Source organism: Molothrus aeneus, chromosome 9, assembly GCF_037042795.1.
Source record: "Molothrus aeneus isolate 106 chromosome 9, BPBGC_Maene_1.0, whole genome shotgun sequence".
NCBI classification, from domain to species: domain Eukaryota; kingdom Metazoa; phylum Chordata; class Aves; order Passeriformes; family Icteridae; genus Molothrus; species Molothrus aeneus.
This window is the reverse complement of record NC_089654.1, coordinates 17,589,036-17,661,124: the sequence shown is the minus strand read 5'-3', so window position 1 is coordinate 17,661,124 and position 72,089 is coordinate 17,589,036. Positions and strand designations below refer to the sequence as shown.

Genomic DNA, 72,089 nt, shown 5'->3' with positions numbered 1-72,089 from the left:
TGAACAAGAAAGGGAAGAATGAATGTGAGGAAAGCAAACAGTGTGAATAATCTCAGCCCTAGCGATTAATAATTGCTCCTTACCTGACATCCGAAGGCCCCCGAGAGCCCTGGGGACAGGGCTCTGCAGCTCTCTGCTGTGCAGAGGCTCGAGGGGTTCATGTTTAAACCCCAAGCATGGGGGCATCAGGCTCCTGCACGTGAGCTCTCTACACAATCTCTTCTACATCCTTGTAATCCACCGACACAGCGCTCTGAAGTCACCCAGGAGCCACTGCTCAGTACTGGGTGCCTGCTCAGGAGCTCAGGCCACTTCACCATCACACCCTGGACCAACATAGCTCACAATGACCTCTTCATGAGGACAAACCAAACCACTGCAAGCTATTTCTTCTCCTAATTCTGCCTTTTTTTTTTTTTTTTACAGGCAGAGCTGTGCAGGCACAGATCCATCCGTGGGTTAGGACAGCACCAGCAGCTCGTGTGCTGCCACTGAGCTGTGGGAACTGAGTGCAGGAACTGCCACACTCTACTGCTGGAAGGAAGATATGAAGCACATCTGCCTAAATCACAAACTCTAGCACAATGCATGACTCATTCTTGCACCTGGAAAGGAATTGCTTTTGCTCAGGTGGCACCAGCAGCTGAATTTTACATCCAGTTTTCCAGCTTTGCTTGCTTCCTCCCGTATGAAAAAGTGGGGCCCTGTATTTTTGAGACTATTCTTGGAAGTGGTCTATTTCACTGTGCCTGCATGGTACTAAAAACACACCCCATCACAGACTACCAATTTTTCAAAAATAAGTGGGCAGAATCCATCTCTATTAAAAAAAAAAAAATCACAAAAAAAATCTTAAAAAGGGGAAAAAAAAGGGAAATAAAAAAAGACCTTTAAGGGCCCCATCTGAAGTTACAAATATGTCCAGGATCATTCAAGCACATAAAGGCAGGTAAATTAACCCACAGCATTATTTTTAACTAATTATCCAACCAAAACAAATGCAAATGGTTAAATTTAATCTAAACAGACTGCACTGGGCAAGCAGATTCTGGACTAGGGAGCCCACAGAAACCTAAGTGTTTAAGAGTCATTAAGATACATTAGGGTATCTACCACTGAATTTTTGAGCAATATATTTTGATCAACTCTTCTTTTCCTCCCCCTTTTTATATTCAATTGTCTGAATTGTCAGACAGTTGAGCTTGGAAGGGAGCATGAGAGTCCATCCTATCCAGCCTGTGCTCAGGACAGGGTCAGCCAGGAGACCAGACCAGGTGACTCTGGGCTTTGTCAGGCTCTTGAGAACTTCCAAGAGAGGAGGCTGCCCAGCCTCCCTGCTGCACTGCTAGAGCTCCCCCACCATGGGGAAAGTGCCTCCAGCAGGCTGCTGGAAGGTGACCAAATCCATCCTCCATGCCCTCCCCTGGCTGAGCAAGTCCCCTTCCCTCACCTCTCCTGCCAGGGCTCCAGCCCCAGAACAAGGTGCTGGCCCTTCACTGAAATCCACGTTAAGGATGTCATTGCTGTATTGGAGGTACAAACTTCATGGATATCTAGACAAGATCTAGCAAGTCTTGAGAAGGAGATAATCACTTTCCTCAACTTCCTGGCTTTGCTCCTGCTGAGAGCCCAGGATGCTATCAACCTTCATTTCTGCTGCACTTTTCCACAGAGCTGTCCCCAGACAGCCCATCCCAGGGGAGCCCCAGGGGTTTCTCTTTCCCCAGGGCACAACTTTGCATTTGTTGCTATTGAATTTCATGAGATCCCTGGCAGCTCCCTTCTCCATCCTGGCTAATTCTCCCTATAGATCAGCCCAGGCCTCGAGTATGTTGATAGGTATCCCTCCCCCAGCTGCAGCTGGTGACACCTGCACACTTGATGGGAGTGCACTCCATCACCTCCCCAGGTCACTGACAGGGATATCAAACAGGACAGATCCCAGGACAGACCTGGTACCACACTTGTGACATGCAGAGCAACACCCATCACCCAAACCCCCGAGACCTACCCTGGCTTTATATCCCCACAGCTTTCCACCCATCCAGGTCTGAGCAACCTAAGCTGGATGCTTGCCAGCCTCCTCCTATTTTAAAAGTGTTTTATCTTGTACTGACGTAACACAAAAAGAAATGTCTCCATCCAAACCTCCTCCACAGGCAGAATAAGCAACTCAATCACTGGAAAAGACCATTACCCCTAACAAAGAGTGGAGAAGTAAGAAAACCACAGCAATGTCCTACACTTGACTTTAGAGACAAGCTTGTTTATGCAGCATTGCCTTATGCCATAAGTGCCTGAGCAATTCAAGGAGTCATTACACAGTGTAACAGATGTTTCAATACTTTACAGATCTAACTAGCAAGTAAAAGCCACTCCATGCTGCTGTCATCTGCTTCAATGCAAGCAGGAAAAGATTTGAACCCCCAACCCCATTTATTTTACATCATTAACTTCTTTCTTCACCAATTGCCTCTCCTCTGTCCCCACTGCCTGTGCCTTTGCACCTCCCTGGGCCAAGGCCCCCATCTCCTCACTGTCCCCAGAGTCCCTGTCTCAGTTTCCTCTCTCCCTTCTACTTTCACTGAGGGACACAAGCAGCCAGAGCCAGACAGGCCAAAGCAGACATTTTCCATGGTCAGAGAGACCCAGGTGGGACTCTCCTGACTCTCACCTGTCTCCTGCCGGGGCTTTGCTGCACCTTCTCCAACATTTCATGACAAACATTTTCCATTACATTTTCCATTTCCAACTGTCAACCTTTCTATCATACGATTCCAGGTTAAAACAGCAGGAATTTTGTACGGCTTATCTAGTACAATGTGATCTTTCTGTCAGCTGCTGAAAAGAGATTGTAGATGTTAAAGCCAAAAGCCAAAATCCAGCTGTGATTCATCTCCAGCCTCACCCTAGAAACTTAACCTCATCTCAAATACCAGAGTTTTTCTAACTGAAACCAAAGGCTTACATACATGAACCATCATCTGTAACCTTAACAGTCACAACACACTTTCAGCCACCATAAACAGATTTTCCTCAGCTCTGTATGTTTTTTACTGATTAACAAAGTACAACAGCTAAAATAGAAAATACGATGTAGTTTCAGCTGCTGAACCTGTATTTAACAGCTGCTCACTGCCCTGTGGGACTGTCAACACTGCTTTTGCTCCAGGCAGATAAAGGAAGAGTGTGAGAAGAGTCACGTTGGCTTAGACCACCAGGGCATCCAGGCAAGGGCTCTCATCCCAGCCAACAGGGAAAAGGAGAAGAACACACACACCTACAGGGATATTCCCTCTGGCCATCTGTGGCCTTAGAGAGAATGCCTTTATATTAACAAGAAAACATACAAGGAAGAAGAACACTTGGCTGCTGTTTCCTATTGCATTCCTAAAAAAGGGGGAGAAAGCTTCTGACAAGAACAGTCCTTCCCCAAACTGGCAATTTGCAGTGCTCCTGTTAGAACAGCTCTTCCAGGAGACCCAGAGCAAGCTCATGCCCTAAACCTAACACATAACAGCTCTGCAGTGCCACATGATTTATATGAATTCGACTGGACTAGAAAGAGACAAATTATATTTCTGCCATTTTAAAAAAACTCCCATATTTAGACTTTTGATATCATTTCACAGAAGGCTCCATATCATTTTAGCAATCTCATCTGTAGTCTGTGGCAGGTTTTTCCATATTTTCCATCTTCCTCATGTCAGAGGAGTGGTTCCTGAACTGCTACCCACCAAAGCAACTGATCCCCAGGAAAAGGCACAGAGGGGTTTGCATTGCCTTTGTAATGCTCAATAAAGTTTAATGAGGAGGACACTCATTCCTCCAGTGGCCACTCCTTGCAACTTCATAGTTGCCTGTGCTGGAAAGGCAAAAAAAACTTAGGAGTCACTTTCTGCTTTCTGTTCCAAAGAATAATGGCTTTAAAATGAATTTTTCCAATGACAAAATTCATCTGATCATATAACCAATTAGGATAACTAAGAAATTCACAAAAGTATGTCTCTGCAGCAAATGACAAAGATTCCAGAATTTTGCAAATCCCAGACACTAACTGGCTTGATCTTCTAATTTACACTGACACCACATAACAATGACCTGCCTACATCTGACATTAAGCATAATTTAATGCTTGTTAATCAACAATGAGGGGAAATGTAAGCCCTGTGTTCCTTATCTAATACTGTCCCTTTCCTCTGCTGAGAGAGTTAGAGGATTTGCCTTGTTCTGTCTATCATCTTCTTTGGTAAATACCAATCACTGCAGTAAATCTGGTAAACAGGCTGACTTCTGACCTCTTTGTTCATATTTGTGCCATATATAAATATGTTGCTGGCAATATTCTCTGGTGCTTTTTTAAACACATTAAACAGAAATGCATTATAGAATAGAACAGAAGGGTATTTCAAAGTATTATAAATATAGGATTAGGAAACTTGCCAGCAATATCTATTGCTGACAGCTGACTTTATTAAAGTTCATCAGCATTAATTGCCTCATTGTTGAATGACTTTTGCATGTAATTATCACCAGTCTAAACACAGATTGCCTCAGGTACAGTATCTAATGTGATCATGCATTCTGAATCCTATTAAAATAGCCAAGATGTAGCAGAAATTATTCTCTCCCTACCAGTAAGGAAGTGGAAGAAGCAACAGAAACAGGGGGAATTTCTTTTGTTCAGTCTAAACAGTATTACTTCTCTGTCTCATTCCAATGTTTCCAGCAATACTTTGGTGCCATGGCTGCTGAAGCAAGACTTAAGAGATGCCAATTCAATACCAGCGTCATTTATCTCAAGGACAAGTGAAAATTCCTGTGCCCCACTAGAAAGACAATGCCCGAGGCATGATTGCTAAAATGGGCTTTAAACGTCATGCTATATTTTAATAGACAGAAAGATGGATACATCAATGTCTAAAATAATAATTCTTAGATTATATTTATCAGAACAAGGAAAGGCTTGAATTGTAATTTGAACAAGTCTAAGTTCCAGTACTGTGAGCTAATATCCAAGGAGAGAGGACACATAGCTCCTTCTTTGAACTTCTATGCTGTTTTAAGATGTTTTCAAGATCTAAAGGCTCAGCATCAAAGACAAAATTTCATACTTTTTTTACACCTTCCTAAAATCTTCACACCATATTACTATCCCATTCCCAAACCCTACTTTCCCAATAAAAAATAAATAAATTCCATTACTATTCTCTTTTCTCAATGTGCCAGCTCTTTTGAGAATGAACAAAATATACTCTGCTCTTTGGAATCATTACATGCAATAGACACATGAAGGATTTTTTTAAAAAATTAAATGGAATAAAATTTTGCAATTTAGCTTGCAGATTTATTTAAAGTCTTCAAAAGGATAGTCTTAAAAGCTTCAATATCATCTTAGAAATGAGTTGCTCATAATAGCAAATTCTGTAAATGTCAAATACCCACCATTCTCATGCATATGCCTCCTTATATGCACACGTACCTATTACCAGCCAGGCTTCTGGAGTGACTTTTCAGAGAAATTCATATTCAAGATTGTGTTTCAGCCACAGATTTAACAGCAATGGGTATCAAAACTATTACACAGTATTTAGAAAAACAGCATGAAAACCTATGTTGAATATGGACTTTCAGCACAGAAAAAAGATTTTACTATGAAACACAGGCAGCTTCAGGAACTCTACAGTCTTTTCAAATACTACTAAGCTGTTCTCCATTTGATGTTGTCTGTTGTCAAGGCTTTTGCAGTTCTCTTGTAAGAAAAATAGCTGTAGAAATAAATGCTTGAATAAAGACAAAACTTGCCACAGACTACCTTCCCTCACCCCTCCTCACATTGCTTTCTTTCACAAGTTTATTAACATTAATAACTGGAAGCACTGATGTAGCCTTTTAGGGTATTAGACCAAACCTGTAAATTAATGCATTGGTTCATCACAATTCATTAATCAAGCCTGTGCTGGATTTAACAGACAGCAGATTATTAAAGACACCAAATTACACAGACGAAAAAGCCCAGTTCCCAGAGGGTCAGCTGTAATGTGAATGGTTTTGCATAAAACCATAAACCTGCTATTAAATTAAAAACAGGCAAAAATTATGTCCACTGCTTATCTAAAGTAATTTTTTTTTTAAAGGGATGCTACGCTAATTTACTTCTTAACTGGTCCTGGTTACACAGCAAAGGACTAAAGGTTAACAGCAATGGCTCCTCTGATGCTTGGTTAAGCAACTTACACCAACATATCCTGACTGAGGTGAAGAAATTAATGAAATTACTACTGTAATTCATTACTAATGGAAAATTGTCAATGCTTTCAGCCAGCAGTTCACACAAATTTTCTGCAGGCATGAAGACCCAGTACAGTGACTCATGCTCTTAGACTTGCTACTCTTATTTCAAGTCCTGGCACCATTCATCACGGCCGAACTTTATGCCATGCTATCCAGCAAAGTTGAGCAACCTTTGATCTCAATAGCTGAGGTCTTTCTACTTCTGTGACACTGCTTTATGAAGGAGGAAAAAATAACATGTAATTTTCAGCATCAATCCAGGGAATGCTAAAATAGAGGAGAGAGGCAGAATCACTGCAACCAGAATCCAAAGTATAACAAACATAGGAAAGGGTGTAATTTTCTAACTAATGATGCCAAAACCAAACAGTGTAAATTAGTGTAAAGTTTATATATCAATTACCAATTTAAATGACAATATCTGTAACAAATAGTGAACATTAACAGTTAGTGAAGGACCTAAACAAGCTTGCCTGGTTGTACTAAGTAGTCTCGGCTTATCTTTATATTCCTCACTAGACCGCAAAACAGAACATCAGATCAAGGATAGCAAAATTATCCACCCCAAAAGAGAGAGCTATTCATCTGTGACTACTCTAGTAGTTGTCATCTACAGAGAGCAAGAATATGTAATATTCACTCACTTTGACATAAATAAATTATTTAATATTACTTGACTGCATATAACAGGAAACTCCTAACAGGAACATTCTTTTACATTAATTTATAGAACAATATTAATTTATAGAACATTGTTTTATGGTTGTGGAGTTATGCAGGGAGGAAGCTAATAAAGATAATTTTTATGATCTTCCCATTGATTTGTTTTTCATTTGTGAGCAAGAAAGATACTGTTTCTGATGGCCATAAATACCCACGAGATGAGAATTGTGCAGCATGCTTCCCAAAGGAGCAGCAGGGTTACATTTATGCAAACAAAAATTAAAGTTTGAATATCAGTATGATTTTCTCCCATGAGGAAAAGCAGAAGTAAAAGAGGTAAGGAAATCCCTACCCCTATAGGAACTCGACAAAGCAGTTTTGGATGTGCTTTGACTCTTCTGTGCATCCCGTGTGAAACAGAAAGATCTGGCACAATGGGGAGGTTTTAATGGAAGAAGATGGCAGATTTGCTGTCACATTCTTCCCTTCCTATGGGGAGTGGGGCTCTGTGGGTAACATGGCCAGAAAGTCACTGTACATCACCTATTTTAAGTGATAGATGGTCTCCTCAGGAGAAGCCCGTGCAAGTAAAAAGACCAAAACAACACGGACCAGGGAGGAGCCTTTCTGCAGATACTGCCCATTCCTTATCCTTGTTCTACAAGCATCCATCAGCTGCTCACTGGGAGCAAGTGCTGAGACAGACAGCACCTCAGTACACTCCAACCAGTATTTCTCAGGCTGAGTTCAAAAATTAGCATTTCTCCTAACTCAGAGCAGAGTATTATAAAAGCTCATACTCAAACTCCAGCTAACCCTGGCATCACAGTGCACACGGAGAGCAAAACACTGTGTAAGAAAGTGTCTGCCCACTTCCCTTTGAGCTGTTCCTGCCACGGATTAATACAGAGCACAGGTCAGAAATGCAACCGAGAAATCACAGGAACAGTAATGTCTTCATGGAAAAAAGATGCTCAGAATGTATGCAGTGTAAAAGCCTCCAGTTATGTTATTTAATACATAAAAATTGCCTAGACTTCTAAGCTAATTCTCACTGAAATCAGATGAGTACTGCCTTTGCATACACATCTATACTGGGAGAATACAACATACGGCATCAAGTACAGCCCTTTTGCCCGTGCCACAGGCCAAATCTTCAAACACTGAAACCTACAGCGCAAATCAGCAACCCTTCTGTCAATTTTTAAAGCATTTTAAAGCATTCTTTTATTTTTATTCTATATTAATGAATTCTTTATATTCTTATTTTAATCTTAAGGCATTATTTTGCAAACCCCACTCTAGCATTCCATGGGACAGTACATAGTCCCGTCCTTTATGCCAAGTGTCCCAAATGCCTGGGGGACTGGGGAGACACAGTACATTTATAAAACACCGCTGCAATAGCTGGACTTCTCTGTATTACAATCAGGTGAAAACAACAACTAGCAACAACAAAGCACACCTTCTTAGCACTATAGAAATTACAAAGCGTTAATGAATGTGTTGAATGCATTCCTTAATTATATAAAACTCTGAAAAGAATAACATGATTTAAATTTATTATTCAAATGCTTTTAATTTATAACAGATTGCTACTTCAAATACAAGTATTAAATCTCTAATAGATTCGTTGAGGTAATGCACTAATATGCATGACTGAGATCTTAAATTCCTAAGCAGCAATAGTGTTGGCTAGATGCAATAAGGATTACCTTAATTAAAACACTATCCTCAGCATCTCAGAAGATTTAATCCAAATCTTTATATAGGGCACATTCATTATCTATCTCCAGTTAATAAAAATATGACCTACTTTGGTTACATTTTAGAATTTAATCTTGATTACCATTTTGTTAATAGAAATAAGATACTAAAGACTTTAAAGACAAGCCAAAAGCAATTTCACCAGCCTAATTAAAATACTATTTAATGGCCTCAGAAGGAGCTTTATATTTATTCATAACTGTGGATGTAGACTTTTTAGAAATGTTTTTAAAATATCAAATTAGACAACAGACTCCTAAAAATGAACCTTAGAATAACAAGTGAGATTTATAACCAACGAGCTTAAAGCAGAGCCTGAAGAGATTCAGAGAACTCCTAAACCCCACAGGGACACTTTGGAACACGCGAGCTGTTCTGATAAGCTCAACAAGACTCTGCACTTCTGTAGGAGGAGGCCCATACCATGTGTCTTTGCAGAAGCAAGGCTTAAATTAATCATAACACTCCAAATGTAGCGTCAAGTTACTGCTAAGTAGTAGTTTCCAAGGAGACATGATGCTTATCAAAATACTCTGATGCACTGCAGGCTGCCAGATCTAAGACAGCATCTGAATGGTTTAGTGAACTTCTTAGCAAAATGCAGCTTATTCTGCTTTAAACCAGAGACACAGCAGGCTCAGCAAGAAGGCAGAGTTTTGTGAGAGCAGGGGGAGCTCACTTCCACACCATAAACCTCCTCCTGTACACACTACTGACATATTAAACAGGATAAAACGAGTAAAGAGAGATCACAGCCAGCCAAAGCATGTGGTCAGAGCCCCCACCACTTCCCCAGAACATCCATTCACCTCCTTGGATTTCTCAAGCTGAAATTGTCCTTCCAGAGCATTGCTCAGCAAAATGTAGCCTCCCTGTGCATATTGCCTTTTCCCTGCAGAAAGGTTGGACAAAAACATGCATCCTACAGAGAGAGCATATCCTTCAAACGCCCACAAAGGTGTCACCTACAATATCCTAAAACAAAATACTTACTTTTGAAGGTATGAATGTCAAGTAATGGCTGAATTCAAAGCCTTGCCCATCTATCACCCAACAAAAAATTTCTAGCATACAGAGTTCTGCTTGAGAAAATTAATTCAGATTGGATAGCTCTAGCTATTACTGGGTTTCATTTTTTAAAAGGGCTTGAGAGATGAAAGAATCTTGTTGCTTTCAAGAGACACAATGCTTATGGCTTTCTACTAAAAGTGATTATCAATTCATACATTGAAAATGAGGAAGCATTCTGGGTGAACAATGCCACAAACCTCTCACCAGGGTTCTCACCACAAGAGGCAATTCCCAGTTCAATTAAAGTCAGTACACACGGCTTTCTCTTGATCTCCATCATGTAGAAGCCACCTGCTCCAAACAAGGGAACCAAGCAGTCAGTGCCTACACTTGGAGTTTACAGAGGTTGGGAGACAAAGTGACATGAGTGACACTGCTCAGAGGAGGCTGCAGGGAGACACAGAAGCCTTGCTGCAGTCTGTGGTCTCCACTCACACTTTCTGCTCTAACACACTGTGCTCTGTCTGGCACTCTCTGCTCCCTTCCCTCACACTGGTTTTGGCATCAGTTTCTAATCCAATGTCTTTTTCCTCCTCCTTCATTTAGTTTTTAGTATAGACTCTATTTCTTCTCTATTTTGTAATTCTGTGCTGGCCCTTATCAATAAAAAGTGTCTTCCCAACTCTCAAATACAGTTTCAGGAAAAAACAGGGATAATGATGCACTTTCATAGAACCATAGTATATCCTGAGTTGGAAAGGACCCACAGGACCAAGTCCAACTCCTGTCCCTGCACAGCACCATCCTCAGAAGTCACACCATGTGCCTGAGAGTGGTGTCCAAACCACTCTCTTGAGAGAATTCTTGAATTCCTCAGAATTCTTGAATTCTGCCAGGCTGGTGCTCCCTGAGGAGCCCATTCCAGTGTTCTTCACTCCTCTGGGTGAAGAACCTTTTCCCGATATCCAACCTAAATCTTCCCTGACACAGCTTTGGGTCCTGTCACTGTCACCATGGGGAAGAGATCAGTGTCTGCCCCTTGTCTTCCCCTCATGGGGAAGCTGTAACTGCAATGAGGTCTCACCTCAGTCTCCTCCAGACTGAACAATTTTGCCACACACAGTCTAACAGCAGCAGCTGTTGCCCAGAGCCATTTTGATGGCCACATGCCCATGGCCAGCAGCATCCTGTCCTGTGTCTCTGAGTGTCCCCAGCCCCACAGCTGCCCAGTGCACCCCCTGCCACACACACCCATGGGACTGTTCTCCACACCTCCCAAAGGCCGATGGCCGAACATGAGGAGTTAATTTTATAAGAGATACAATTCTGTAAGCCTAAAAAAACTGATGACATTAGAAAGCTCATTGTAAATTTTACATAAAGAGGTCTTGTCTCTTTATCATGTACATAAATGTCACCCACTGGAAGACTGTTGTCACAAATGCCTCCCATGAGTGCCAGATCTGTCTGTACATGGCATATAAGATGCTTGTTCTTCAAGTATCTGCACTTTTCAGCAATTATTAATTCCTTAAACATTTAAAGCAGACCTTTTCAATTGTGCTTTCACCTCTTGAGGTCAATGCAGCAATCTCAGCTTGTGTGGCTCATAGTCCCCCTTTTAACATTCATTTTCAAAGACATATAAAACACCCAGACAAACCAAGAGTCAAAAGCAGACTCCTGAGGCTAAGATCTGTTTTTCCCCAAAAACTCTTCCATATGTTAATATGGAACCCTTTTACCAGGCTTCATGCATGAGACAAGGGATTCTAAAATATTTCTTATCTCAGGGAAAGCACAATAGTCAGGATTTTTCCCCTTTCAACTCTCAGCTATTTCTCTCCATGAGACCATAGGCTGCAAAGATGATAAGGAGAATATTCTAGCAGATCTATCCCTCTCTCTTCCTCTATTATTAAGAAAGCAAAAAAATAAAAAACCCATTACCTCCAAAATGGAGGCAGGCATTTTGTGAGATAAGCCACTCCTCCACATCATATATTCTACCAAAGGGATTCATACTGGGCTCAGTATCTTCTAATGGTTTCATCAGTTAACATTAAATTGGTTTCAGATAGGAAAAAGGAATTTTCCTTGCACTGCACTAAATAATATACCTTTATAGAGACTCCATAAACTACATTTCTGAAGAGGAACAACAATTATTGTTCCATTTCTATAAGTGACAGATTGACAGTTACATCCCATGCTGTCAGTATTTTGCTGTCTAGTTGACTTTCACCATTTGGTTATTTTCTTACTGCGTAGAAATGGAAAGACATGTCATGGTAAAAAGACAAAAGGATGGTGTCTTGTAGCGCAAAGCTCTAGAATTAAGGTCTTCCCACCCTCATTACAGCAAGAGAGTCCCTTGTGTCAGGGCTAGAAATGCCCATATACACAAAAGCACCCCTGTAAATTGGACAGTTGACGGGACAATGTGACACATAATGGATGTGGGGTTACAGTCAGGTGTCCCCACAGGCACTGTCAGTACCAGTCCTCATGCAGCCTAAATCCAGCTCTGATAGCCACCTGACCCTTGTGCCTGTCACAAGGTGGCCAGGAACAACCACTGCTCCCTTTGCCTGGACAGAGCAGACATGGCTTTCCCATTTCTTCCAGCCCCAGCTGCCAGAGCCCCTTCCTCAATTCTGGGGCCAGCCTGAGGGAAATTTTGCCCATCTGGTGCCCTTGCAGCCAGCAGCTGCACCAACACAAACTGCAGGAGAAAGCCTGGGAGAACACTGCTCACAGCATGTGCCTGCTCCTGGAACAAGCAAACCTCTGCCCTCTTCTCTAGGTGATTATTGCAAATGGAGACACTGAAGTAACATCCAGCCTGTCCTGACCACAAGCATCCTCCATGGGAAGCAATGGCTTTACCATGCCAGCTATAGCTTTCCAGGAAAATGACACTTCATCACTAAAAACCTTAGGATGCTGCCATCATAAGCCAATCACTACATCTTTATTTACAATTAATAATTAAATTACAATTAATAATCACTAGTCTTTTGTGCAATAACTAAATAACACAGTAACAGCTGGAGCTGGTGCCTCTGAGGAGGGACCCTGAACAAAGGAGCTCCAGGGCTTTTACCCCTCACAACCCAAGGGTGGGAACATCTGGGGGCCCTGGGCTCCTGTCCAGTGCCCAGCTGGGCCAAGGTCAAGGGCAGCAGTTCAGGCCCTTTCCCTGCAGCTGGGGCTCACCCAGAGCTCCCTGCACTGAATGTATTCCCCAGCACACCTTTGGAACAGCTCACATCATGTTTGACTTTGAGTGGCAACCTGAGGTTTACTGCAGGTTATTGGTTCACATACTAGTTCTTGCTCAAATGTTTCAGCGCATTCCAGCATCCTTTCTGGCTTTAACAGGAAAAAAAGAACAAAATCAAACCAGAAGGCACCTGTGCAGACAATAATCTCTCAAATACATGTGCACAACCCAAAAGCTATAACTTCAGATTGCCACAAGCTATATTTTACCATTAATCTTTTCCCTGCTCTGGGGTTCGATGATGTTTGGTTTTGAAACTTATGAATGAGACATACAGATTTGTTAAAATTTGTTACCCCTTCATGGTATTCCAGAATTATATCCCTTTTCTTTCTGATGCCAGAAAGCTGGCATAAATGGAAACTCTTTTCTGGCTAAGGGAAACAAAATGAAATTATTACTATTCAGAAAATTCTGACTCCCCTTTGCTGCTAATCCCAAGGGTCTCTGCATAATACTGAATAACAGCAGTTATACTCACAACTTTTTCCTGTAGTTTATTCCACAGCAGTTGAAATTTTTCTAATGCTTGTGTCAGTTCTTTAATGATTTGCTGTTAATAAGACGTTTTTAGGGAGCTGTAACTCATTCCTACTTCAGATCCATAAGAAACCTAACAATTAAAATTTCTCTTAGAACTCTCTCACATTCTACCTAAAGCAGTAAAACTTTTGCTGATAAACAATTATCCACAACTCATTTGTTTCAACTTAGCAATGAATTTCTAGAAAAAAAAACATAATCACATAAGCAAGAATCAATGTTTTTTCCCTTTTTCACAGCTATTGCTAAGAACCATGTAAAAAAAAATCCCACGGATTAGCTTTTCATTGTCTCACTGCTGAAAATTATCCAGCTTTCCAAAACCAGTGCTCTCCAGCACTGAACAGCTTCAACCTCTACAATCACCACCTCTCTTTGAGAATGATTACACAAATTCAATTTTGTTACCTTTTCTAATAGACTTGATCTGTTAAGTAAGAGCCAGTACCAGAGCTCCTATGGATATTACTGACAGTGTTGCACAGTGAGTAGCCCAGCTTTCATGACTGTTCAAAAGCTGAGACCCTAAAAATTGTCAGCATGCTGCCTGTGCTTCCAAGCTTTTCCTTTAGCTGTCCCCAGTCTTCCAGCACAAAAAGCTCTTTAGTGCCAGCATCAGGCACTACTGAGTAGAAGTACCTGTTCTCCTCTGCTAAGCACTAACATCAGCTTCTGCCAGAGCTCGGAGAGATGGCAACTCTGGACCAGTGAGGGGACATCTTTATTCCCATTCTGCTTTATGATTCTTCTTCTTGTGATACATCTTTTTTTTCACAGCTCTAATATGTAAATTAACAGCTTCTCCTGAGATTTTATCTCTGTTCCTTTATTTGTTTTAAAAAGCATTCCCCTGCTTCTTCAAAATTAGTCTGAATGAAACCTGTAGCATCTTTTAGTATCATAAGAACAGAATTCATAGCAAGCTCCCTTTCTGCAGCTGCCTTCAAATAAATTAAAAATTAAAGGGGGTGAAAAACATAAATAAATCTGGTGCAATGCTGGCAGAGAAGACACAAATACTGTGCCCAGCACTGACTGTACAGCCCAGAAATTCTGATTGACTCCCTCACACCTAGCTGAGTTTACAGCATTTGGCTCCTTGTCAGGGCAAGGGTAACCTGTAGTTTTCCTTTGCCACACCAGCACCTCAGAAATATGGCTTCCTGGATTTCTTGTAGTTATTCCAGTGGAAAGTTTTCTTCCCCTCCTGTTTTTGCTCGTATTAGATGTGCCTTGTCTAATTAATAGTTAAAAGCTGCTTCCTAATGCCAGAGCAAATCCTTGATCCAGAATAGGTCTGCAGTACTTAAATCTTTTCATGCCACTGACCACCAATATCACCCAAAAATCTTCTTAATTGATGTGGAACTGAAATGCATCAGGTTCCCAAGACATTAGACACTATTTGAGCAAGGACCATCTAAAATCTCTATACCATGTGTCTATTGTATCAATGCAGAAAAAGTCTTGTAAAAATTAAACACTTACCTGTATTCTCTGATTCCACAAGTAAGCAGAATTTTTTTTCCCCAAAAGTGATTTGTCAACCCCCTTAGGCCTTGCTTTCCAGAACGCTCAATTTTTGTAAAAAATCTGCTCCTGGGAGCTGCTGGGCACCTCTTCCATCAATCCTCCCAACTGCTCAGAGACACAACAGCCTGGTTTTCAAACCATGAGACTTTTGGAGTTTGTTGTCTCTACAGAGTCTCTTGTATTTCTGAGTCATTTGAGGACAATTTCTAAGAACTGTGCTAATTCCTGCATGGACAGCCTACAGCTCTTGAGTGAGGTTTGTCATTTCTATACTCGTGAAAACTTCCACTACTTGTTCTCAGTTCTACATGCTGGTTCTGCTAAAAAGAGAAAAATGACAATGAAGCTGCATACTTATTTCAGACATTTCTACTTGAAGCTTGGATACAGTAGAAACTTCTTTGCTTATACTCCAAAACTTCTTTCCAGAGAGAAATCAATGCAAAACCCCTTCCTTTTGGCTTCTCTGAGAGCCACACCACCAGTGTTTTTATTGCTGTCTGTTCCTTTCTAACACCTCCACTTCCACCAAATAAAAATCAGCCTCTGGCACAGCTCAATCCATACAACTCAGCTTCTGTTCAGCATCTCACGTGGACAGCATTCTCACAAGCAACTCAGTTATTTTACTTCAAAAAAGAACAGCTTTTTACTGTATCTTGGCTGAAAGGTAGTCATAGCACCATCTCCCATAAAAATGCACCCTGTCTCTGTATACCACTACAGATGAGTGACTGATCAGAGACCAACAAAATCATTTTCCATTGGTCTTTTTTCTAAGTACAACTAAAAAATGGTCAAAGTACATTGAGTTTACCACCTTCAGTCTTAAAATCATGGCACTGATTTTGCTGTGCAGTGTTCCCTGGGATTAGCACATGTGTAAACTTAGCTTATTACCCTCTGTGTCTCTAAACTAAAAGGAGTATCAGAGAGCTTTCCTGATGTAAAGCTCAGATCAAGCAGCAGCCAACCACTCACCTTCTGCATTGGTGGAATTCACTCCATCGATTCTCTACACAAAGTTCAAGAAATATCCAGCTAATCCCTTCAGTGGCAGTTAGATGTTATCAAAAGTGGTCCCACAAAGCCCTGGAGAGCAGCCTGCCTCCACCCAGCTGGCACTGAGATCTAGTGTGACACACTGGGTTGGCCTGTTAAGCTCAGCTCCAGAAAACTTGGACAGCCTCCCATAGCTGCAGGAATGTTAAAGTTGACAATAGGAAAAGCAGCACAAGTAGAGTTAATGTTCTCACGCAGAGCTCTTTTGTAATGAGTTTCATCCTAAAATGATGCTTTGCATTCAAGTTACAATAGGTAATAATGTATATACATATAAAGAATCAGAGATATTTACAATGGGAAATACTAATAAAATATTGACCTGAATTCCATGATCAACTATGTTGTAACACAGGATACAAACTGATTACTGGTATCACATTAAGAAACACAAAGAAAATTCAAAAAGTGCAACACTTACTACCTTATTAGCATAAAATTAAAGCATCTGAGTGCATAATTAACTCAAAACATTAAGGGATTCACCTTTAGAGTCCAAAGAATTCCTTAAATTAATGTATTTTAGGCAGATTTTTAAGTCACCCTAAAGAGTTCTCTTCACTGTAAATTAATACTTTGAAGTTCGACAACACAAACTAATATAAAAGCCAACACATGAACATAGCAGAGAAAAATTGCTGCAAAATGCTATCAGCATATTTATATTCCAAGTTCCATTTATGTCTATAATTAAAAATATAAACAATCATAACTCTTCCATAAGATAACAAAAAATTAAGTTTACATACAAAATATAATACCATAGCAGAGTGCTGCCAGTGTTGCATGTGTTATACACAAAAAGACAGGAAGATAATGCTTAGTACTACTATAAGATATATTAAAGTTGATTCCAGCAGTTGCACTATTTCATAATATAAGCAATTTCAGTCTCAAACTCTGGCAGAAATATAGTGAGTGCAACATTTCATCATCTTATTTCAAATGTACTATAGCATGGTTATGTTTGCATTTTCACAGATAAAGCTAAACAAATCAAGGGACACTAGGCTTTAAATCATCCATACGTAGGGTTTATTAAACTATTTTTAAAAGAAACAACGTAAACAAAATATTTTTTCCACTATGAAGTTTCTTAAGGCTCATTACAGTACCTCTGCATATAAATTATACTCATCTCAGTGAGTTTTGTGGGTCATTCACACCAGAAGAGACAAATGCTCTTATTATAGGAAAATGAGATGCAACTACAAAACCACAAAAATCAGCCTGATCCACAAAACAATCAAATCTACTTTCATTCATTTTTAATTGATTGTGTCAAGGATTTTCATATATGAGTTCTTACAGTGTCCTGTCCTCCCTGTAACATCAAATAACAAATTCAGGGGTGGTGGGGGGAAGAACTACTGAGACTAAGCATAAAAACCAGGTGAATTCCCAATACTGATGTCCTCCATTTATCTCCCTCCTCTGGATTGTTCTTGTTTCCTCAACCTATTTTTTGTTTTCTTCATACTTAATAAGCCAAGGTATTCAAAAAGACCAAAACAGGTATTCAAAAAGACCAGAAAACCTCAGTTTTGTCCTAAAAGACTTGATTCTTCAAGTTGTCATTACTATTGCAACATCTTTCATTTTAGCCTGATTTTTAAAGGAAACTATGATTATACATCTGTGCTGCCTATACAGAAGCAAGCATATTATTACTACAAAGTTTTCCTAGAACTTCTGAATTTAAGTCATTTCAATTAAAATGAAAGGTTAACAACCTGAAAGAAACCAAGTACCTATGACTTTGATGAAGAAGGTAACAGGTGAAAAAATGCTACTCATACCTTAAAGATTTATGCAAGAAATAATCAATTTATGCACAATCAATACCAGGCACAGGGGAACCCACCTGGAGAGCACCATCAGGAATGTATCTCCTGCAGGGAAGACTTCATGTGTGCTATAGCTTAGAAACTAGCAAGGCCACAGGAAACAAGGCTTTACTGACCATGCTGTGTGAAGAACTGTTTATAACATCCCATCCACAAGAAAGCTAGCTCCTAACTTGTTAAATCACCTTTAATTTGTGGATTTCTTCTTCCTTGCAACTGAATTTTCAGATTCCAGTAGTTACATGCACTTCACTTTTTACACAGTGATGCATTTTTTCCTTGCTTCTTATTCTTCTGTATCTGTGCATTTTGTTCTTCTGTGTCTGCCTCAGCTCCCTTGGAAGGCAGAACATGCACCACAGGACCCATTCTGATGACTTTTGTGCCCCAGAGGCTCACAGGCTAGCTCCTATCTTTTTACAATGAATGCAAACAAACCATCAGTTAACAGACAGCTGCAACATCCGTCCAGAAGAACAGCCTTTAAAAATATTGTTTACTTGTCTGAACAGAAGATATCCTCCTACCCTTCAAAATAAGTGACTGATTGATAGGTGGGCAAAAGCATTTGCTTTAACAGAATCAGACTGACATCAGTTCTCATGTTCTCTGCTGTCTGAACTGTATCAAGCTGATCAGATTTGTAATTTTCCTGAAGCACATCAAACCAAGCTATCAACTGTAGTCCTTTCCTGCAGGGAACTTGTGGATTTGTCCACTGTGAGCGAGTGAGTAACAGATTTAACCATGGTAAAAACCCATTGTAAAAATTGCATTTTCCATCTCCTGAAACACAGAAATCATCCAGCTTCCTACAACTTCATTTGGCAGGAAGATGAGCACACATCAGGAGAGAGCTGCAACCCACCCAATTATTAACTTTTTCAATTGGCTGTTCCAATGCCAGCTCTGGCCAAACAGTTGACCAGGAAGGCATCAGGCAGTAAAACTCAAAAATACAGGTTTATATTCAAGTGCAATTGGTAGCTACTGACACCATAAATGGCTTTTCTAGTTGAGAGGAAAACTTCAGTAAGTCTGCATCTAATCTTGCAAGAAAGATGTGATCACAACTTATGGCTCAGTTATTTTTGAAGTCGCATGCATTTTGAGATCACATGAGTAGGTAATGCCATTCAACCCGATTCCTAAAATCAGCAGATTTACAATGCATCTGGCAAAACCTTAACAATTTAGTTTTGCAGAGAGATACTGATTATGTTTCCTTATGCTGTACATGCATAGGCCTTGAGTTTGATATTTGTCAGATCAGTCACACAGAATAAGGAGACATTCTCTACAGCTTTTCAAAACTTTATACTGCACTGACACATAATTTTTCAACACCTGAGAACAGCTCGATTCTGGAAACTGTAATTTAAAATACATGTTATTTTAATATTTTAAAGATACTTGTGTTTTATTCTTCTTTGTAAAAGTGAGGATTCATCTTCACAAGCACTTAAAATGATAGAAAATTAGATTTCCTGTCCCTCAGGAAGCAATTTCAAAATAATATAGAACAGATTTGTAAAATCTGTTCAAGCCAGTCTCTTTTCTACTGAGCCTGAAGTACTGTATGTGGTAAACATGAAATACTCACTAAGAAGAACTTTGCTACTATCTCAGTAAAACTGCATCAGTGCATAAAATAACATGCAACATACATATTTGAGACACTTTATATTAGGAAAATCGCCAAAATCCTGAAAAATTTTAGAGACTCTCAAACAATATAGAACCCTTTATGCATCTGATATCTCAAACAGTAAAATATAAAAATCTTCCTAGTCGGCTTTAGTTACTTTTCTAGAATATATAAAGGAAGAGGTATGATCTCATGGTCTGAGCATGAAACAGGAAATCAGATCTTACATAATGATTTGCCAAACCACACTTTCAGAACTAAACAAATAGTATTGGTCTTGCCCCAGAACAATGGAAATAAATTAGTTTATACTGAATTGATCAAATCTGTTTAATTACAGAATACGTGAGACATTTGGCTTCTGAGACTGAATTTTAGAGAGCAGTAAAGCACATGTTTAGCTACATGCTAAAGCCAATCGAAATGGCAAATGGCAGTGCCAGCTACTAAGAAAATCACGATTGCAAAATTTTTATTACTGGATAATTTATCTAGTCTTGTTAAGAGAATGGTTTCAGGTAAAATAGAAACCAAAGGATACATGTTAATAATCATAATAAATAAGTATCCAATCCTCCCTAGGTAAACAGAACTTGCACAATTCATAAAAGTATGCATACAATTTGTAACATTAATACAGATATAAAACACAAACTACTGATAAAAAAAAATTACAGGTTGGCTAAGGCCAGTGACCAACCCAAAAAAACCCAAATAAACAAACAAAAACAACTTGGCAGTAGCTTTGAAAGATGGAAGACTAAAGTCTGCATATATACCGCTCCAACAGTTTAATTGAATCAAGATATCTGAAGTTGCACAGACAGTAAAACTACATAAAGTGCAAAAAGACATCTGTAAACAATCAAAGAAAATATTACAACTAGCTCTACTTCAGCTTTTTATCAATTTAAATCCTCCATGTGGGTGTTTTTATAAATTTTAGAATAAAAACTAATATTCAAAAAGACACTTCTAAGTTTTTTTCAGGCCTCAAGTGACATGAGTTTTTTATTCAAATCAACTATCTAGTATTTGTAATCAATTAAAGGGAGAATGAAAAATTAGCATATGAACTCCTAAGGGACATTAATTATATGCTGTCCTCACATATTTAAATGTGTGTTTGCTATGTTTTTATGGAAATATCTTCATACAGTCTTCCAAAGCAAAATTAATCGTGTGTTCTAACAAGCCATTATTGACAAATTCTACCATGAGAGAGAGGAAACAGAGCATTGAAAAACAGGGACTATAAAACAGAGTCTGACTAGAAGACTATTTTTTTATCATTATTTCTTCCCTGTCTCATGCTTGCCATGCAATTATAACAATCAACATCACATTGTTTTTTGACATGAATGTCAAAAAATTATCAGTTCTTAATGTATTAATTGCCTTTTTCTTGCAAAAGGATGACTACTACTGGTATTTCTTGCAGAAAAGCTTCAAGATTGTTTTGCCACATTAGTCCTTTTATCTTCCATCAGCATCTGCAGTCAACTACTGCTTTGGTCAGAGGTCCGGTGGTTTCTTTTAATTTTACTTTAAGAGAGGAGACACAAACTCAGAGAAAAGAGTTTTAAGTCCTGCAGTTTCAAATTCCTTTTGTAACTCCTCCAGTGTTGAATATTCTTTGACTTCAAATGTCTGAAACCTACATTGTAAAAGGGAAACTCATGAATATGCCTGGATTTGTCAGAATGTTATTATCAATTCTGTTACTTTTCTACCCACAACAGTACTAAATTATACCTTTTATGCTGGGACTGTAGTTCTGTCTCACACAGTACTCTCATCATTTTCTCTTTGCATTTCTTTCCACTTGAGTCCACATCTACCTTAGAAGTTTTCTGAAGAATCAAGTACTCCTAAATGACAAAAAAAATCCCAAAATATTAAATGTCACCTAGTAGTTTCAAAGTTTAGTAAAATGCAAAAGCTCACTCAAAATGTAGTCTTTCTTTTTTAAACACAGCAATCAAACTTTGAAAGTGCCCATGCCAAAAAGTGCACAACTGCTTCTATTCATCAGTTTTAAGTTAAGCAGGCCTAACTGATTAAGAGAACATGAGTTAGAAAAGCCAAAACATTCTCCTCCAACATCACCACAAAAACCCACCTAAGGCAGTGGGAGTTTGTACATACAGACAAAAATTTCAAAGCCCATGCATGCGCTAGAGCACCAGATGGTTTTAAGTCAAGGAAAGAGACAGTTAATAATGAGTTCGAAATATATCTGTTATTAGTTCCTCACCAAAAACTTTTCCACTTTCTGGGGCATTTGGGAAATACAGGAAACTGAATCTAGGCATATTAAGGTCAGGAAACAAAAGGATATGGGGGTATAGTTCCAGTGGGAAGCAAAGCAATACAGGCCACAGGTATCACTGTAGACAGAATAGAACACCTTTTTCTTTAATACAGAATAAAGTCACTGGGTCTTCCTAGTCTCATAATGATCAATTTGCTTCCAAAATTGTTAATCTTAGAAAAACACACACAAAATATTCAGACACAGAGGTTTCAGTGGTAAATCAATAAAACTAGTCAGCATTCATTGTTCCTGCACCTTAATGCTGTTCCTGTCACCCTGAAGAAGAATCAATATTATCTTGCCCATGAACATCAGTCTTCCAGTCAGCCTTAGATCTGAAGCCCATTTTTCCACAGTTTTCACATATTTTGCTTTTGCTCTCATGTGATCTAAATTCAAAAGGAGCATCCAGATACCATCTTCTGTTACTTTTGACAAAGTAGGTTTTTCATTGAAAACTGTTGCTGATTGTTTAATGACATCTTTAAGATGCTGCTGTACCCAAAGGATCAGATCGTGTACCATGGGCTCAGAAAGATGCTTCTTGGCTTCTTCAAGTAATTTCTCTCTCACATCCATACACTGGGCCCTTGTAAGCCGGTCTGAGGTAACAGAAATATCTGGTACAGTTGATGGGTAATTGACTGGTAAATGAAATAACAGCTTTAAAAGTACATCTGTATCCAGCACTTCTTTCACACTGATTTGAATTCTAAATGAGATTCCATGCGTTTCTGGAAAATAGAAAAAAACCTCAACATTAATAGTTAGCTTGAAGTTAAATCATATTATTTTCTTTAACAATTCAACTCAAATAATTGACATTTCCTATAAAATAAGAGGGAGTGATTTTTTTTTCTGCAGGGTGGGGACTTGCAACCAATGGCTAAAGCTATACCTGCAGGGAATCCTGAAATGAAACACTTCTATAACATAGTAGAAGAAAAGTTATTAACACATTCTACAAAGCATTCACACCTTTTGGCTCTTTCAAAGTCTAGACAAGCCAGTAATAAAGAATTGTCTCTCTCAAACACATAACTAAGCTTCCACAGCTCAACAGCAAAAGCAAGGGCAACTTGAAAATAGAGACTTTTCTGGATGGGCTCAGCACTGCCCTAAGTTTACTCCTACAGAAATCTGTAAGACTTCTAACATCAATACTAATGCAAGGCAAACAGACTTGCACCAGGTATTTTTTAAGACAATCATTCAAAAGCAGTTCCACACTAAGCAGAGACTTGGAAAGAAAGAAGTCAGATTCTTTGTCCCCTACAACTTGCAGAGAAAATACACTTAAATCTTTTCTGCCAACTCCTCTACTACAGTTGCACTGACATAAGGAAACCATCCCTGTTGGACACCCGACCCTAGATAGTACATATCTAATTATGTATGTACTCATATTAATGTATGTTTATATATCTTCATAGCTGCTCAAATCTGTTGTAGGGCTACTTAAGAATTATTTTCAGAGTGGAAAGGATACACTCAGTATGCAGCAGGAAAGGCTGGGAGATCACATCATCCTGATAAATCATATAATCAAAGATGCTTAATATTAAAGTTATGTACAGTATTTCATTTCATGAAATAAAACCTTCTTAACTAGAAGTTTCACAGAAAAACAATACAAAACTTGAAAAAGTAAAAAGCATGGACAAAGACCTTTCTTTTGCTCCTCTGCCATGAAGTAAGAGGGTATCAATCAGACAAAAGATGATCTTCTTCAGATGTTCTCTGCTTCACCCCTTTGATGCATTCTAAACACTTCACTCCTTTTCTTTCAAAAATTGCTAAAATGTCAGGTTGATTCACTCTATGAGGGCAGGAGAAGCCAGATTTGAAAGGCAGATTAGAGGAGAGCTGAGTTTCAGAGCCGGTCTTTTGAAGTGACTTGCACTCTTCCCCCTCTACCTTACCTTGCCTTCCTTTACATGACAGTCAGATGAATTATGTTTGATTAGTATTACTGATGCCACTAACCAACCTCTCACAGTGCCTCTCACATAAAATGTATGATTTTGCATTTGAAACCTACTAAAAAGTGAAAGAAGCTAAAAGTGACTCGGACAGACAGAAGTACTTTAGAGAACTTATCCAAGGGCTTGTTTTCAAACCTCCTTCCTGGGTCATACAAAGAATTCTCAAGGTCAGAGAAGTCACAAAATAAAATCAACACACCCTCCAAACCCAATAATCAAATTCTAGCAGTACTATGAAGAAGTCTCCAAGTCAAATTCAGTGGTGAAAGCAGTAGATGCAATCCCAGTGAAGTCAATGAAATCACACCAAACCACGCCCGTATTTACAGGCACCACATGCCAAAAGAGTAATTTCCTGCCAACAGGAGTTTGTCTTCTATCCTCCAAGTCCCTATCAAAGGTTTCAGACCACTTTTAAGACAAATGCATTCCTCAGAAAAACACCAGCCTTCGAAAAAAACCCTTGCACATGGTCAGCAGTTACTGAGGAGGACCTCAAGCCTTCCCACTCCTAAATTCTGTTTTCTGCTGCCCTACAAGTGTTTCTTCCTGGGTGCCAGCAGCAGTAGCTCCTCTGCCGTTACACTGGGCTCAGCACACACAATCACAGACACAGGCAGCAAACCTGCCCTGCGTGTCCTGGGGCCCCCAGCAGCCTCCTGGCCAGCACGGAGCTGTCTGCACACGCAGCCATTGCCCCAGACAGCGCTGCTGCCCCACTCAGGGCAGCCCCACCTGGCATCTGCCTGAATGCGGCCAGCACTATTGAAATCCTGCCTGAGAATCACTTTGTTTTAAATTATGTTGCCACGAGATTTTAAAATGCACAGCCTATATAAATTGAAAAATACTACTCTATCACCAGCTTAATTACAGTGACAGAAAAACAGGTTACCTTTCAGATAATCCTCCTAGGATTTTTCCACTAGCTTGTCACAACACAGACCTCACCAACTCAGAAGGAACAGAGGGATAGACAGGCCAACCGTGCCCCTCCAACAAGGGCCTCCTGCTGCAGTGATCTTATTCTTAAACCTGCAAAAATCTCATACCTTTCCTTGTGATGAACTAATCTGAAGGAGGCAGAACAGCCTCGCATCCCAAGGTGTATCACCCTGAGCCATCAGGAAAAGCCCAGCCGTGCTCATTTACATCTGCTTCAGACTTTACTTTTTTAGAAAGCAGAATCAGTTCAAAACCTTTGCAGGGCTACAGCATCTAAGTTTAAATAAACCTTGCAGCGTCCATTTTCTGCACCAGCGCTGCAGACAGTGGCAAACAAAGAGCAAACCACCGGCACACCACACAACCTGGCTCCAAAGAAATATTTCCTTTGTTTGCACATGCTACGAGGGCCGAGTTGTCTTCACAGCAACGTGATGATTATTTCTGAAATAAAAGGTTGGGTATGACTGTTCTGCTGGCATTTAATGCACTAATCAGACCAAACTCAATACATTTTAACTCATTTCCCCGCATAGCTGCATGCTTATCAGTATATTTAGCTCTAGCATACTTCAGATTTTTTCTTATGTTCCATGTCAACCAGACAGATATCCCCCTCCTCTCCTGCCCAAAGGCATTTTATGCAACACATGCAGTCTATTTTTAAATTCAGAAAATGGCACCTACTAACGTACAAGCTTAGAATATCTAAATATATTTTTATAGCAAGCTTGGTGAACAGACCAAAAGAGAACAGATTAACAATTAAATTATGGATTTCTATCTGTAACACTAATCTTTGCAAACAGATATATAAGGTAAAAAAGATACACTGTAATTAGTTTATTTAAATTCATCCACACATTGGTTTTGATAAAAACACATTTTACATTCTGAATACTTCATTGTTAAATTCCAAAAAGCCAAAGTTTTTACCATACCAAGAGACCTGTAAAAGCATTCTCTCACATTTCTCAAAACCACAAATCCCCAATGGCCTCCTTTTTGATCCCATGGATCTACACACAAATTACTCTTAATGTCTTAGAGATTGCATAACATAACAGTCTTCCTGGAAGTTATGTCTGCACCCTTGGTCAATGACAATTTACATGGTTTGAAGAGCTAAAGCAAATGCAATCTAATGACTGGAGTGCAAGTCAATTGTATACTGACTAGAGATTCTACAGCTCCAACAAGTAAATTCCAAGAGTAAGAAAAATACAAATAGTCATTGTTGTAAAATAATATTTTCAATGCCAGCAGAAAATTACATAAACCAATCAAATATACCTGATCCTACCATATCATGAACACAGCCTGGTTAGAGGCCCTCCAAGATCACATAACAATATAAATAAAATAGTCTACTCCCATTGCGCACTTGTGGCACCTCACTTTATGTCCAGGAAGGATTTTAAACCTTTTAGATTCTAGTAACTTATAAACACAAAATCATTTTTCCATATATGAAGCACAGAGAAGAATGTGCCTACACTTTTCAACAGATTTGGAGGAACAGATGTGTATATGCAACGCTCGGATATGCTCACGTTTTTTAAAATTAACATCTGATGAGCCTGGATACTGCTTTTTCAAACTATGCCCAAAATAACATTCTTGGAATTTTCACTTAAAAAAAAAAGCTCAGTTGAAACATTTCATCAATCACGTTTTAAAAATACAAGCCTAAATACCAATTTTAAAAAATTAAATGGCAGAATTACATGCCTGCACTAGAGCAGGAGGTGTCATTTATCTAGATAGAAAATTGGTAGTTTTAGATTACTGTGGTTAATTGTGCTCCCTACAGACACTAATGCCTTCATCCAGCCTCTCCCCTCAAGCACAGTCACTACAACAGGACAACTGCCCAGGACAATATGCAGATATTTGGAATATCTCCAGTGAGGGAGACTCCACAAGCTCTCCTGGCAGCCTCCAGCACTCAGTCACACTCACAGTAAAAAAACTCTCCTTATCAATCTCAGTTCTTTTGGGCTGAATACATACATGTGCAGACAAAATCTGACCACTACATCCATCTCCAGCAGCATTGCCCAGGACTTCACTGCAGGAGCCTGCTCCCTGTCCATCGCTGTGCTGGGGAGCTGGGCAGAACTCTGCAAGAGCTCCCAGACACCAGGGACCCGTGGTACACAACATAGGCATACTCTGTGCTTATATATATGCATGTGTATCTCTCTCCAACAAATATCTAAGAGTTGTCACATCTGTGCTAGGCACCAAGCAAAATTTACTAATGGCCTGGATCTAGACACCAAAACTTGCATATCCTACCTGACAATTAAGCCTCACAGAGCTGCCATTGTACACTGGAACTACTGAGATTTATTCTCCCTTGTTGAAGGGGGCATCCTCACAGCATCATACAGCACAGACTGAAAAAAGCCATCTCTTACTACTGTGCTCTGATCAGTGGCCACCATGGCTGGTGCACAAACAATGAAGGCATCCACTGCACTCCTTGTCTACAGCACCCATGGCATACAGCACTAATGGCAGCAAGTGCTACAAACCTGATCATTCCACCCACGGCAGACACGACACATCAGCCTCAGTACCCTGTAAAACCTACAGCCGTGCATATTCTGCTGAAGCAGCAGTAACATCTGCCACGTCACAATGCCCAGGTAGTCAGCTCACCCCAGAAAAATACAGAGATAACCCAATGCTTCTTAGGCACTGCAACAGCTGTACCCTACTCAGTATTACCAGACAACAGCTGGGCTTGCTAACGCGTACAAGATTCACTTGCTCGTTTGCCTAGAGAGCAGCCAGCCCGCTCCCAGCGCTGCCCCGCAGGGCACTGAGCAGGGCCCGCCGGGCTCCGCGCCCCAAGCGCGGCCGCCAGCACAGACACCCGGCGGGGCAGGGACACGCGACAAGCGACAGCAGCGAGCGACTGCGCCCGTGCTGCCTCTGGCTGAGCACCACCGCGAGCGGCCCCAGAGCCCGGTCGGGCCGGGAGAGCCCGGGCTGTAGGCAGAGAGCGCGGCCGCATCACCTGAGGCCGCCAGCACCTCGCAGGCGCCCGGCTCGCAGTAGATGGCGGCGAGCGCCGACAGCTCCTCCCGAGCCAGCTCCGACATGGCCGCCGCCGCGCGCCGCCGCGCCCCCTGCCGGCCGCGGGGTCTGCACCATGGCCGCCAGGGGGCGCCGCCGGCCCGGAGCGCGCCGCAGGGAGGGGAACAAAATGGCCGCTCTGTGCGGCCCGCAGGTGGAGCCGCGTCCGCGTGTCCGACCCTGTCCCACAGCGGAGCGCTGCGCGACGATCTCACCCACATGAGGAAGAGCCGGCTCGGCCTCGGGCTGTACACCCGAGGATCGCGGCCACACACAGCCCTGCGGAGAGTAAAATAAGATTACCTAACTCAACTACCGTGGCTTCACAAGCCCGTTACCAGCCCTCACACCGAGGTTGTGCATTGCCAACAGCACCATTATGATGCCCGAAAGACAGGCTGGAAATAAATCCCCATAGATGGACGTCTATAGAGCAGGTGTTTGCTTATTGCAGCGCTGGGGGTGAGGGGGATATCTCCACCTAACTCACCCACCCGTGTCCGTGCTATGGTATATTTATGCATAAGTACTGCTTAGTGTCACTACAACATCATCACATGGGCTCCAGAACTCATTTGCACTGTATAATCTGGTGGTTATTAGATCGTTCTTTTGCATTGTGCTTGTACCTCCCCAATTCATCAGGGGTCTTTGATGAAGGCCTCCAAGGTCTTCTTCACATCTGAATTTTTCAATTTTGTCTTCAGAACATGAGCAGTTACGGTGTCCCTTGGTCTGTCTGGTCTTGACCAGCCCAAATTCTTTGTTTTGTGGCTAATTGGCTTTGAACTTGTCAATTTATCATTAGTACTATACTTACCTATCTCTAAAGCTATCCACCTGGCAAGTTTTCTCTTCTTTTTTGTTTATTCAGCATCAAGCAACTAGTTAACCATACACTAGCCATTACAATATATAAAAAAGTTATTTATATCAGGTTATATAGGTATGAAAGTTATTATTCAGGTTATATAGATATATAAAAAGTGATGATTTAGGTTATATTGATATCAAGTTATATAGATACATCAGGTTATACTGATATCTTTTAACTCGAGCTATACAAGCACCTTGTAAATTTGATCTAAATTATATAGGCATCAATTAACTCCCAGACAAAATCTGGTATCTCCTATTACTACAAAATCACTTTTAAAAGCAAGGGCTAAGGGGGGGGGGTTACTTTTCAGGATTTCTAACCCCCTAACTTGTGTTGAAATGACAAGAACTATGAGGTGGCTGAGCAGGGGAGGAGGAAGATGCTGGGAGGGAGCAGCACAGCCAGGCCACTGTCAGAAAGAAGGCTGTGGTGGAAATTAGCCTTAGAAGTGCCTCTATTCTATTATTAAGAACTTCCTTGCCCTGGTCTTTCCCCTTCTCCTCTGCCACTTGGCATATTCCATTTTACATGTTTAAATAAAAAAGTCGATGTAAATGTCTTTTGAATTGACACTATCACAAGACATGGAGGTCCCTATGAATAAGTTACTGCACTCTGACATTTGGAAGTCATCAAATGAGACAGTATAATGTCAGCTTGATATTTTTCACTCTATGAAAATATCAGCTTCATGTCAAAGATCTAAATTCCATCTTAATGTAATAAAGTTTCGTGTAGTCACAGACAACTGAAAATGCTAAATATTTAAATTTGAAATGAACATCTACAGTTACAATCTGGCCTTCATATTGCATTATTACAAAATTGAAAGTCAAGATCTTATTTCCTCTCTTTCTTTATTTCTTCAAGCATTGAAATGTTTGATAGAATTTTAGCCACATTCTCTAAATGAATACTTCCCCATCAACACACAGCAAATAAAGTTAAAAAAGAAAAGCTTTGCTTCTTAGTCAGCCTATATTAAACCAGCTCCAACATCCAGTCACAAAACAATTGTGCCACCAGTATCTCCACTTTGCCTGACAAGGCAAACAGAATGCAACCTTCCGTACATAGGTTAGATTAATCTTCCCAGGGTTATTTGCAAAAATAGTATCCTTTGCCTCCCACTCAGTATAATTACAGCCTCAACCAGGTGTTGTTTCAACAGCCACTAGTGAATATATGTAAAATGGTGCATTTGGACCAGTTTTTCCCCTAACCTGAGTGGCAAATCAGAGGAGGAGTATGTCATTGTCATACCATAAAACTTTCACACCTTCTTTATGATACCTCATGGGCAGCTCCTCAGGGCCAGCTGACTCCTTCCTCCTCACTGCAGCACAGCCAACTGACCCCAACTGTCCCTCAGTTAGCCAGCCCACCCTTTTATAACACTCATGGGATACACCTGTGGCCTATTAAGGGCAGGCCTGTTCTTAATACCTGTAATTAGCACAGCTGCAACTCCTCAGGGGTGAGATTGCCTTTAGCACTATCTCTTATTCTTCTACAATCCATCCTCCCACAGGAGCAGACAGACATTTGGAAAAAAGTAAATTTGGAACATCCATCTGTATCTTTTACCATCAATTCCATGCCAGCCCCTTTGCCACCTCCTCGATCCTAAGTGCAGGCAGTGCTACAAGCACATCCTCCAGAAGGCATTAAAGGACATTAGGAAGTCTAGGGGTCACTGCAGTTGTCCATTTGGGGTTCACAAGACCAACACTGATGAGGAACCCATAACCACCGCGAAGGTGACAGCTGACCAGTGCAACACCTCTGCCTTTGGCACTGCTGCAGTGCCCACATTTCCTGATACAACAGTGCTGCCAGCTCTAAGGCAGCCAGAATGGCACAGCCAGAGCTGTCCTTGCCTGAGTTAAATAGCACCACCTTTTCAGAGACCTGAGAAAGAAGCTACCATTTCTCTAATAACAACTCTAAGTGTTATTGCAATGGTAGAAGTCTTACACAAAGTGCCTTGTACAAAAATGGCAGAGAGAAACCAACACGAAACCTGTAAAAATCTCTCCAAATAAACTAAGGCAAAAGCTTGAAGAAAACAGAAAGAGAAGCAATCCCAGTAATTGTGAAAATACAGGATAAAACACGGAAATATTTTTCTCCTAGTATTCTTAAGTACAGCTAGTGGAAATTTTTTTTCCTGTCGTTTTTTTACAGTTGAAATTAACCCATTTAACAAAAAATTTACATTGCAAATTAAAGCTGGCAAAAATTGCATGGTTTGCTATAAGGTTAAATTCAGCATTTTCATGAGGTTTTGCTTTCCAGTTCTTCAAAATGAGGCAACAAATTCTCATTGATATATTAAAAAAATACTTCATTTGAGGGAAAAACAAAGCAGAGGAAAAACCTTTCCTCTTACTTTTCCTTGTAAGTATTTCAGAAGCAAGTTTTTCAAGGTTTTGTGATCCAGCAGTGCCTTTTAAAGGCACTTGCAGTTATCCTCCATGCATTAAACTGCTCTCAGTCAATTCCCTGAGACACTTAATCTTTTGGCAGATGGAAACTCATTTTGAAAGTGTACTAATGATCAATTAAAGCATTAGCTATCTCTGCAGACAGAAGGTTTATGGGGTCATAGTCTTCAGAAGCTGGAGGCAAGAACAGCAGCACGTTAGCAAAATAGCTAAAACTTTCTGTAGTTACCACAAAATTGGCATAACATGGGAAAACAAAAACGTGACAGTCTTTTTTATTTTTTTCCCATAATATGTAGAAAACAAATGTAATGGTTTCTATTTTATGAGAGAGGCCGTGGTCCAAACTGAACATCAGCAAAAGAAATAATCTAATCTTTTAAATTTTCTTAATAAAGCCTAATAACTATCCTAATAGTTCCAATAAATCTATATAATCCTTTGAAAATTGGATTCATTCTGACTCCAGTCAGAAGTATGCACCCACACTGCAGATAGGCACACCCATACTGGGGGAGCTGCCATCGGAATCTGTGGCTCCCTGGTAATAATGTGTCATTTCACACGTGGCCAAGGCCCCATGATAAGGTCTGGAGTCCAGGACACTGCCCAGAAGTTTCTATGCAATGTGATGTACAAGTAGTAAGACCAAATAGATGTAACTGTCACATTCATAGAAGAATATAAGATTCTTCCTTTAGGAGTTTGACAAGCCATTTTTTCTTGAAGGAGAAGCACATAAAAGTGATTAGCCATCCAATGCAAACTAAAATTGTTGCTTTTTATGACCTGACATGTCTAATATGACCATAGATTCCACTGATGAGAGAATCAATACTTACTTGATTCACTGCATAAAGATCTTTGCTTGCAATTTACCTTGTACAAAGGTAGAATGATAAACAGAATACATTTTCTTTCAGTGGGAGTAAAAATGCATGAAGTTGGCTGCTAAAAATTTCTAAAAAGCTAGCAATTCTGTGCATTTCCTTAAATAACATATGTAAAGATACTTGTGGGTAGGGAAGGGTATGATACTGAAGAAATAAGCACATCTAGCATCTGTCCTTAAAACATTCAGCTGCCACATGAAGTACATTGCCTTGTGGAACCTCACTACATGGATTCTCCTCCAGGTGTAAGCAAAGGAGACAGATAATTAGTGTGCCCCTATCATTTAGTAAGTGCTGGGAACAGATGTCTTTAAAAAGTGATGGCTCTGAAAGAGGCATTTCTACTCCCTAAAAAAAACAAACTTTAGTAGAAGTCCAAATATTAGGAAGTGCTTCTTAGTCTGGCAGTTCATTTTTGGCTGCTGAGCTACAGCAACATATCTGCCTTCATCTCCTGCAATTGGCACATTAGCTCCTCTTCCCCCACGCTTGGATGCAAGAGTGGAACAAACACAATGGGAATGTGTAAGATGACAGACTATTTATGACCATTTTCAGAGCACTGAGAGATCCTTTGTCACTCTCACACCTTTTGAAAGCAGAACAGTATTCATCAGCACATTTGAGACTTCAAATTTACAGAGCACATTAAAGTCCTGATGGTAAATAAATTATGTATACACTAGACAAAATTTCACACTAAACTAGCATGCCTCCTTCACCTCATAATTCAAAAGTGGTAATCCAGAACACTTTGCTTTGGCAGTAGAAAGTAGCAATAATCAAGAATGGACACAACTGTCTTACAGCAACAGAGTCTCTTTCTTTTACAGTAAAGCAGGACAGAAATTTTAAGGCTTAGCTGAAAAATTCTTAGAGGGATTGAAGCTAGGACCATGAGCATAGTATGAAAGGAAGGAGCAAAGGTGTTTCTAGGGGACAGGGAAAAAAAAAATGAAAGACAGAAGAGCTACAGCTCCCCCTTCCAAACTGCCTCCAAGGGCAAAATGCAGGATGACTCAAGAGTCAGGAACTCCAGGCATCCCAGAAAGATCAGCCTCTGAATTACTCCCCAGCTACAGAGCACTCATGTTGGCCAGATACTAACAGGACAAACTGCAGGAGAGCACAGCGCTGGTCCCTTGTGACTGAGCAGGGAGGGTGCTGGAGGCAGAGCAGGCAGTCTGGTGCCCCTGTAGAGTGGCAGCAGTGCCAGGCACCCCAGTGCAGGGCAGCCACTGCAGCCTGAAGCGACACAACTGCAAGTGGCCAAAACCCATACCTGAATGCAGAATGGCTTCCTGCTCCGGGAAATCAAGGTCAGAACCACTCCTGACTGCATGTGATTACAGCTGGGAATGTTATGCTGGAGTCCTTTTCCACCAGTCCCAGAGAGTGCAGTTTCTGGGCACTCTGACATCTTCAGGGCAGGCCAGGAGGGCACCCCTAACTTGTTTCATCTGCAAGAGTCAAACACAAGAGGTCAAGCAGGGCTTTGGTACAGTGAAGCAGAACACAGGTGAACTTTAGATATCTAAACACAGAACTAATTATAGAAGCAGCTTTTCTTTAGTGAGTGTCTGCATTTTCCCTTTGGAATGTCCACAAGGTTAACCTTAGTTTGAGATGGGTTCCAAAATTTTGTTTCAGCCTCACCATGATTGGGAACCTGATGTCACTGCAGAATTCCCTGAAAGGACTTGATCAGGATACTTCTTCAGTTTCTTGGGCTCCATGAACTCTCCATACCTTCCTATACAAAGGAATATACTTCCTATCCTTACAAAGAAAGGATATAAATGTATTTACATATGTATATACACATTTCTTTTAATATAGCCTGAACAATAGTTTTTTAGTTAAAACATCCTTCCTAAGGATTAAAAAAAAGCCCAATTTAAATCACCATTTTTCAAATTTACATTGGAATTATAATTTTAATTCTAACATCTATGCATCATGCATCAAGAAACCCAGGCCTAAAGAAAACTTCATTTACTTCCTTAAGTCTTACTGCTTGTAGAAATTAATTATTTTCATTTAGTCTTCTAGGAATTTTTTTTTTTAATTTCCTTGCATTCCTCTGAAGTCAGCCAGGCTCAGGATGAATGTATTTTTTGTCATATGCTCTTATTCTGAGAACTGCTGTTTCAGTTAGCAAACACTTGAATTTAGCCCTTGGGTTTTGGTTTTGTATTCACCTAAAAAATGAGTAAGGATATATTCAAAGACATGACAATAGTTAAGTTGTAGTAATATACAATAATGCACAGTAACAATATCAAATATATACTCTATAGCAACATTTTAGTTGTAACAGACTAGAATCTCATATGACACATATAAAGGCTCATTTTACTAATTCTTACAGCTAAAAGCATGATCACCAAATACCAAAGTTTAGAAAAGTATATTTATTTGATTTTCCCTTTAATTTGATGACAAAGTAGTACATTTCATCAACAGTAGCACAGAAAAGAACAATTTTGAATCTGTGGTAGATGAAAGGTAACAGGAGATAGTAAACACATGAAGTGGCTTGTGACAGTTTCCCCAGATTCAGCAGCAATTACAATTTCCACACTCTCAACATCACACTGCCAAAATCAACAAAGCAAACTCGTGCTTTTGAAGCTTCTGAAATACTCCCTACAGTGGTTTAGCCTTTCCATATTTAGTTATGAGAAATACAGAATCCTCACTGTAGCAAGTTGCCAAATACATAAACCAACAACTACCAAAATAATCCCATAGGAAAACAACCCACCACCCCAAAAAGAGTACTCCTCAATCTTTACTGTTAGAACAGAGCAGTTCCTTCATGAGTCAGTTCCTTCACTTGCTTCATACAAACTCTCTTTTCATTTATCTCATCCATATATTGCCTATTTAGATGGAATTTTTTTTTCCCAGTTTATCATATATATACGTGTATATATATATATCACTGAAAAGCTGAAAAAGGAATGAGCAAAGTGCATATGGGTAAGAGCATGGTTTTCCTCTTAGGATTCTGGATAATATTTATTCCTACCATGCACAACAGTTGTCTCTGAAGTGGGAACTAGTTGTGATCATTAGAATTCCAAAGTAGGAAAGCTTCATTGACTAATTTTTCCCTAAATGGGAAGTAACTTTCCTGAAACATTAAGAGAGGCTTCCTATCAAAAGAAAAAAGGAAGGGAAGGGGAAAGGGAAAAGGAAAGGGAAAGGGAAAGTTCCAATGTCAGTTAAACACAGGCCACTTTCAGAAAATGAAATGTACAGCTACTTTCCCATTAAGGTTGGGAGTTTCAAGAAGGCAGCTTCCCTCATTTGAGAAGGTACAATGTGCTATTCTCTTACTCCTTTCCATTCCCAAGTGTTTTGCACAGCATCTGAAATTTACTGAGTCGTGCAAACTTAAAGCTATTACATGGAAGACTTGAAAAAGTTAGTTTCCCTTACTAAGCACAGACAATAATCAAATCTTTATGCCATGCATCACCCTTAGAAAACACTCCAATCAACCTCCTCCCTTGGCACTTTTGATACCCTTTTAGCCCAGTTATGGACACACCTGTAATACACCTCACTATACTCATGTGTTTGACTGTGTAGCCACACCCCCTTGTGCAATTCCTTATTATATAAAAAACCATGCTGTAATAAATATCATTAATGCAGCCAGGATGTCAAATGCAGACACACTGCAGGAGGTTCTTTAAATAAGGCTTAGCTCTGTCCTGAATTCATTACATGACACACATTACGGACATGAAAATACTGTAATAATGTATTTTCTTTCATCAGAAAACCATCTTTTAAATATTCAAATAAATAGCAATTAAATATCAATTTTGTCCTTTTAGAAATGCTGTTTTAAAAGTGACACTCATTTCCTGCTTCTAACAGTGTTCTTCGGTTCAAAGAAAAATTGCAGATTAAGGCATGAGTGTTCTCCTTTTCTACATAACATACCTTTAAAATATTCATACCACACTACACCTCCTTTAACTGATTAACTGAAGTTTTCTGAGGATGTATTTGAATAGGTAAAATGTCTATGTGAAAACAAATACATGGTTTTATTATGTAAATAAAACATGTAATTTGAAAGAGTCCGGATCTTTTACCGTTTATTCGTCATGGAGGTATCCAAATACTTTAAATATGTGAAATAATGTATGAAATTTCCAGTTTTCAATAATCAAGTAATACTCAAAACTCCAGTCAGAATCAGAACTGCAATGTATTTGGAGAAGCACTGAAGTCATGAAATGAAAAGAAGGAGAGCTTACGCAAAATCTGAGACGAAGAAAGGCTTCCCAGTTCTTAAGAAAATTAAGATACATGTTTTTGCCACTGTAACTTTATTATTCCATTTGAAACACCACAAAGCATTGGTGTACTTAGGGAGAGATTTCTCTGTCCTCCCTTCCCACCCCCAAAGAAGAGTGGTGATGATGAAAGCAATGACAGCTGCAGCGAACCTCTATCTCAAGTCCTGGTATTGACACGTCCATTGTCTAGGAGGAAAGTGGTTATTTTCGGGTACACACCGCAGGAGCAGTTAGGAAGTCCAGCGCCACCAGGCCACCTTGACTCTGTCCCAGACGGCCGAGAGCGAGTCCAGCGCGGGGCGCACGTCCAGGATGGTGAACTGGTAGTTCTCATCCACCGCCCCGCCGTCGTAGTAATCGATAACGTAGCGCACCTCCTTGCCACAGCGGTCAACGATCCAGTCGTGCCTGTCAAAGGGCAGCTCGTACCTGGAGAGGACAGGGAACACCCATGGAGACATTTAATGGGTAATATGAATCTGGGAGAGGGAGTCCCATTCAAGATTTGTTTGTCCGTAAGATCCCACTAGTACATCTATCTCCCGGCAATTCTAACGTGCAATACCAGTTCTGAAACATCTTTAAATTAATTCCACACCATGTTTTCAGACACATTTCTCCAGCCTGCCTTTTTGACCAACAAGTGCTAAGACCTGGCTATGCAGTAACCATTTTAACAGTAGCTACAAACTCCACAGGACTATTTCAATGTTCATCCCACCATGTGGACTCTAAAGAGGCTGTCAAGTGCAACAAGCAGGTGGGGAGCCAAGAAACATTCAAAAAAAGTCAAAAATAGTCCAAAAAAGACTATGGGAGGCTGGAGACCTTTTTTCTGAAAAGACCTACATACCCCATCCATGAACGTATTCTGGCTCTTGGCGAGTACTCCTTTGCTTTGCCTCCAAACCGCATCAGTGATGGCCCACATGGACATTCCCTGTGCACGCAATTAAAAAGGAAAAGAGTTTTCACCTGTTAACACAGTCATATTTTCAGTGATTAAACCACTATGGCAATTTTTTTTAGTAACAGAGAAACTGAGTAGAAGAAAGCAACAGTAAAAAATTAATTACAAGTGATATAACCCAACATTTTTTCCTTTTTCTAAAGCTTTGAAAAGTCATCCAGTTTCTGTCAGCACTTACTGCTGGTATGATAAAGTATCCCTGATCTGCTCCAAACCATTGTTCTAATTTGTAAACAAAGCAGTTCTCTGCAAATCTAATCTACAGATTTAACAGATTAAAGAATAGAAAACCATAATCCAAACTACTGTGTATAAACGATCGTGGAATTTCAGAGAAAAATTTGTAATACCAAATGCTTAACTAGTCTATGTCTTGTAGGAACAGGGACTATGCTGATCTAAAAACTGACAGTCTTGTCACCAGTCATGCTAATCTAAGTTTACAACTCATCTCTTTGTCATAACAAATATTCCATATGCAACATTTCACAGGTACATACGTAGCATGTAGAGCTTCCCACTTCAAAATCTCCTTCCAAGCTTGCTCATTATTTTGATTATGAATCTTAATAATGTTGGTCATGTCTTCACTTGTTATGTCATCATCTTTCCACCTCCACCTAAAAAATAAGAACTTGAAAATAGTTTATAAACATTACAGCATAACTACCTTCCTAGCTTTATCTGATAAACTTTTGAATGAAGATTTAAGGCTGTATGCAAGACACAAGACAAGTATGCACACTTCTAGCTCATCTGCTTAAGCATCTTGAGAACCACTTCATTTTCTGTGCAGAAGTGTGGTTATCCAACTTATCATCACAGAGATCTACAAATTCTACATAGCTAAATTAACAGCTTAACTGGATCAGAAAGTTATCAGAGTGTGCAAACATCACCACATCCACAATATTCATAAAAAATGCTTAGGGAAAATCCCACTTGCATTCCTAATGCACAGAAGTCCTGTATTCAATACATTTGCAAACACTTAGAAATACTTTCCATCTCTCTTGACACTGCATTTTGACTGCATGTGTGCTTCCTTTTCAACTAGCATAACCTTAACACATTTCAGTGTTTACAGGAGCCAAACTTTTATGTTCCATACAGGCTGCTTATGTCATATTGAGTTATGAACCATATTGGACATGGAGGAAAAAGAATCACTATTGCTCCAAAAGTAAACTACCTGTAAACTTCACCTGTTAGAGAATGACGAATCATTACAAAAGAACAAGGAAACATCAGCACAGGAGGATTTTTAGTCTTGCCTACACTAAATTTTTGTAAATACCAAAAATATCTACTTGCAAATTTCCCCAGTTTTAGCAATTGTGCAAAGTTAGATGTTCTCACATAGAACTTCTACTGTCATTTCACAGCATTAGCATGAAACCAACTGGCAATCATGCAGCTGGCATGACTGCAATCATGCAAATTTTGTCTACCCCTGTACAGGGACTTTTAAGAAAATCTTCTGAGCCACTAGCAGTTGCTTGACATTTTTTACCATCCTCCTAATCACTAGAAGACACATGGCTTTTGAGACCAACTCATCCTTTAAAATATAAAGATGTTTATAAGAAAAGTACTTTTTTTAAAGAGCTACTTTATTATTTACTGGTTAAAATCCACAAGTTCTCATAAAAAAAAAAAGAACAATAACTAATGATACTAGTTCATGAATTCCAGGCTCACAGATGTATCTGATAATTCACAGTGTATTTACCCTTTTCTTAGCATAGCATTCCAGAACATTTGCTCTGAAGGATAGACCCATTTCTTGTCAGAATGTGCTCTAGGAATGGAAGACTCTTCCCTAACAGTTGACAATGGAAATGGTTGACCTGGAGATGGCTGCTGATTGGGAGGAGGCATCTAGAGAACAAGGAGAACCAACAACAAACTACAGTATTAGCATTTTGGTAAGTTACAGTGTTTGAGAAAAATCAAAGCATGATCAATCAACTCCTACAAAGATCAAGAAGTTCAACCTTTACTTAATTCCCCCAATTTTTTTTTTTTTTTTGCAGTAGAACTCTTTGCACAAGTTTGTCATCAGGAGACTACAGGAAAGCTCTCTGCCTAAACTTCAATTTTCAAAAGAGCAGTGCTTTTTGTAAATCAGAGGAAATCTTAGAGATGCTAATCAGAACTCAACCATACTGCTGTTACACAGAAACTAAAATCCAACAATGTATCATAACGAACATTTATGTAACTAGTAAATAGAGAGCAAAAGATATCTTTAAAAACAGGAAAACCACCAGAGATGTAAATTTTATTACAATGTTAAATAAGATGCAACTTGTTTTTAAATAAAAAATTGCCCAAAAAAGCAGTCTTAAAAATAAAACAATAATGTTATTTCCCATACTTTCCAGCTTACATAGTAACACTATTTACATTTTTGGGTATAATACTTCAGAAGAAAGAAGACTAAAGAAAACATGTGAAGTAAGCAAAAGTTACCATATTGCTGGGATCTATGTCGTCTTTCATTTGAGCTGCACCAGACTTCACAGGACATGCTACAAACTCATAAGCTCTTTCTTGATGTGCAGGAACATCATCTGTGTTCTCAGTTCTATGATCAGCAGTCTTCATGTGCATTGGACAACCTTAAACACAACAGTAGTGTACATTTTGTTACAAGATGAAAACTCTAATACATGAAATGGAAAAGTTCATTGAAGGCTCATGTAAATGCAAATGGGTATTTCACTATTTCTTCTGAGCTTTCCAACAGTTTTGACTGCTCTCTTTCCTGCATGTCAGGACCCAAAATCATGGTAAGATCTGAGTTTCCTGTGTAGTCTCTGAATGCTCATTTCCTACCCATCCTGGTCCCAATACTGAACTGTCTGTACTTAAGACCTCCTCGGGGAAGCTGACCCAGTGCATTGACTGAGTCAACAGAAGAGCTGATGTCCTTCGCCAGGCATCCATTGCATTCCACCCTTCTGCGGCCCTTTTCCAGATGCACAGTTTTTAGTGACAACCAATCAACCCATCACCATCTCTGCAGGGCTCCCTGACCCTCTGTGGCTGTGCCACACCATGGAACAGATTTGTAGGGCCCCTGGGAAACCAGACAATTGGAGGCGACCCACTGCTTCTACAGTAAGCACCTCCTGTCTCTACAAACAAAGCAGCTTGCACAGTGTTCTGGTGAACAAGTGACTCCTCCTAAGGAAAATTTACTTGAGAATGACTTTTGTTGAACAAAAACCTCGAGTTTATCTGAAGAATTTCTCCCTCCCCCCCCCCCGGCCAAGATTTTTCAGTCTTGTTTCTACATAGAGTTTAGCTCATTTAGGTTTCAAGAATGATTACCGCTCATTTTTTCTTGATGCATGGGACATTCTGAAGGTGGAGACGCCGTCTGGTATTGCCTGGATGCATTTGGTGGCTGCTCTGTGGCAGCCGGGGAAGACGCGGACAAACCCATGGCCTCTGCACACCGGGCCTTTCAAGATCAAATTTCTGAACAAGAAGAAAGCAAACATTCGTAACCCAAAACTACACTGGCTATTTATTAAGGTGAACGCCAAGTGCAGGTGCAGTGCTGCACCACAAATTTAAAAATTAATTGAAAAATCTATTTAAGTAACAAGCTTCCACCCAAAACAAAACCCAAGTCCCTGGCGAGGCCGCCCCGAGCTCCTGCCCTGAGCTCCTCACGGTCCCGTCCGGGCTGTTCCCGCACCCCCTGAAGGACAGCGGCTCCCGCCCCGGCCCGGCCCCCGCCGTGACCGACCCGCAAGGTCAGGGCAGGCCCGCCCCTCTGCGCGGCCCGGCCGCCCCAGCGCCCGCCTCCCAGCGCCGCCGAGCCCGGCGCTGCCGCTGCCGCACCGCGGCCCGCACATCCTCCGCACCCGCACCCGCACCCTCATCCTCCTCCTCCTCATTCTCTTCTCCTCACCTCGCCCGGCCCGGCCCGCGCCTCCGCGGCGGCCCCCAGCGCCTCGCGAGAACCCGGCTCCGCTGCACGCCTGCGCCCGCCGGCGAGGGGCGGGCACGGAGCCGCCTCCCCGCCCAGGTCCCGGCCCCCGCCCGGGTTCCCGCCCGCTGCCGGGGCTGCGGGAGCGGGGCGAGCACGGGGCCGGACACGGGGCCGGATCCCCTCTCGGGGGCGGGCAGGGGGCCCGGTCCCCTCCCGCCGCCGGGCACAGGGCTGGGGCCCCAGCGGCCCCGGGGTGCGCCTTCACCCAGCGCACGGCTGCCCAGGCCTCGCAGCCCGAGGACAAGAGCCGGGCCTGAACTTGCCAGCGAGAGCGAACTGTGCCAGCCGAGGCTCGCGGCAAGCCCCGGGCAGCTGCGCCAGCGAGAGCTACGTGTGCTGGTACCTCGTGCTGTGGGCTTGTGTGTGAAATCATTGCCCCTTACAACCGCGAATAATTGCTTAAGTGTAGAAGGAACCCACAACCTACCAGCAGCACCGATACCGTAAAGGTGTATCCTTTTTAGTATTAAACTTGCGGAGATAGTAAAGTTATTTAAGATTATTTTTAATCATCAACTAGCCAAAAAAAGTATCACAGCTCTTTGAAGATTTCATAAGAAAACTGCCTCTTTTCCAAGCCAGAAGATGCATTTTACCTGTACGTGTGAAGTACCGCGCATAACACGCAGAAGATGGAGCTCACTGTGCGCATCCAAAGCACAGAATACTGCCTTCATCACAGCCCTTTTTGATCAACAAGTGCTAAGACCCGGCTAAGACCCACTGTAACAGTAGCTACAAACCCCACAGGACTATTGCAATGTTCATCCCACCACGTGTTCTCTGAAGAAGCTGTCAAGTGCAAAAAGCAGGTGGGGAGCCGAGAAACATTCATTATAAATGTATAACAATTAGAACTGATTTAAAAAATAACTATAGTTTTTTCCCAAATAGTCTATTTCATTGTAACAATTAAAAATAGAACTAAAGGAGAAAGGAATTTAATCTTCAAGTGACATAGTTATTACAGTAGCTTAGGATGAAGAAAATCCAAACTTTTACATGCCATCTTTCAAAGTAGGATCTTTCTTATTAAGAAGGACATTGCCATTCAGTGTGAAAATGAAAAAACATACAAGTATAAAACAATACCAAAGATTCATCCTTTCAGTCATTTTTGCCCTTTTATAGTCTTGATTACTTAAGACGAAATTATTTTCTACCCCCTCTGCACGCAGGAATTATTAGCACAGCATATTGAGAACCTTAAGATAGAAATTTACCATTATGTCAGGAACTGAATCTCTACTATATGCCCTAGAAAACATTCTGATTGCCTCCATCATTTCCCAGTTCAGGCATATTTGGCTTTACTGCAGTATCCAAGACTACACTCACAGTAACAGCTGTGTAAGCAGCACTAAACAATCATTTTATGTCTTCACGTGCTACACGTACAGAACCACAGAACAATTTCAGACAGAAGGGACCTTAAAGATCCTCTCATTCCAACCATTGTGCCATAGGCAGGGACACCTTCCCCATGAAAAGAATGAGAAGGAGGGGTCTTTACAAACACCATATCTACTTGATGGTAGATATGGTCAGATAGAGAGGTGAAAAAAGCAATGGGGGAAACCATAAATTCCACAGGAATTCCACTAATTGACAGTCTGCTACTTACTCAAGACTGTGTTAAATCTCTGGATTTAGAGAAAAAGAATGGAGACACAAGGAAAAAGAAAAAAGGGTGGGGGGTATTAGGTGTTTCAGGGAGTCTGTACCTCTGAAGAACCTCAGCCAATGGGGAAAGAGAGAGGAAAAATGCGGCCCGGAAATAAGGATAAAAAGGAGGCTGTCCCCCCTAAAAATTTTGAGACCCCATGGGAATGCCCCATGTCCTCTCCTTTTATTTGAATAAAGTTACAGGACTCCTCTGTCTCCTTTTTGGACTAATCCTCTTGTGTTTGTGGATTAATTTTCCTGACACCTACACCAGGTAGCTCAAAGCCTCATCCAACCTGGCCTTGAACAGGGGCATCCACAGCTTCACTGGGCAACCCGTTCCAGTGTCTCACCACTCTCACAGGGAAGAATTTCTTCCTAACATCCAATCTAAACCTGCCCTCTTTCAGTTTAAAGCCATTCCCCCTTGTCCTATCACTACATGCCTCTGTAAAAAGTCCCTCTCCAGCTCTCTTGCAGCCCCTTTACATACTGGAAGGGGCTCTGGAGTGTCCACAGAGCCTTCTCTTCTCCAGGCTGAACAGCCACAAGTCACCCATCCTGTTTTCACTTAATGACACTGTTTAACAAGATCCTCCCACAAAGCAACTGAAATCTCTGCTTCTAAATATTTCAAGTCAGTGGCAAGAAGGACTCTATGGTAAAACAGATTTTGTCTCTCTGATGTTCTCAAATGGAAAATTGCTTCTACTCCTTCCTCTCCAAGTACATAATGCTGTAGATGTCCCTATGCCATCTCCCTGCTTCCACCATCACTCTCCACCAGAAGCAACAACTGCACTATTAGTCATTGTATAGATGATCGTTTTCACTATTGTAAGCTAAGCCAAGTAGCAAAAAATTTTTTACTCAATGTAAAGGCTTCTTTACAAAGAACACCAAGGTCCCAGTCTCAATGAAGCAGGGTCTACCATTGCACTGTGAACTCCAGAAAAGTAGAGCAAAAGAAGACAACACAGTACCCCACCTTCTAAAATATGACAGATCTCCATTGCAAAGATTGAATTTTTTTTTAATATTAGTGCAAAATTATCACACCAATACAAGGAGAGAAACCAAAGTTTTCAGCAAGAATACAAAGAGTAATAAAAAAAAAAAAGGGAAAAAATGAAAAGCACCTGTGCATTCAAATATGACAAAGAAGTGGCTATAAAAAATACTTCCTATATCCTACATCTTAGGGAGAGATAATGTTTCTCACACTTTAAGCAAGACTTGTTGAATGCATCAGTTTATGAATGGCTCACTGAAAGGCATCCCTTGTTCCCAGCTGTGCCCAGTCCTTCCTTCCCACTATTCAGTGTTAAAAGCTGCCTGGTGCCAATACAAAAGCCTCCTACCAAGCCCCATTTTCCTTCCTCAAGCAGTTAGAAATCTGACCTATATAGCATCTGACCCCAAAGAACATCTGTTCCCAGAAACTCCCACTCACTTTCTAACATACCCATTAGTTAATGAGTAGTTTACTACACTAGCAGCGTAAAATTACTACCTTAAGTATATAATCTACAAATGCAACTAAATAACCTTCAAAAAATGAAAGGAAAAAAAGTAAAAACACTGTACTGCTTTGTGTTTTCTTCTAGTAATTTAACCACTGCATAACACAAGAAAACCCAAAGAAACCTGTGCTTGGAAGCCAGTGGTTAAGATATAAAACAGCAGCAATCTCTAGGGATGCTCAAAGAAACCTGTGGGCTTTACCACACAATTCATGCTTCCATGCACATATAGAACCTAGGAATTGCCATACTGAGGAACTTAATTGCCATTTGAGTATTCAGTAAGGGACTATGTAGTTCATCATATTTATAATATGCTGACAACAGCAGCTCTTAATCCCCAGAACCTTCAGGAAACTGTCCAGCCTATGCCCTGACACATGTGGTAGTGCAAGACAATGGAACAGATTTATACTATCCAATCCAAAAGTTCTTCCCCAATACACAAATTTACATAATATACAATTCCCCAATACACAAATTTGTAGTTTAAGTTACATTCCTGGCCCCTGTGATGTCCTACATAGAATTTCAGCATTCAAAATTTCAGCCACCTGAGCAACAGTGGGACTCAGACCTCATTCACCCATCTTCACCTTCTTTAAAATAAATAAGATACAGTATGAAATCTCAAGATACCATAAAAGCCAGTTGTTTCAGAATTTAACCCCCCCAAACTGTTCTTTCATGAAGTACTCATTATAGGTACATAAGCTCTTATCATATTAAGAAAGAAAAATTCACAAAATAAGAAGCTGTGTTCCTTTCCTTTATTACGATGTACCAATACCTCGCATACAACATGCAATTTATTGCTTATTGACATTATTGCATATATCAAAGGGAAAAAAAATCAGCCAATATAATTTTATGCAAGCTCCTAAACTGTTCAAACAAAATACAGAAATGCTTTACAATATCACTGAAATGCTAACAAATAATTCAGATTCTTTCCTGTAATAGAAAGTAAATTTAAACCCATAATACTTAATAATTCACTTTGCTATGACAGATTACTTTTATCACCAATCTTCAGAATTGTTATATTGCATGTTTAAATTCTTGTGCCATGATAAGGATTGCTACTCCCATCAGGTCACATTACTAGGTGAATTAAATAATGTGATCCTGATATTTTGTGACAGTATTAGAATTTACTGCAAACCAGATTGTCAAGATTTACCAAAAATCAGTCTAGCAGAATCTACAGTTTTCATCCTGGCTCTGCACATAAGTTAGATAAACTCATCAAGTTTCTTCTTAGATAGATAATATAAACATTTTCGAATTACAGGCTCCATTACTTATGCCTAACTTGTAACTCATTTGTTCCAAACAGGTTTTCTAATTTGATTTTATAACAGGTTAGCTGTGCTTATTCTGCATAAATAGGTATCTGTCAATATTGAAGAAAACACTGTTTGGTAAATACATGCTAGAAACAAATCCAGGACATTTGGATGTGTGCATATTAAGTGTGCAAATTATATAGCCGAGCTCATGATTAGCCCTTTTCTTCCCTTCCCCTTATGATTTGGTGTTTCTTGTGAAACTGGAATAGGATTACTATAAACAAAACCATATTGCATTCAAAATTTTGTATTCTGTATTACAGCTTAGTATCATATTTAAATGTTGCTTTCAAACCTAGCAAATTTTTAAAAATACCAAAATTTAAAAACTTAGAAGACAACTGACATGCAACATGTTCCATTTGGGTGCAGATTCTCATATACTTAAATATTTATAGGCTCATAAAAGCATGTCCTGTCCACAAGACAAGTACAATATTTGACATCCCACACATAGATTAAAAATAAAGATACAATACAGAATATTTTATTTGCTTTTATATTTTCAATTTCAGTGAGTAGGAAGTTATAAATAGCACACTGCATCATTATGTGGTTGATACCATGCCATGCTGATCTCTTCGAACTTCACTCTCTTACAGACACTTCTTTTACTCACAACTAGGTTAAAAATGTTCGTATTAAACAGATGCCCTCTCAGTGCAGGACATCACACCATGAAACTGTTCTCAGAAGAAATTTTGCCAAAATATTTCTTATACCAAACAATATGATTTATTCTTCATAGCTACCTTCCATTCTTTACTGAGCTATAAAGTGCTTGGTTATTATAAATAGAACAAGACTTGAAAGGAGGTAGCTAGTAGGAATTTTTTAATGGATAAGAAACCTTACCAAGTGTTACCATCTAAAAGTATGACTTGATGCTTTATCCCAGATCTCTAAACAACCTAGGCAGCACATATTTCATCTTCTCTGCCATAAAAACAACTTTCAAGTTGCTTTCAGAAAATCCTAAGAACTTCACCTAACACAGATTGTATCCAGGTTTGGATGAAGGTTAAAAGTTCACAAATATTATCACTATTTCCATCTGGCTGCCATCAATCAGGGTATCAGCAATGAAGTACCGTTCTTTTTCTGCCTGTATTCCACAGACAGAGAAATCTGACCAGGAACAAACTTTCCCTCGTGGAATTCCTTGTAGCCAGATAATGCTGTTGTACTGTAGGATATTAAAATATGAAAGGGGCTTCAATAGTTTTCAGTCTTCTACACTTGCACTTTTTCATCTGAAAATTCTAGTCCCTTTCTGTTTGCTTCATTGATGGCTTTCAGCAGCAGCCAACAGCACACCAGACCCTAAGCTGGAGTCATTGTCAAGCAGCCCTTTATTTTCCTGACTGGCTCAGCAGAAGCATCGCAAAACAATTTTTCAGACTTCTCTATTAAATGGTCTTTTACATAAAGCTTGAACATACATATGCTTAAACACACACAAAGCCATGAGAAAAAGTCCTCTTCATACAATAATCAACAACTGGTATTCCATTTTATACAGCTTGAAAGTTCTAAAGAATAAAATTTAATTTTCCATCGCAAACACAGACACAAACACCTAAACATTCCTGCTATTTATCTGTCTGCTGTTGTCCCAAGCACAGCAGTAGGAAGACATCTGGATCTCTAGGTGTGTACTCAAAGTCTCCTCCTCCTCTCCTCTTTAAAGCTGCCTGAATGCATTTGCTCACTTGTGTAGGCTTTTACCCTTAGGTTGTTAGTTCTGCAATATGAGTAATTTTCTCCCACAATATTTGAAGCAAAGATGGAAGTCATTCTCTTCAAAACATTGTAACTAATTTAACTTTTAATAAACTTTAGTACATAATTTGGAATTGTTAAGAATTTATATATGAAGCCAGCTCCCCTCATTTTCCTGTGTACATATTTCATTATTCAATGGTTTATATGTTTTAAGCAATTAAGTTATTAAATTATGGAGTTCCTTCAACATAACACATATTTACAGAGGTAAAGTAGGCTTCAGAGATGTAATTCTTACCACTGAAGAATTCACACAGATAACCCATACAGCATCCCTGTTGTGTGAGCCTCCACTGAAACACTCTGAGAAAATGAGTATTTGAAGTATACTTCCTCTCTGCAAGTACTGATTCCAGAAATCAGTTACAGAACACCTAACCTACCACTCTCCTGCAGTTCTGAAAGTGGTATTTACTCATCTTTTGATGAAAAATTAAAGCCATACAAAAGGGAAACTTGCATTTCTACATACAGCCTAACTGGTACCAACAGTCTGTCTCATGATCAGCAAGCTACTGTCACCTGGTATTGAAGAATGGAAAAGAAAAGAAAACCAAGCTATTTTTTACAGGAGTCACTGCTTCCATTTGATATGGCCACAGAAAAGACACCTGGTGACATGCCAGGAGTCTGCTTTTACAATGCGTCTGTTGAAAAATAAAGTTTTAAGCCACTAATAAGATATCACATTCAAAAGCATTTGTTACGATGCTAATTACCATGCATTTACTTTTTTGCATAAAAAAAGCAAAGACACAAGCTTACAACATTAAATTTTATCAATATTTCACAACATTTTTAAAATTAATAAAGTGCAATTAAAAAATGGGTGCCACAGCTATCTAATTTGCTGTATTATAAGCTTTTAATGGCAGGTAAAAAGTGCCCTATATACTACTGTATTCAGTACATCACAACTTTGCTGCCTGTTTACTGAAGTCTTTGCTGAAACCACAGCTGTTAATAGTTTTTTTTAATAAGAAAATTTTCTTCTGATGCATCAGGACATAACTGTAATAACTTTTTTAAAAAATTATAAAATTTAGAGCTAATGCATTGCAAAATAGGTTTTTAATTACACTAATTTTATGCAGCAATCCAAAATACTAGCTGTTCTAAAAGAATTATCTCACTGCCCTTCAATCCTGGATTGTTGGCCAAAGTGTAGTATGCAGAGTTTTGGATTGTTTTTTGTTTCTAAATCTAGTTTTAACATCAATTTTATTATCGCTTGACTTACTTTTTTTCTCCCCTATCAAACACAAGTCTATCTAGAAGTGGAAGAAGTAGGCCGTTGTAATGAATGGCCTCCACTGACAACAAAATATTTAAAATACTGAAATATTAAAATCAATGTAAGAAATTATAAATTTCAGAAACTTTTCATGAATTATCACCCTAAGAGTTTCTCCAAATCATCTTATCAATTTTTTAATCCTACTTCCATAAAAAGAAAAGCAGACTTCTATTTTCAAGCCTACTTCTCCAAAACGCTTGAATTTACTCAATTTTAGAAAGGAACAAGCTTTTACAAAACTATTAATCACAGGGATCTAGTGATGTAAAAAGTAAATAAAAGATTATTTTGCAACAGGTATACTGAAATCACATTTTAAAAGATACCAGGTTCTGCAAATGAGCATAAAAGAGTCCATTGCTTTGAGCAGGATGGACTCTCTGTGGATTTACTGGTACCCAAAGGAGGCACTGCACTCACTCAGATCATACAGCTCAAGAGATGAATTGTTAACTCTCCCAAGGCATAAACAGATCTTTTGTCTGTAGGCTGTGAAGTGTTAATAACCATGGGATCCAAACCCACAAGTACTGACAATCCTTGCTATCTCCCTCAACAAGGCAGGATTGGGAAACTTTTAGAAAAAAGCCTGCTGAGCTGAGCAATGGAACAAGGCTTTCAAAAGTGCATTTTACACAAGTCCAAACAATACTCTCTGACAGCATTTCAGCTGGGGAACTAAACTTATTGCAGCTGCCTTGGTTAGGAGGCATTTCAGCCTATGCAGTTGTCCTGGGTCTTACATGCAATTTCTGGATGAGGGGAGTGCCTAGTTCCTCACCAGGGAGGACAGCACAGGCCACTCACACCTCTGACTACGGAGGGGAGAGCTCATGTCACCCAGCTTTGTCAGAGGGAACAGGACTAATCACCTACGCAGGGTAAATAAGCTACTTTTCTATTTAAAAATAAATTGCTTTAACAGATTGCTACAATAATTGGGATGTGCACCGAAGTCTCAGTGAAAATGGACACTTTTACCACACCTACACCAAGGAAAAAAAAACAGATGTTAATCAGTCACAATTCCGGATAAAAGAAGTAAAACAAAACAAATTTACACATAACTATAGCTCTCAAAATAATTTAAAATAAAACATAACTCAGAATTTCCTCGAATTGTATCACAAATGAGATTTAGGACTATTCCTAGATGGTGAGATTCCTCTCTGATGACCTCCAAGGCTTCAAGTTCACAGACAGAGTAACTGAGTATCTATTGACAAATCTGTGGTTTAAAACAACAAAGAATTGTGTCTACAGAGGTCAACTGTTCCTTCTACAGAATTACCATACAGTTTTAGAGGAGTTTGGCACTGTTAATTCAAGAGTGTTCTTAGTCAGACCTTGGATTTCTGACTCGATTAACATCGAAAATGTGACAAAAACCCTCAACAATTCATATCAAACAGGCCATTTTTGTGATAAAAGAAAAAAGTATTACTTAAAGTTACACATCACATATACAGAAGATTTTTATATCTGTGCAATTAAACTTTGAATCCAAATAGCCAATGGTTAAAAATACTCTGACAAGAATTGCACCACTTCTCAAAGGTAGTAGCAGCAAAGGAAAGAGCACTTCAGTAAGAACTATGCCATTTCCACACATCACCTACCATTTTAACTTACAAAAAACATTCCATGGGGAATTTAGATGATGTACTATTGCATGTAACCTAGGACATCACATGGGAATCCTTCCCATCAATGGGAGAATTTTAACAGCTCTTAAGATATCACGTGGTCTTATAATACAGCATTTTAGATAAAATTATTTCAAAATTTCCCAAAATGGTTTGCATTCATACAAGGCAGAACAAAAAGCAGTAAAAGACTTCATAGAATCAAAGCCAAATTTTTAGCTTTTCTTGCAAAAATTAAAAAGTTGTCAAGAATGAAATCTTGATTGTTATTCCTAGAAGAAAACATAGAAACGTGCCTGGAAAATTGCACCATATCAGGAGTTTGGGGAATTTTTCATTTTCTAAAAAAACAGATATGTCAGTATTCACTGGATTTATAAAACATTTTAATCAGAGAAACCTGAGAGAAACACTTTGAACACACTGGTGGACAATAAGCAGTAACCAGTCTGCTCCTTTCTAATTTCTGATGCTTGCAACTGCTTACAACAGGCATGTGGAGCTCATCTGTGTGAGCTTTTGCTTTTATTCCTCACTGGACAGGATCCGCAAAGCGTGGCCCTGGGTGTGCAGGCAGTGTGGCTAGGGAAAGAGTAAGGTCAGTACAGAGGTAATACCTTGTTTCCATAATAGGAGCATTCCATGGCAGAAATGTGCACTGTTTCAGTGAACCCAAATTATTTTCATAGCAGAAATTTCATTTATGTATGATTTCTAGGCAGATTTTCCATTTCTATGAGTTTTCGCTTCCTCCTGTCCAATAAGACAAATGACCTTGTAGCATCCTTTTGCAATTTTGACCATCCACATCACATTCATAATATCCAAGACAACACTTGAGATAATCCAGGCGCTCTGGGCTGCAAATCCTAATCTCTGGAAACCTTCTGTTCCAAATGAAGAAATGACGTGGCTGTAATACACAGGCATGACGGCAATCCTCACCACGAAGAACACAACTGTCATCAGCACACCATTGAGGATGTTGGCCTTTGAAGATTTGGGATATCCCAGTACTTCAAAAAACCACCTGCAAAAGAAGTGTTCACAAATACCAGGCAGACTTGAAGCCATCTCATTAAAAATTATTTTGCCTCAAGTTTATTTTGAATTCATCATGTATTAATTGCTTCTACCTTTATAATTTCTAAATTATTGCACTTTGTCTTGGCTTAGTTACAAATCCTTCTGCTTGGCTGCACTTTTTCCCCACCACTTAAGCAGTGTATGTGATCCAGTATACTGCAGAATAACACATAGAAAATCCTGATATGAATTGTGAACCAGTTGACAAACCACGTGAATTTCAGTGACTATTGTATAATATACAATAATAAAACTATAAAGACATATTTATTACTTGATGTTATAGTTTATACCCACAGCAGCTAAAATTCTTTGTCCCATTGAAAGCAACTCTAAAATTGCATTTGGATTTGATAATCCAGAAAGAGCTCTAATTTCTTGTAACTGGGATTTTCTGACTGCTTCTGTTCAGCTCAAAACCAGAACATTTTCAGAACCAGACACTGTGAACTCTTGATCATGTCACAACTTGGAACATTACCCAATGAAAAAAGATAAATCTAAAAACTGCCTCTCCATCTACTGCTGGGTCATAAATGGTCTTTAAAAAAGAATTCTTGCATACTTATTCCTAGATACACAGGCATAACTTATCTATTGCCTAGCACACAGAACCTGAGGGTTGAAAAAGGAACAACAAACTTCTCTAATCCTTTGTCATTCACACTTAAGCCAGAATAAACAAGTAAAATTTGTGCAGCAATGGCAGATGGGACAAGAGCAAAATAACTTAAATCACTGTATTCATAATGGGGGATGGGGAAGAGAATGAAATAATCTGTTTTTCTCCAATAAGATACAAGGCTAAAATGATTTAACATAAAACTAGTTCTAAACCTGGTTTTAAAAGTAATTTTTAATTTAATTACCTACAGATTATAATAATTTATAATTACCTAGGTAATTATAAATACACTAGAAAGATTTTCCAGACATCCAGCTCTAACAGAAATATTCTAGAAATTCATTAAGCATGCAACTAGGACAATTAAAATCCAGGCACTCGAGGTGGCAGTCCAGCCCGGAAGCAAGAGGCCTCACCATAGAAACACTTACTGACATGAAGAGAAAGACCTGACATGTTTGGTCAGATTAACAATCAAAGCTCTCACTTTCAATGATATATACAATACAGAATCAAAAATTAATGTAAAAAATGGTTTTCAAACATACTGCAACATGCCAGTATAGGTAATTTGCATCTGTTTAGCAGCTTCTCTTTCCCAGCAAATAAAAAAAGTCTGTAAATAACAGTTACCATTACAATTTTACCCACCACAGTTCAGAATTAATTACATAAATGCTGATACTAACATTAAAAGATCTAAATGCTTGGCATGGAGACAACATCCAATTAGAGATCCCTAACAACACAGACAGGAAATACAGAGACAGTTCTAAGATTAGAATATCTTTTATATTTTAATAAGAGCTCTTTTGGTAGACTAAGAATGCAAACAAGAAACATAATGTAAGTCGTTATCGTTATCCACTACTCACTCTCTTAAGGGTCTGATTCACTTCAAATTTAATGGAAAAAAAATCATGCACTAATGAGATGACATCTCTTAGTGCAAGGGACTTTATCTCCTGCAGCTATTTCTGCTTTTCTGAGAAAGTGCTAAATGTCAGTATTCAAAGACCCATAATCTCACCATGGGCATTTTAAAAGTATAAAATTACTTTTAAAAGTATAAATTACTTTTAATAGCCAGATGTACCCCAATTCTTTCTAATGCCACAGTCTGAAAGGTAAGCATCAGTGTAGGAACACACATAAACCCAGGATGACATCCTATCTTGATAGAAGCTGGGATAACAGCCATTCTCTAAGACATGAATATCAATATAAACCCTTTTCTCATTAAGTTTGAGGAAGTGTTTATTTATTCTTTATTTTCTCTGCACACACAGAGCACAGGCTACAACAGGCTGATATCTCCCACTCAACTGCACTGGGGCAGAGGAGCGCAGCCTCTGGAGAGCTCCATTATCCCACCCTGTCCTCCTGGGAGTTTGAGTTTACCAAACTGATGTTCAAAAGGGACCACAGCACAATCTTTTTTCTCTGTAAGATCACTGAGGAATGCTACAGTGTCATAAAACACTTCAGAGATTAAGTCACAATGCAGTAATGGGCAATAGCCTGTCTGCAGGAGGAATACAGTTTCTATTTGCCTTATCCTTTCTCTACCAGACATCTGGAGAAGCAAACAGATGCCACACTTGTAGAAGCAATAAAGCAGAAATACACCCCAAAAAGCATGGTTAAGAAAATGGCATCTGATACACTGAAAGTCCTCATCCTACCTTGCAAAAAACTGAAGAAAGAGGAGAAGACTGCAGCCCTGCTCTGAGCCCATCTTACCTGAGGTGAAGTCTTTGTGGGGCAAATCCTACCCCCAGCTGTGGCCTGAAGGCTACAGAGTAAGGGGCAAGGCCACCCTCCTCTCAGCACCATGGAACTCCAATGACAGCTTTCCCCTTGCAGCTGTACGTGGCATTACCAGCCTCCTTTTCTGATACAGCAGCACATCAGGGAAAAACACTTCTACCAGCAGCCAAGGCAGGCTCTGAGCTCTGCAGGAGAAGCTTCAGCCCCTTTCTTCTCTAACCACAGGTGTGAAGATTAACCATAACCATTATAGTTAAGTGCTGAAAATAGCTTGCAGAACTATTTTTGAAGGCAAATAAAAGAATATACATTTATATTATTCTAGATATTCATATGCATATATAAATATTGATCTATGTGTGTAGAATATTGGAAAATAAACTTCAAATTATACAGGACAATGCAATTCCATTCTAGGATTCTGATGACAATATTATCTTGCCTCTTTTCCTCATCCATACAAAGAAAAAACATCCATGTTGAAGATGGCTTTATTATAAAAAATAAATGAATATACAAAAGTTAATAAAGAATATTTTATTTGTGAATTTTTTGTCTGGTATTTTCATAAAAAGCTGGTATTTCATACAAAGTCTGGTCTAATCCAGAAAGGAACTGGGAGATGAATACATTAGTTATACAGTTGCACCTATAGCAGCAAAATGTTTTCATAGCAAAAAAGATTTTCATATAGTAATCCTTAGTTCAATCTATATAAATTCCCTGTCAGCAGACATTCCACAACTATAAAAAGACTTCCTAAGTGACAGAAATAGTAATGCAGATTCAGTTTTAAAAGAGCTACGGAAAACCTCCCTAACCACTTACCGCTGATTGACAAAAGGAGTGGAGAACTCTGCAAGGAGACGGAAGTTTCCAAAATAAGCCAGCAGACCTTTGCTCTGGTTAGCAAAACAAAACAGACGTACAAAAATCAACAACGTAGATGTGAAATTGCCATTTGAGTCTTTAAGTATACACAGAATGATACATCATCTTGACTTCTTTAATCGAACTGAGTTTGCCAGCTGTGGCCAGGTTTCCTGCACTTTCTAAGCAAGTTTTTTCACAAAAGCTGCAATTGTCCTTCAGGTATCTCCAATCAGTAGCTTCTTACCTCAAATAAATCTTTATAAGACCTACAGTTAAATTGCCATGAAAAGCTAACTAGAGAAGACTTGCACAAGTAGTCATAGATTACTAATAACCATGATAGCATTACTGCCTGAAATAATTATAAACATTTTTGATTTTTCAACGTTTAAACAAGCCCAAACAGAAACACTTTATGCTGGAGAAAAATCTCCCTGCATTGCTGTAGGAACATATTTTGCCAAAGCAAAGACGAATTCCCAGCTCTAATTTGACCGCAGGGAAGGGCACGGGAAGCCCTTTCTTCCCTCCTGCAGAGGGCAGGGGCAGCCCTGCCAGCCGCTCTGCCAGGTCCCTGCCGTGCCCGTGGGTCGGGCACAGCTCCTCCACAGGGCACATCCACACCACATCCCCTCCAGCTGAGCTCCTTCCCTCAGGTCACACACACTATCCACTTGCACAACTGCTGGGTAAGCAGCAGTTTGCAGGTGTAGAGGTAAAATGATTGGGGGTTTTTAATTTCCTTAGGTTCCCTGAACAATCTATGGAGTGGGTCACGATTTGTCTTTCCCCACTAAGCAAGCAAATACCCACCACTTCAAGCTTTTCATTGTCAGTTTGCACTACACCAAAAGAACATCTGTGTGTTTAACAAAATTATTTTTATCCCCAAAAAGCAATTTGGAAATAACATATTTAGGGGTGACTTTCTCTGAAGACAACAGACTGAGAGCAACACACTGGCACCCACAGGCAGAGCTATATCAACATAGAAATAAATGCTTTTAAAGAAGCTCACACTAATATTATGCTTTCTGTTTCCTCCAGAAACAACTAATGAATTTTCTGCACAGAGGATTAGCCTTGGTAGTGGTATTTTAATTTATTTAATATTCAGCTCTAATTCACTTTCATCCAAGATAGTATTACTAAATTTAATTATCTTCAGCCAGAAATAGATTATTTACTTGACAGTGTACTTCAGCCCCTCTAAACCCTTACATGGGAAATCTGACAGTAATCTGGCATCTCAACACTTTCACTGTTATTCACACAGTAGGCAGGGAAGACATGATTAAGGTTGGAAAAGACCTCCAAGATCGAGTCCAACCATTCACTGTGCTCACCACTAAAGCATAGACCCAAGTGCCACAGCCACACACACACCTTTCCAACTTCCAGGGATGGTGATTCCACCACTTCCCTGAACACTTGCCTGACCACCCTTACAGTGTAGAAGTTCTTCCTACTATCCAAACTAAACCTCCCCTGGCACAACTTGTGGCCATTTCTCCTCATCCTGTCACTTGTTACCTGGGAGACAGAAGCAGAACGTAACCACTTGAAACCATTTCCTTCTAACTTTCCAACTAAATATTCAAGCTTGTGGTTTTATTTAAAACCCTGTTCTACAATCATATGAAAAGCTCTTCTGTCAAAGTCTCTTTACAGCAAAAACTGAGAAAAGTTTTTAATTTCAACGAAGTTACACATTTTTGTTGGTGTAACAATGAAAAGTCATGCATTTACCACAAATAACTGATAAAAACATTTAAAATAACGATTCAAAGTATAAGTATGCCTTTCATTAACCAGTGATTTTTTTAATATTAAGCAAGTGAGGTCTATAAAAGCTGTTTCTTTAATCTCATCTGCTTATGTTACAAGAAAATATAACACTTACCAGTACAAAATAGTAAGCATACAGAGCTGCCAAGTGATGTATTACAAAAAAATTGTCACCAATTGCCTTCCAGTAGTAAATAATAAGCAAGAGATCTACAAGAGAACAGAAATAACTATAAAGAACTATTTATTGTACAATCATTGACCTCAGAATAGCTTCTCACATTTTAGAGAGATACCAAGACATGGCATCAGTAGAAACCCTCTGAATTAATGATGTCTGAAGAGAACACCTTCATCATAAAGACTTTACTTCAGTCAAAGCATTAGGCAACAGCATTCTCCCAACAATTTCCATAAATGATTATTTTCCACATCAATGGAAATACAGATGCAGTAACTTTAGCCGAAGTATTTTGGAAGGAAAAGGTGGATCCTGAATCTCATAGTGACCTCACACTTATAACCCCAAAAATCAGGAACATATGACATAGAAAAGGCAGGTCTGCAGGGGGCATAGCAAACATACAAATACATGCAACAAATGCAGGGATCTATTACAGAGAAGCTCTGAATCAAAAAGTAAAGTATATTAGTAAATTTGGTACCATTTACCAAAACTATTTTGCAAGAGGCATTTGGAATAAGAAGCATATTTACTTTATTAAATCCCAATTTTCTAATTATTGCAAAAGTGACATAGCAAGTTAGTGTTAAAAAGAAAGTTTTAACATATAATAAACAAAAAAAAAAAAAAACCCTAAAAAATTTTTCTTTTCCCATGATGGTCTGAGAATTCAGAAGATCTTGTTCTCTGTATATAATAACAAGCAATTTCTGTCCCTACTTTCTGCAAATGAGTATCTTGGACTGGAATATTATTGACCAAGGTTCCAAATCAAAGACTTTACCCCTGTGCCTTTCTAAAGTCCAGTGTGCCTTGATCTCTTTTATATTAGCTATCCTCAGGCAGAGCTCTACATCATCTGACAGAGCTGCTCACTTCCTATTAATAGTTAAACATCAACTATACAGGGAAGTGAGAGAGAATGAGTGGTCAGGTTGAGATGCCTGTTGAAAGGCATTCATTAATTCATAATGAAAGTTTAATGTATAATTATTCAAAAATAGATACTGATTAATTTAAACATGGGAGCTGAAGCTATGAAAACTCCAGACACTTAAAGTAATGCACAGTTTAACTGAATATGCTGATCACCAGATTACCACTTCCACTGGGTGGAGAAATCCAGTATGAGATAACCAAGACTGTGGCCCAGTCTCTGATCAGAAACTTCATCCTAACATGAGAAGTTTTCACTGAAAGTAGTCCAAGTCACAAGTTTTTGCTTTGATATGCCAGTATTATCCCCACACAACATAAAAGAAAGCTCCAAAGCATTTTGTAGCAAAATTCCCATGCCAATTTTAATTGACAGAAAAATTAAGAACATAAAACATATGTAGAAATAAATAACATACAAAATAAATAATTGCCATGTTTTATACATGACTGAATTTTGGCTTAAAAGGAGACAAAGATGGGCAGGCAGGATCCATTTGCCTCAGCTTGTGTTGAGGGTTACTAAAATTCTTCTGCCAGCATTCTGAGGTCACAGGAAGAAACACCTGATAGAAGAGATACGAGCTGTAGGCACTGAGAAGAGAGTGAAGGGCACTGCTCCAACACCTCCTCAGCTGGCCAAAGGACAAAACTGACCTGGAGCTGGTGGCTGCACATCAAACCATGACAAAGCCACACAGTGGTATTTCCTCAGTGCTTGAGGAGATAGTCTATCTTTGAAATCTGCTAGCAAGATGCTGTGATTTCACCACAACCCACAAATCCATCAGCAATTTTAAAAGCCACAGCATAACTGTATTGTATACACATACCACATCTTCACCACAGTGGCTCAGGATAAACATATTGGTATAGTGACTCAATATAAATAAACAGGTCATGCATGCTGTTTACATGTTGCATAATTACCAGAAATGAGGTAGCCTGTGGTAATAGCAATATTCAGCTTCACAATTGAAGGGTCACCCCTGTAAACACACCAAAAATACATAGTTACAGCCTAATTTGCAAAGGACATACACATCTCAAACACAATGCCATCACGGCACATTATTCTTGGCTCATCAGTAAGAGATTATGCAATCTAGTTAAGAAGGGTTCTAATCACAAGTGAATTCCTTTTCCACCCAAACATAAGACACCTACTAGCTACCCTAATCAGGATCAACCCCTGCCTCAGCACAGAAACTGCCCCAAGAGCCTTGCTAGAGATTTGAACTGAAACCCAGCAAGTGCTCTGAGCTGGCTTCTCAGGAAACTGAGGATAAAAGAGAACAGCCCAGTCTCTGTCTCTTAGCCCTTTAACTGACACTCTGTGTCTCCATTTTTGTTTTCTGCCAATGCTAAAAGTTTGATAAGGGTGACAAAAATATCTTGCTCAGCTGGTGCTTTTCATATTCATAATCAGATGGATGTTTATAGGGATAAACAGAGTAGAAGAACACAGGAAAGGACTTATTTGCCAGTTCTCTGAAGCCAAAGAACCTTTGAGCAGAAATGCTTTTCAGAGTAGTTTCCACACCTTCTATCCCTTTTGGTGCCAAACATTCAGCAGGCAAAGCTCTTAGTAGCACACACACAGCTCCAGTTTCCTCTAGAATGTTCAACAAACCCAAACTTGTGAATACAGCTCCAGAAGGGAAGCATCCACGTTACAGCAAGCAATGTTTGTTCTTCTCTCCACTGTCCTCTGTGCATTCCTACTTTGAGGAGTTGACTGCTCAAGACAAGCTGTGAAAGCAATCCTTGTTGTAAACCTTCCAGAAAAAAGGAACCTGTGCTTACAGCCAACTCCAATACAAAGTCTGCCTCAGCCAGAACACAGTAAAATGCTATTACTTAACTATTTTTTCTTAATCCTATTGGAATGGAGCAGTGGGAAGAGATTTCCTGTATTATTACAATCTGTTCACTAAATTGTAAAGCTTTCTTAGTGTCTAAAACTAACTGTTCCCTCAGTGAGAGGGTAGTATACAGGAAAATAAGACTCACAAAACCAGAATTCTGCTGTTAGGTGAAGAAAAACCATTACTAGGAGAGTCTGGAACTCACTCCATCTGTTAAGACTGGCTGTAGATGTTCTTTAAAATACAGCTTGAAATGGGAACGTTTTTCAATGCTTCAAAACTTGATTTCATGAGCTACGTATGTTGTGGGCTGAGTGCTTCTTTAGGTTTAGACATAGAGGCAGATATGTTCTCCTAACTTTAGCATAAACTCTTTACATAGAGGCCTCATGTTACAGCTCCCACCTGCAGCAGCAGCCTCATAACTAAACTTCTTAGGGGTCCCAACACACTTCAGCACATCACCACCAAGACAGCCTGCACTCAAGAGCCTTCATATTTTCCAGACAACATGCAAAGGGCTGAGTATATGCAACTGGTTCCTTGATAATGGTAGACATGACTTAACTGGATGGGACAGGGAATGGTTCACTCCCCTCATTATTTTTCCCCCAGAGAATGGTTACTTTGCATCAAACCTCCTCTAAGCTTTCTAAACCAACAGTTCAACAACATATATGGCTGCACTGTCCCACCTGTCACATCCCTTCAAGAAGAGTCTCTGTCAGAATCCCAAATTATTCTCAATAAGTGGAGAACTTAGAATTTAGTCTAAAATCTTCCAGACTTCCTGACCTATCTCCTTGAATGGAAGGTGCAATGGAATCATGAGCCCTGATGTCTGCAGGCCAGTGTTGATGCAAGCAAGAGCCCAGAGTGACAAACAGGGAGTGACTTGAATAAGCAAATGGGAAGAACTATCTCTTTGGTGATTGCTAAGAAGGTATGTGTGGCAAATGAATTACACATGAAGATGCACGGGCAGATAGAACAAACGAAAGTCCATACAACTGACTTTCTTCAAACTTCTTTGCAGATATAGAGTCATATAAAATGCTAATCAAACATCAAACTTGAAAAACTGTAATGACTATGAAGTGAACAGTCATAGGAAGGAGCCTGTTCTCCTATGAAGCCACAACTTAATCCACTTATTTATGTCTTCTCCCTCTCCTTATCTGATCTCTACCACCTCCACATTTTCTACCATGTGATTCTCACTACCACAAAAACAATTTCTACATCATCTATGTTAGTCTGTACTACATACAGAAAAAAGGAAAAGTTTTATGAGAAGTCCTAGACCACCAAAAATGTGACACACAACACTGATGTCTCCCTAGAGCTTCCCAATGTTCCAGTCCTTGTTATGATCTACTGTATCTATTTTCAGGCATTACCTGACAGTAATACCACATTCTCTCTCCATTGAACCCAAACCCTTTGCAGGGTTCAACAGAGAACTTTCACACAGATATACACTATCCAGACCGACTACAGCTTTTCAATTCCACTTTAAAATTATTACTGTAAATAGCAGAGTTTCAGTCATACTGACTTATAGTTAGTTTATTCTTTAATAATTTAATATGCTATTTCAAATCAACTGCTTGTATTTTATCTATTCCACTTCACAGAGACACACTGAACTAAGACACTAATACTGACACAATAGTTATCAAATTTTCAAATAGTACACACATAAAAATGAACACATCACAACTACATATTTTAATGGAAAATAAAACAATAATGCAGTACTTAATACACTGTAGGATTCTTTTTTTTTCCTTCTCAATTGTGTTCTTTTATTGTGTAACCACAACATGTATGCAACATGCCTTACCAGAGATGGTCAGCATTAACAGCATCATCGTACAACAAAATGTAAAGGCAAAACCCTCCAACCACCAAGGCATGGAATGTGGACACTGTCCTGAAAAAGAGATCATAGTCACAAGGAGGTACTGCTGCTCACAACTTCCCATGCTGTGCTTAAGGTAGGATGTATCCCAAGGCATTCTCAAATCTGCCTGCAGATACTTCTGTGGGAGACAATCATCTGTTCTCTATGCTACACCCAACTCCTTACACAAGGACAGGTGGGAAAAAACAATCAAGAAGGAATCTATTAGATTGGAGTGGGATTGACAATATTAGATACAAAGTGAGTCTTAAAAGTAAGGGAGATCTAAGTTTTCTTCAAATTATCCCATATATTAATGAATCCTTAAAGACAGTATGACATCTAGCTCTCTAACAAATGTTTTCTGTATTGTCCCATTTGCTGGAAAATGTATATGCAATTTCATACTCAGATTAGCCCAGGAGTCCTGCAACAGCAGGTTTCTCCTTTCAGGCACCAAATTAAAAGACCCATAAGAAGTCTAGTTTGGATTTGGAAGGTGGCATTAAATGAAAAATCCTAAGCTTCAGATAGAATTTCTAGTGCATTTGAAGTAGATTCTGGTTTTCAAAGAGAAAACTTGTATAACTTGGTTGTAGCTGAATACCCAAGGTAAAACAGCTAGAGGTTTATATCAATTAGCAGCTTTGTACTGGACTAGGGAAATATAAAATAAACGTCACAGTAATCAAAGTTGCCTTGTCCCTACCTGGGTACTAGACACAGTTTTCCCCCAAAGACAACAGTCTCCAGTTTACAGGCTGCATGCACAGTGTAGACAAACTCTGCATGCTAACAAGCATGCACTTTTAGAGAAATATCTATTTACAGAAGCCCCAGCAGGGTTTCTGCCAGCACACAGGCCAGGGCCCCTCCTGCCCTTTCAGTCCACATGTATTCTTGGAAGGTAGAACAATGCAATGGGCATGGGTCCAAAATGTGTAACCTTCCTGCTCTAGCCATGGGTTTAACACAACTATAAGCTGCACCTAATACTGTGTAGCTACTGTCAGCTTTCCCACTTTCCAAATGTAATTAGAAAGAAAAAAAAATGATGTGCAAAAATATCCATAGGGAATCACAGATACTTTTTGAAAGATGAGAACTAAGTTCAGTGCTGTGTAATTGGAAACACTTCACACCATATTCACAGCACCAACAATATACACACAAATGCACAGATGCTGTTAGTTATTATTCCTGTCTTTGTACATATTGAATACATGTATTTGAAAGTCATTAATATTTTAGATGTCCTTAAGGCACTCTCAAGAATCTAAGCTCTACCATGCAAGATTTGAAGAAAACATTTAACTTCCTGCAGAAGACTTTGCAAAGAAAGAAGTTATAATCCCTACTCTATTTCCAGAAGTGGCATTATTATCTACTGGCAATAGAAGATTCTGTAACTATTCATAAAAGAGACTGTATTTACAATTTGTTTCAAGAGTGTCACTGCACTATTTTCAGCAGCTTTTTCAATAGTGTGACAGAAAATGAATGGAGGTTAGTATAATATGAGTAGTCAAAAACTGGATGAGAACAATTAATAATCATTACAGCACAGGCTGCACTTCTGCCCTCTCTTTTTTGAACAAAGAAAGAAAATTTAATTATCAGAATTGTAATGATAATTAATAGTTTAATTAAAAGGTCTACTCTTGTAACACAGCATTAAACAAGATAGGAACTTTTCTTCTTTTTAAAAACAAAGCAGAACATGCAATATTAGTGTCTGAGAAATACCTGGAATTTTTGAACTTGAGGAGAAGATAATGCTACAAGAACGAAAATTTGTCCTAAAATATAGCTCATTAGTTTACAGTTGTAATTTGGTTTTGAAGAGGCCGTTTACCTGAACCTTTCTGTTTAGAATACAAGTTATACACAAGTAGAACACTTGATGGGAGTGAAATAAAAGAAAAATAAGAAAGAAAAGAAAAGGCAGCAGATTTCCTCCTTAACTCTGGACTTTGAAGCTTCTCCATAGGCAGAGCAGAAAAAGGGAAATAGTACAACAGTCCATTTTAATAAGGAATCTAGGTCAAGCTATCAAGCTCTGTATATTTCCTTGAAATTTTTTTCAAAGCTTGCATCCTTTAACTCCTCATTAAGCTGCAAACAAAAAAAGCTGCAATGCTAGGTTGCAGACTTGCTTTTTTATTATTGAATATATTTTTTTTTCATATCTACTTAATAGCAGTACAAGCATATATTACAGGAGAGGTGACAAGAATATATGCACAACTTGAAGAGTTATACTACGTCCATGACCAAATACAGTTTTTAACTCAATTTGAGTGTCCATATACTTCAGATGCCAGAAGCAATTACTTTATTGGTTCATAATTCTTGGAAGGTCAGAATGAACAAACTGACAGCATGGAAAATACAGCCAAGAGCTGCAGCTCAAATGCTTGATTACGAAGCCCTCCAAACTGTAACAATATATTTTCAATGCTACAGCTCATTTCAGGCAGATGCCCTCTTCCAGACCCAGCTGAGCTGATAAAAATGCATAACCATCCTCTGTGCCAGTTTCCTTAGCACTGCCAACAGAATCATTTGTGTGTGCGCTCCCTACACCAGTTCAATATAGGACAAAATAACAACCATCTACTTTTAAATAATTTAAATTAAACCAACAGATTTTACTGGGACATAGTAACTGTCTCTACCTGCAGAGCTCCCTGCAGAATAAATACATACTCATCTGCATTCTCTGAACTTGCAAGATACTCCTTGAGGCCTCTCTTCGTTTCGGTGAAACACTGGAGTGACAGGGCAGTTTGAGAAACACTGTGTTTGGTTAGCAGAGCTGAAGTAACGCAAGCACAGCTAGCCTTTCTTTCCCTTCATGCCCTCCTCAGTTATAACACCCACAAGATGCTGATGAACTATGCTTTGTGTTTCATGCCTTCTAACTCCTGAGCTGGATGAAGCCTGGGACCACAACCCATCTGTGTGCTAACATCTACATCCTGCTATCAACCCCAAGGAAAAAAAAAGGTACAAAGAGGTAAAAAAGGACATAGTATGGGGTACTGTATCAATTGAGCAGTTAAACACCTTATAACAAAGTAGCCCAGAGATTTGGAGCAGCTTATTTCCAGCATATTTGTGATGTGTAAAACAATTCATGTTATTATGCAAAGCACTACACCAGTGCAGCACTACCAGGCATGGGGTAAGTTCTCATAAAGCCTATTATGCAATTCAAAGGCCATTTGATGTGGCTTATAGACAATAGCTCAGCTTCACATGGGAACAGTTTAGTTTACTTTTCCTGTCTGCCTCTTATTGTTAATTGGAACAGAGAGGTAAACCTAAGCTGCACTGATACTGGGAACTGGCATCCTACACAGTTGTTCTGGCAGATAGGTAATTATTCAAAGATGGAACTGAAATCAAGATGGTGCTTTTAAGAACACTGCAAGTGGACATTTGCCAGATGGAAGGGCAAGGCAATTTGAGTTGCTAATGCTGCCTTGAACAATGGAAACAGCTTTAAAAGTATCCACCTGATACTAAACAGCACCGAGGAGGAACAGAACTGCAACTAATGCATTTTGAGTGCAGTGACAACCATATAGTACACATTTTTGAGCTTTAAATTTGGGAAACATCTAAAAATATTTTAAACTTGTAATAGGCAAAGGTATACTGTACCTATCTGTTTCAACTGGAGAACCTTGTGTACTATATATACCCTTGCAGAGTAGTATGTTGCAAATAAAACCTCATTGATCACCCCATTTTCAATTACTATCTTATACTTCCCTTATGGCTTAAAAGACTCATTGGTCAAACAAGTTTCTAGAAGTCCTGTATCTGAGGGGACAAGTGAAATGCAGGTGGATTCATCCCACTGATTGAAATACAGAAACACAGAGAAAGTGAGGAACGTTTTTGGACGGAGTTTCCGCAACTCCTTCCTGCATGCGTACCCTGTGTCTGCTACAGCTTCCCCTCCTCCTCCTGCAGTCTCCTTTCCCTACAACACACATGAACCTGACTCTTTTCAATACTACACTTAAGTGTCATTAAGTTCCTTGGAAAACCTTAACCCATATAAAACAGTTTGTCGTGTAGTAGCAGCAGGTGAAAAACGGCTTTGCTCCTGAAAGCATGACCAGAGATACACTGGGATTTTGAATAAATTGCAATAGTTTTGATTTTCATACATGTTTGGAAAGGAATTTTTTATCTCTTCTCTTTACTAGAAGCATCACAGAGCATCTCTTCAGTTTATTACCTCTCACTAGTCACTGTTTTATCTTTGTACTGGCTTTTACTTGGGCATCACTGTCTAACAAAGCATTTAATGTACAAGTGTTAGTAATGCTGTGTTTCTATGAAGGGCCTCAGCATTTCACATGCATTATTTGTCCAGTGTCTAGAGCCAGCCCTCTGATCTTTACCTTTAACTAATAGGGTTTTCTTCAGTCTTACACACACACACACACACACACAGGTGGCTCACGTGTCCATGATTTCAGGTAAGTCTTTAACTGTTGTTGTTTTGAACACTTTACCTTGAATTCCATTCGATCTTCCTTTTTTGGCTGAGATTGTTAAAACCAGGTGTTATTCGTGTTGACACCCAAGAACTTACAACGTGGAACAGGAGCTGAAATACAGTAAAACTGGCAAGAGCAATGCCAATAGTCAGGTTGCTGAAGGAAGCCATTGTTCTTCAACCTGTGAAGAGAAGCAGAAGGTAATTTCACTCTATTCTCTATTTAACTATTTTAATCGAGCACAGAAAGCATTTTTGACAGCAAACTTATCAACAGAAATGTTATTCACTAATAGTTTCTACTTGTTCAATGTCTCTACTTAAGCATTAAGAGTATAAAAGTATGCCCAAACTTTTAGATACACAAGTTGCATTTTGGTTTTGGGTTTTTGTTGGGTTTTTTTTTTTTTTGACATTTGCATATTATACATTTTTGTGGCCTAAAATTGCATGTATTTTTGTATTTTTTTCTACACAGAAGGGGCAGTGAAGACCCCTGACCAGGCCAACTGCCAGCTCTGCAGCCTCCACTCCTGTCCCAAGGACCTCCAAAGTTAAAACTTGTTTCATTATTGCCAGATTGCCTGCTGCCAACAGGAGTTCAAAACGCAACAATGCAATCAGATAAGCACAGAAGAAAGGGTTTTGGGTCAGCCCAGAGAAGCAGTGGCCTTGCTGCAGCTCAGTTTGTGCACTCTGCAGAGACAGTAGCTCCCAATTCCCACTGTGCTCAGCCGAGAGCTTGTCCTTGGGATGGGCTGTGGGCTATTGGAGCTTTCCTCCTCCACAGAACTCCAACCTCCACACATCTCCACACTCAGTGGAAAGCCATCAGAGCTGCCTGGCTTTTCAATTGCTGGATGCTCAGCTATTTCATGAGGTCTAAATACCAAAACAATTCCAAACAGAACTGTCAGTCTCTAAATGCTTCAGTCGTTTTTCCTGAGTCACCAGTATTTGCAACACAGAATGATATTTTCCCAAAAGCCACAAACCTCTGACGTGCATCCCCAATTTGACAGTGAAGTGGTTTACACTCCAAGACTGGCAAAAGGTATAAACTCAAAAAATGTCAATTTATATTATGTTGAACTGGAAAGGGGGAAAAAGTCAAATGGCTTCATTTCAAATATTTAAATAATTAATACCTATTAAAAACCTGCTGTCACTTATTTTAGTTTTACTTAAGAAAATATCTAAAAATAAAATGAAGACTTTTAGGACAGCATAATCTGATGTTACCACAGCAACCTAATGGTCAGCAGAGTGATACAATGACATAATACATTTATGTCCACCTTTATTTCACGTGCATTACAGAATGAGTGAACATGCCTTAGATTTTTGAAATTGTATCTGCATTGCAGATAGTAAGAAACTTGAACTTCAGGAGGAAAAAAGAGGGGAAAATGTCCACCATAATAGCAAAATATTCTCACTCTGGGGTGTAAACGGTGAATATATTGAAACATATAGATCAGAAAAAACATACTTTTATCTTCAAAGATTTAGAAGCAGAAGGTTCAATGGTCTCAAACTTTTCCCCCCTCTACCTCCTTCTTTTCTATTTATTCTCCCTGAACTGAAGACAATAAAACTTCCTCTGACTAGTGCCCACAGACCTACAGGTACAAAAAAAACCTGCAGGACAAATAAGAGCAGATTTGCTGAGTGAAACCTGCCTCTATCATGTAGATTTCAAGTGCTTACTTCAGACCAGCTTTAATTCTGTCCTAGGGACTCCACAATTCTTGGAACATATTTGATGTGCTCCTAGGGCCTATCTTCCTGCCCAGTTGAACCCAAAAGGAATCCAGCTTGCATACTCTGGGACAGCTATGCAACACAAATCACAGGGAATGATTCCGTTCATAAATGCATTTTTAATCCAAACTAAAGTTTTTATGTACACACACTGCAGTGCATTGCATCAAACTAATTGATTCCAGTTGTTTTCTGATTACCTGTTCTAGTGCAGCAGCATATAAGTCCTGCATACTTTTTAATGTTACTCTATCAAAACTTCCAATTTCAATTACAGTCCCGAATATTCAGTATTCTCGATCCTCCACATACTTTTCCATTTGCCTCCTCTGATCAAGAAGACACAAAACACAAACCAAATTTTATATCCTTTTCACATAGTGTAAAGTACCAGAGACAATGGGTGTTAAGCTCAACTTTCTAAAACCTTACCATTTGAAGAAATAAAACAATTTAGTTTCTACCAGTTTAAACCCACTGAGAATCACTGTATGGTATCCAGTTCAAGATTCTAACCCCAAGGACAAAGCTTTGTTATTACATTATCTCATTTGTAGCAACCAAGTCTTATCTTGGACAATGTAAGGAAAAAGAAATTATCAGCTGGTTTAAAGAAGGAAGCCAAAATCCAGGTCAAGTACAAATCTCTTCAGAAAAAAAGCAAAACCACTAAGCATTAACCACACCTCTTTCATCCTTTTGACTAAAATATAGCAATTGTCATGATGCTACATTTTATTCATCTGCAGTTACTACAGCAGAATGTCTGAGTTTCGAAGACACTGACATAATCTCTTGGACAAGAGAAAACCATGCTTTGTTTTGTTTCCTTAGTACCAGAAGATTATATTACATTATATCAGGTAAGTAATGTTTTAGCTTTTGATAGGTGTTCATTTTAGTACACATTATGGAATTAAGCAAACCTTGCAAACATCCCTTGAAAGAAATGCATTAGAAGACTAATCTTTCACCTAAGGAGCCTGTGGAGGGAACTCATTTTTAAAAAAGGTACTGGCATGCAAAGTGCATGACCTGACTTTCAGCAAGTGCAGAACACATGATGCCCATGAAGGACAATGGTACAATGGTTTTGGAGGAGAAGAGAGGCAGACAAAAAATTAATCACTAAGCCTCTGTGGTTGGTCTCACAGATGCTCAAGTTTTGCAAGCCTGATTTCATATATGCTTATCAAGATGCTGTTTAAGTATAGTAACTACCAAATCCAGAATAATTTTATGTTTTACTTCAGCAATTAATAGTGTCATTTTAATTCCATTCAAGGACCTGGTGTAAATACAGCATTTCACATGTGTTCAGCTATAAATATTGTCCCATATCTATAGGTTGTTATTTTCTCATATCCCTAGGTTGTTTTCAACTGTATCCTCTTTAACATGAAAATTTACTGGTTTTACCAGATTTTCTTTTCATTTACAAGAAAAATTATTAATGTTGCTGAACCTAAACAGCTTGTTGCATTGTGCTTGTTCACTTAAAACAAGCACAATTAGCTTCTGATTACAATTTTCCTTGACAAAGCCCAAAGTTAGTAAGCCAGGCAGCTTCAACTACACTGTGGGGTTTTTTTCCAAGTATCTTCTATTAGCTGTACAGCAAAGTCTGATCAAGATACAGAACTTCGTGGATTATGTATGAACAGACACTCTATCACCTAAACTGCATAGTCATTGATTACTGTTCTGTCAGCTGATACAGGGTTTGAGCTAATAGGAGGCTGGCTGGGCAGGAGGTTTAGTGTAACTACTTTGTATGCAGGAAAAACAGTACAATACACAGTTTGGGTCTCCACCATTAGCATTTGCCTTGCTTACCCAAAATTACCCAAATAAACATTCGGTTAGACAGTAACTACATATGATCAGAACTTCACTCTTGTAGCTTTTCAATGGAGTCTTTAGGTAAATAAATATTACCAAACACTTGAAACTAACATTTTTTCAGCAAGGTATTGCTTACATGCCTAGTGTATTTCAAATTACTCCATTGACCCAATAACTTTGAAAAGGTTAATAACACAGGTTTTTTTCATCATACTCCATAAGAGTTAAAAATATGTTAGTTTTCATTTGCTATTAACATGCAGTGGTTTTCCTGCAATTCTGTTTCTACTTGAAATTTAGAAGAAAAAGCAATATCCATTCACCCCCAATATGATAACACTATGAACTCCTGATAGAAACAAGTTGGCACTTAATGAAAGAGGATAAAGAGAATAAAGGGGCAGGAAAGTTATCAAGTGTTGTACCATCAAAAGCCTTTAGCATTTACGTTCTCCTCCTCTTACTATTTCCACATCATCAAAATAAGAAATGCAACAGTATAGCAACACATGGTAAGAAGGTGCAGTGGAAGGTTTAAGGCCCACAGCCCTTACTTTCTTCGAGGCTGGATTTTCAGATGAGTTGGATCAATTTCCAAACAAGATTACACCATAAAGCTGCTATTGATACCAGGACATCGCATGAAATACTGTGCTCTCCTGATCCGCTTAAAACTGAAAGCCAAATCCAATAGCTGTAAACTTGTCAGACCAATCTGCAGAGAGCAACACTGGACTACTGACTGTTTCCACATTTTATAATATGCCCAGTAACAAAAGCAGTGCTGGAGTTCTGCTGTGCTCTCGGTTCTCAATGGTAGATCCTATTCGTCTGATATCTTATTTAGCTCAGTAAGTAGCGTTAAGGAGAAACACAACAAAATTCAAGCCACTCACAGTTAAGCCGTTCCCTTTTGTATTTAAGGCTATTCACACCCTAAACTCCACTCAGCTTTCTGCTCTTAGAACATCAAAGCAACCGGCAGATGAAGCATTCTTATAAAGGCAGTGTACTCAGGATGAGGTGGCCGCTGCGATACCATTTACCCAATTTCCTCAAACCCCGGAGGCAGTCTGGAGTCGCAAAGCCCCCAAGAGGGAACCCACCCATACTCGGTGGGCGCGGAGAGCCCCCGGGCTGCCCCCGAGGGACGCTGCCCCGAGCCGGGCATTACCTCGCTGTCCCGGTCACCCGCGGCGCCCGCCGTTCGCACCGGCCCCGAGCGGCCGCGGGGCAGGCAGGCAGGAGAGCACAGCAGCGGGCAGGCAGCGGGCACCCTCCGCGCTCGCTCCGGCGGCGGAGGAGGCGGCCCCGCGCAGCCCTGCGCTGTCAGCTCGCCCCGCGCCGCCGCTTGCGGCCCTCGGCCCCCGGGGCCGCCCCGCGCTGAGGGAGGGAAGGAGCCGCTCCGCGCAGCCCCGCGGGGCGGGGGAAAGGGGCCGCACCGCCCCCGCCCCGCCAGCCCCGGCCTCTCAGCGCCCTACCGCCTTCCCTCCCCGCACGCCGCACCTGGGACCGGGGTTACGGGGGCTGCGGCGCCGCCTCCTCCTCCTCCATGCCTTCCCCGCGCCAGGGACTGGACAGCCCTTCTCGGGCGCAGGATGCTCCGTGCTCCGACGGGGATCGGGTTACGGCGGCCGTAGCCTTAAAGGGGCCGAGCCGCCGCCGCCACCTGCCGCCGGCCTCCGCTCGCCGCCTCCGAGGGGCCGCGGCTTCCCCGAACCCTCCCCGCGCTGAGGCCGCCGCCCCCTCTCCGCAGACGCCCCCGCGGAGGCCCGCGCTGAGCGGGGCTCGGTACCCACGGCGATGGCCCGGGACCAGCCGGCAGCTCCTCGGCGCGGCCCGAGCGCAGCCGCGGGGACACCGCGCGGGCAGCACCGCCCGTGCGGGCAGCGAACCCCGCTGGCCACTGCGGATGGCACCCGAGCCCCTGCGAGCTGCCAGCACGGGCTCAGGGGCCCTGAACGCCGCTGAATGGTCACGGTGTTTGTGCTGGGGCAGGATAAAGGCCGGTCAGACATAGCACCTCACCTTCCAACAGCATTTTAGTCACTGTGTCTTTCACTTGCACAGCCCGGTTGTCTGTACTGTGTCATGGGAAAAATGCTGACGTGACCGTTCGTGCCCTGGGAATCCATTTATGCACTCTTT

The 72,089-nt window shown here is 39.8% G+C and overlaps 3 protein-coding genes across 6 annotated transcripts; all 3 read right to left on the bottom strand.

Annotated features, from left to right (window-relative positions):
* Nucleotides 1-20,430: 20,430 nt before the first annotated feature.
* RWDD3 (RWD domain containing 3) lies at nt 20,431-28,015 on the bottom strand. 2 transcript variants are annotated; one of them, XM_066555635.1, is made up of 4 exons: nt 27,930-28,015; nt 22,227-22,705; nt 21,410-21,525; nt 20,431-21,311 (listed from the first exon to the last, which is right to left on the bottom strand). In XM_066555635.1, exons 1-4 carry the CDS (start codon nt 28,012-28,014, stop codon nt 21,197-21,199), a joined length of 795 nt encoding a protein of 264 aa, XP_066411732.1. In that variant the 5' UTR covers nt 28,015; the 3' UTR covers nt 20,431-21,196. The 2 variants fall into 2 exon arrangements, with proteins under 2 accessions (XP_066411732.1, XP_066411733.1); XM_066555636.1 differs by lacking the exon at nt 27,930-28,015 and adding an exon at nt 23,640-24,031.
* A 6,592-nt stretch (nt 28,016-34,607) lies between these two features.
* HCCS (holocytochrome c synthase) lies at nt 34,608-41,515 on the bottom strand. Its single transcript, XM_066555980.1, has 7 exons — nt 41,429-41,515; nt 40,840-40,989; nt 39,976-40,124; nt 39,233-39,381; nt 38,001-38,120; nt 37,384-37,470; nt 34,608-36,959 (listed from the first exon to the last, which is right to left on the bottom strand). The coding sequence occupies exons 2-7, from the start codon at nt 40,952-40,954 to the stop codon at nt 36,761-36,763; spliced, it is 819 nt and encodes a 272-aa protein (XP_066412077.1). The 5' UTR covers nt 40,955-40,989; nt 41,429-41,515; the 3' UTR covers nt 34,608-36,760.
* Nucleotides 41,516-45,453: 3,938 nt separating this feature from the next.
* TLCD4 (TLC domain containing 4) lies at nt 45,454-71,620 on the bottom strand. 3 transcript variants are annotated; one of them, XM_066555394.1, is made up of 7 exons: nt 71,448-71,620; nt 66,349-66,514; nt 61,754-61,843; nt 58,970-59,028; nt 57,035-57,129; nt 55,087-55,160; nt 45,454-51,807 (listed from the first exon to the last, which is right to left on the bottom strand). In XM_066555394.1, the coding sequence occupies exons 2-7, from the start codon at nt 66,501-66,503 to the stop codon at nt 51,492-51,494; spliced, it is 789 nt and encodes a 262-aa protein (XP_066411491.1). In that variant the 5' UTR covers nt 66,504-66,514; nt 71,448-71,620; the 3' UTR covers nt 45,454-51,491. The 3 variants fall into 3 exon arrangements, with proteins under 3 accessions (XP_066411491.1, XP_066411492.1, XP_066411493.1); XM_066555395.1 differs by lacking the exon at nt 71,448-71,620 and adding an exon at nt 71,116-71,203; XM_066555396.1 differs by lacking the exon at nt 71,448-71,620 and adding an exon at nt 70,838-70,897.
* Nucleotides 71,621-72,089: the final 469 nt, after the last annotated feature.

What these genes read in the sequence shown, in the direction of transcription:
- RWDD3 (XM_066555635.1), bottom strand. Translation starts at nt 28,014, where the DNA reads ATGTCGGAGCTGGCTCGGGAGGAGCTGTCGGCGCTCGCCGCCATCTAC. An exon ending in GTGACAGGAACAGCATTAAG is followed by an intron (nt 21,526 to 22,226) that starts GTGCAGGAACAA and finishes TTTGTCATTTAG; the next exon opens with GAGTACTTGATTCTTCAGAA. An exon ending in CTACAGTCCCAGCATAAAAG is followed by an intron (nt 21,312 to 21,409) that starts GTATAATTTAGT and finishes TTTACAATGTAG; the next exon opens with GTTTCAGACATTTGAAGTCA.
- HCCS (XM_066555980.1), bottom strand. Translation starts at nt 40,954, where the DNA reads ATGGGTTTGTCCGCGTCTTCCCCGGCTGCCACAGAGCAGCCACCAAAT. An exon ending in AATGCTATGCTAAGAAAAGG is followed by an intron (nt 38,121 to 39,232) that starts GTAAATACACTG and finishes CTTATTTTTTAG; the next exon opens with GTGGAGGTGGAAAGATGATG. An exon ending in TGGGAAGCTCTACATGCTAC is followed by an intron (nt 37,471 to 38,000) that starts GTATGTACCTGT and finishes TTGCGTGCACAG; the next exon opens with GGAATGTCCATGTGGGCCAT.
- TLCD4 (XM_066555394.1), bottom strand. Translation starts at nt 66,503, where the DNA reads ATGGCTTCCTTCAGCAACCTGACTATTGGCATTGCTCTTGCCAGTTTT. An exon ending in AAGATCGAATGGAATTCAAG is followed by an intron (nt 61,844 to 66,348) that starts GTAAAGTGTTCA and finishes TCTCTTTTTCAG; the next exon opens with GACAGTGTCCACATTCCATG. An exon ending in CACAGGCTACCTCATTTCTG is followed by an intron (nt 57,130 to 58,969) that starts GTAATTATGCAA and finishes GTTCTCTTGTAG; the next exon opens with ATCTCTTGCTTATTATTTAC.